Source organism: Dryobates pubescens, chromosome Z (genome assembly GCF_014839835.1).
Source record: "Dryobates pubescens isolate bDryPub1 chromosome Z, bDryPub1.pri, whole genome shotgun sequence".
Taxonomy (NCBI): Eukaryota; Metazoa; Chordata; class Aves; order Piciformes; family Picidae; genus Dryobates; species Dryobates pubescens.
The window spans coordinates 57,605,666-57,677,340 of NC_071657.1; the positions used below are offsets into that span (position 1 = coordinate 57,605,666).

Here is a 71,675-nt window from a genome sequence, read left to right on the forward strand (position 1 = left end):
CTTTGTTTTTAAGCGCTGTTTCTCAAGATACCTTCTGAGTTAGTTCCTTAAGTAACCTGAAGTCCTCCCTCTGGAAGTCCATAGTGGAGGTTTTGTTGATGCCCCTCTTAACTTGACTGCATATTGAAAACTCAATTATTTCATGGTCACTGGACTCCAGACAGCCTCCAACCACCACATCTTCCACCAGCCCTTCTCTGTTTGTAAAAAGAGGGTCAAGCAAGTGGTGTGGTGAAGCTCTTTCTTTGCATGGGATTTTTGATGGTAAGGAGGAAATTGCACAGTATTTGTAAGTAAATGTATTCATTTCAGCTTTTGTAGAATAGTGTGGTGAGTAGGACTGGCATGAGTGTTAAGCTGGATACACAAATTTAGCAGAGGAACATGAATGTTTGTTCTTCCTAAAACTGTGGGGGGAAAAGTAGAGGAGGAACTTAAGTATGTGGTGTTTGTTAAAGGTGCTGCTGGTGCAGGGGGTCAATTAGGAGTGAATTACAGGCTTTTTGACACTGGGAGCACTCCTCATGTTCTGCGCATTTGATCTCTGAAAAATCATAAGCCCAGCATCCTAGATACAGAGAGTATGGGAGAAGCATATAATTGTGTCCAGTGTTACTACAAGACAGCCTTTATTTCCATTCCTGAAGTTGGTGACACTGTCAATTTATCACTGAAAAAAATTTTGATAGAAGTAGTCTTCAGGAGGTGAAATAAATGGCTGTTTTCCCTATGGAGCCCAGGTCCTTCCTGGTGTCACCTGTTGGCTTTTCTGTGGTAGTGGTATGGCTTGATGGGGGAAAAAAATGGGAGAAGAAAAAAAAAAAAGGGGGTGGTTGGATTTAAAATGATCACTGAGCACTTGTTTTCTCCAAACAAGGTGAATATATTCTGGATAAAATAAACTGTGCAGTTTTAATATTAGGGAAGCATGTTTAAAGTGTTGCCTTTGTGTGACATCATAAATGGCTGTTCTTTTCCACTTTGGGTGGATGCCAAAGTAGTTGCACAGAACTTCCCATTCAGCATTGTCTGCTAGATTTGTAAGCCTGACATTGAAGAGTGAAGTGTCTGTGATGACTGCATTTCCAGGTGCTAAAGTAAGCTTAGTCTAGTCCTGGGGATGAGAGAGTGAAAGCTGGGAGCTGGGGTTGCTTAGCCTGGAGAAGAGGATACTCAGGGGTGACCTTATTGCTCTCTACAACTACCTTAAGGGTGGTTGTAGCGGGGAGGGGGTTGGTCTCTTCTCCCAGGTAACCAGCACCAGAACAAGAGGACACAGTGTCAGGCTGCACCAGGGGAAGTTTAGGTTTGAGGTTAGGAAGAAGTTTTACACAGAGAGTGGAATGAGCTGCCTGAGGAGGTGGTGGAGTCACCATCACTGGAGGTGTTCAGGAGGAGACTTGATGGGGTGCTTGGTGCCATGGGTTAGTTGTTTAGGTGGGTTGGATTGGTTGATAGGTTGGACACGATGATCTTGAAGGTCTCTTCCAACCTGGTTTATTCTGTGTATTAGGTGGTGTTGGAGGATAGGTTGGACACGATGATCTTGACGGTCTCTTCCAACCTGGTTTATTCTGTGTATTAGGTGGTGTTGGAGGATAGGTTGGACACGATGATCTTGAAGGTCTCATCTCGTCTCTTCTCGAGGAAATAACATGGTTTACTTTTAAATGTGTTTGACGCTAATACGCACATAATCTCTAATAGCTTTTTGCTGTTGGAATCATAGAATCAACAAGGTTGGATCATCTTCTCCAACCTGTCACCCAAGACCCCATGACTACTAAACCATGGCACTAAGTGCCATGTCCAGTCCCCTCTTGAACACCTCTAGGGATGGTGACTCCACCACCTCTCTGGGCAGCACATTCCAACAGCTAACAACTCTCTCTGTGAAGAACTTTCTCCTCACCTCGACCTTAAACTTCCCCTGGTGCAGCTTGAGACTGTGTCCTCTTGTTCTGGTGCTGATTGCCTGGGAGCAGAGACCAACCCCCACCTGGCTACAACCTCCCTTCAGGTAGCTGTAGACAGCAATAAGGTCTCCCCTGATCCTCCTCTTCTCCAGGCTAAAGAATCCCAGCTCCCTCAGCCTCTCCTCGTAGGGCTGTGCTCAAAACCAAAGAGGGGTTAGCGGTGACCTTATCTCAAGCTTTTGCAGAGCAAAGCTTATGCATTCATTGGTTTTGGTTCTCTAGAAGTTGGTGTACAAGTCTAGTATGAACTCATCTTTTTCCTCACACTTTCCTTTAACTGAGAAGGATTAATTAGGATAAAACACAGGTGACAGAGTATAAGAGGGCTGGTAATACTATTTTTACTACTATTTTTAGTTGTGGCACAGACAAGCAGGGACCTGAGATACATATTAGCGTTACACTGCCACAGTTCGTGAGATGATCATTGGTTGCTACAGTGGGCATGGTTAAATGTGACTTGCTCTGGTTAATACAGTGGGAATGCTTTAAGAAGTTACTGAGTTAGCAGAGATTTGGACTAGGAACACACAGTTACTTCAAACACCCTAGTGTAAAATTGTATATCCAGTTCCATATTTCTGTGACTTTTCCAAGGAACAGTAGCTTTCTGAATATCTCTAGTCATGCATATCTGCACAAGTACACCTCATTTTCCTTGAAGGACATTCTTTCTTTTCCTTAAAATGTGATGATGTAAAATATTTAAAACTGAGAAACTCTTAAGTAGTCAATAAACCAAGCCACTTTTAAAACAAATTGGTAAAAACAATCTCTGTACTTGTAACTGAAAGTTACGAACATGCAAGGCATTCTGTACACCTAGATACAAGTTGTCTAGTAAGCTGGTAGCATATGTTAGTAGCATGTATCTTCTCATATCCCCACCAGGCTATTTGAGCATTATCAGTAACAGAGGGACTGTGAGCTTCCTGGATTAGGTGGATATTCCTATTTAGTAAGGGAACTGGATAAAGCACAGCAGTTTAGCTCAAAATCCTTGATAATGCTTTCTGGAAAAACTAAGAAACTAATCAAGATGTCTATGGTGAGCTTGACTGATGCTTTTAAATTGCTTGTTTCTTGCAGCTGTGGATGGAAAAGCTCCACTTGCTACTGGTGAAGATGATGATGATGAAGTCCCAGGTAAGAAAATGCATGCAGTGGAGGAAAAGGGAGTGAATTTTGCCAAGAGATAATACGTAGTGTGATTGGGACAAGGATGGTAAGGGTATTGGCTAGTCACTTGCTGTCACAGAATTTCTGAGGGCAGATGTGGTGGATTGAGAGAAGGCCTAGCTCTCCCTCCCCCTAAGATACCTTCCTCTCCCGGCGCAGAGCTATTAACAGGTACACGTTAATTATCACCAGCAGCAGGATTACACACATCATAAAAATCACCTTTGGATCTTTCACCTACTGGAATCTTAAACTCCCTTATCTCAATTGGGAGAGTGCTCGAAGTCACATTCCTGTATCTTGTAAGCCAAAAGAATGCCAGACAGTGGTCATATAGAAGCTGAATCTTCTATTTAAACCATAAATATAATTTTTGCATTATATATTTCCCTGTTTGATCGAGAATCAAACCCAAACAATATTTGTAGACATACTGAAAAAACTAGACGCTCTAAAATCCAAAACACTTTCATGTTTGCTAGTCCAACTCAAGCAAGCAATAAATCAAGCTAATTTATCACCAAGCCCCGAGTTGGGCGGCCAATAATGTGGTGGATTGAGAGAAGGCCTAGCTCTCCCTCCCCCACAGAGAAAGAAACCACAGCTAACTAAGTCAGAGAAGCAAAGCTGTATTTACAAGCATATATGGAATTCAGGTTATATGTATGCACAATATATACAGTATTTACAATGTATATATAAATATACAGCAAAGGAAAATAACACAACAGAATTCCCTCCTCCAGAAGAGGAGGGTTCCCCCCCCTGCAACCCCATCTCTCCCCCTACCTCTCTTTTTTCCCAAAAAAGGGTTAGAGAGAGAAAGAAAGGAAGAGAGTTCTTACTAGGCTTCAAAAGCACATTCTAGGATTAGTTTTGCGTATCTCAAGGTCATTCTGGCTAGTTTGCTCAGAAGCAGACAGGCTGGAAAGGCAGAACAGGCTGGAACTGAGAAAAATTCCCACTGAACTAAAACTTAAAGTTGCATTCTACCAATCTACCAATGAAATTCGTTTAGAATATCATGTTTTCATTTTGATGCCAAAACGTTCAGCCAGAGTGTTCTAACACTGTCCCTTTCTTAAAGTTACAGCCTCACACGGTCACAGCAGATGAGCCCTGAGCAACCTGATTTTGTTGAGGATATCCCTGTTGTCTGTGGGGAGATCAGACTAGCTGATCTTCAGAGGTTCCTTCCAACCCGGACCATTCGGTGATTTTATTTGTTTCAGACAGCATGATAGGTTACTGTTTTGGGCTAGCATTTTTGTCCTGTGTGGAAGTAATAGCTTTGGCTAAGATAATATTTAGTATCAATGAGAAGGGTGGGAAGAAGTTATCTTCTCAGTATTACTTTGCCTGATTGTGGGTATAGTAAATGAAGTTAAATGGTTGCAGAGTTGTGCTTTATAATGAGCTGTCCAAAGCTGACTTGGTTGAGCAAGGAGAATGAACTATGAGGCTCTTAAAAGTTACTTGGTCTGTATTTTACAAGCTGTAAATAATACTTACTGTATTAACAAGTGAAGTAGAACTTTGAAAAAAAAAAAAAAAAAAAAAAAAAAAAAAAAACAAAAAAACCACCCACAAAACACCAAAAAAAAAAAAAAACCCCACCAAAAAAACTATGTCAAAGTGGAAATGTTTTATACTTCAATTTCTACATTCTTCTTTTTCTAGATCTGGTTGAAAACTTTGATGAAGCGTCAAAGAATGAGGCGAACTGAACTGTCACTTTCAGAATAAAGCTTAAACTTGAAAAAGCTACTTGGAGCTGCTGTTTTCTATTGTGACTGCTTTGATTTTGTTCTTCCTTGCGTATCACAGTATAACCAAGGTTGGAAGAGACCCCAAGGATCATCAAGTCCAACCTGTCCCAACAGACCTCACAACTAGACCATGGAACCAAGCGCCATGTCCAATCTCCCCTTGAACACCTCCAGGGATGGTGACTCCACCACCTCCCTGGGCAGCACATTCCAATGACGAATGACTTGCTCAGTGAAGAACTTTTTCCTCACCTCGAGTCTAAACCTGCCGTGGCACAGCTTGAGACTGTGTCCCCTTGTTCTGGTGCTGGTTGCCTGGGAGAAGAGACCAACCCCTTCCTGGCTACAACCACCTTTCAGGTAGTTGTAGAGGGCAATGAGGTCACGTCTGATCCTTCTCTTCTCCAGGCTAAACAATCCCAGCTCCCTCAGCCTCTCCTCATAGGGCTTGTGCTCAAGGCCTCTCCCCAGCCTTGTTGCCCTTCTCTTGACACGTTCAAGTGTCTCGATGTCCTTCTTAAACTGAGGGGCCCAGAACTGGACACAGTACTCAAGGTGTGGCCTAACCAATGCAGAGTACAGGGGCACAATGACCTCCCTGCTCCTGCTGACCATACTATTCCTAATACAGGCCAGGATGCTGTTGGCCCTCTTGGTCACCTGGGCACACTGCTGGCTCATGTTTAGGTGGGTGTCAATCAGCACCCCCAGGTCCCCCTCTGTTTGGCAGCTCTCCAGCCACTCTGACCCCAGCCTGTAGCTCTGCATGGGGTTGCCGTGGCCAAAGTGCAGCACCTGGCACTTGGACTTGTTAAATGTCATGTCATTGGACTCTGCCCATCTGTCCAGTCGGTCAAGGTCCCTCTGCAGAGCCTTTCTACCCTCTAACTGACTAACATCTGCTCCCAACTTGGTGTCATCTGCAAACTTGCTGATGACTGACTCAACCCCCTCATCCATATCATCAATGAAGATGTTAAAGAGGATGGGGCCCAGCACTGATCCCTGGGGGATGCCACTGGTGACTGGCCGCCAGCCGGATGTGGCACCATTCAGCACCACTCTCTGGGCTCGGCCCTCCAGCCAGTTCCTAACCCAGCACAGAGTGTTGCAGTCCAAGCCACGAGCTGACAGCTTAGCCAGCAGTTTGCTGTGGGGGATGGTGTCAAAGGCCTTGCTGAAGTCCAGGTAGACTACATCCACAGGCCTCCCCACATCCACCAGACGGGTCACCTGATCATAGAAGGAGATCAGGTTGGAGAGGCAGGACCTGCCCTTCCTAAATCCATGTTGGCTGGACCTGAGCCCTTGGCCGTCCTTCAGGTGCGCAGTTATTGCCGCCAGGATAATCTGCTCCATCACTTTCCCTGGCACTGAGGTCAGGCTGACTGGCCTGGAGTTTCCAGGTTCCTCCATCTGACCCTTCTTGTGGATGGGGACCACATTGGCCAGTTTCCAGTCATCTGGGACCTCTCCAGTGAGCCAGGACTGGAGGAAAATGATGGAGAGCGGCTTGGCCAGCTCATCTGCCAGCTCTCTCAGCAGCCTAGGATGGATCCCATCCGGTCCCATGGACTTGTGGGTGTCCAAGTGGCTCAGCAGGATCAATGATCCTAAGATTTGTGATACTTGGGACCGCCTTGAACATGCAGCTCATTAGTTATTGCTTGCACACAATACAGTTTTGTGGCCTGATTGAACAAACCTATGCTTTGAAATAAGTCAGATTGCTAACAAATCTCTGCCTAGTCACAATTTTTCAGTAATTTGTATACAAGCAAAACCTCATCTTTAGAGAACTTTGGCATACAGTAAAAACATAAGAGAAACTTTCTGGTGTGGCTTCTTGTCAGAAAAGCAGGGGAAAAATGATGACAAATATTGATAACCATGAAAGGTCACTTGCATTCCTGCAGAGTGTCTTCCTTTGGGTGTATTAAAAAGCTCTTCTAAATTTTTTTTCCCCATGCATAATGGAGCATTTTGGACTTAATTGGTGAATTCCCACTGTTTGCAAATCAGAGCTACATATGATCTTAAGTTAGTTTGTAAGCTAGTGAATTTTAAAAATAGATCTGTTCTCTAGAAACAGTTATTGGTTGTTTAATATAAAATGGGCAATCTGAGAGAGAACTTCACTTGGCCATGAATGGTGGCAAGCTGTTGGCATCTTGGGAGAACTAGATAATGTTGCTTTTATCTTCAGAAGTGTTTAATATATATTTCCAGGATGTAACTACCTAACAAATAATATTTTCCCGGTATTTTAACTTTAGTTACCTGAAAATGTCAATTATGTGGGGGAAGGAGTATAGGAGGGGTAAAAAGCCTTCATGGAATTCATAATGGCTTTTAATTAAGTCTGTATTTAGCATCTTCAGATCTTTTAACTAATTATATTTGAATGTTTCAGGCAAATGTTGCTGCTTTTCTGTGTTCTAGAGGGAAAAAGAGCACTTGATTTTTACTTTTTTTTTTTAGGTACAGGGAAGACTTAAATTCTAGTCTGTTTTCATTGCTGGAGCTTCCAGGGGTGGTGTGAGTTTTTGGTGTTAGCCAGCCTTCTAAGGTTGTCTTTAGAACAAATGCTTCCTGAAGTGCAAGTTTGTACCAATCCATGCGTGATGAATTTGGTTTCTTTGATCATGGGGCAACTTCTACTGCACCCGACCTGCTGGGTCCTGATGGGGTGCAATTATCTAGAAAGGGTAAGAGAGTCCTAGCACTGGAGTTGGCAGGGCTCATTAGGAGGGCTTTAAACTAGGTCTGAGGGGGGTGAGTGAGGAAATCAGTCCCTCTGTAGAGGAAAGAGTGGGGCACAAATTAGGGTCAATTAAGAAGTCGAGAGCCCAGCTGCAGTGCATGTACACCAATGCATGCAGCATGGGTAATAAGCAAGAGGAGCTGGAAGTCCTGGTCCACCAGGGTGACTATGATATAGTCGCCATCTCAGAAACATGGTGGGACAACATGCACGATTGGAGTGCTACACTGGGGGGTTACAGGCTCTTTAGGAGGGACAGGCGAGGGAGAAGAGGAGGAGGGGTGGCTTTGTATATTAGGGAGTCTCTGCCACAGAACTTGAGGTGGAAGATGAAGGGATTGAGAGCCTGTGGGTTAAAATCAGAGGGCAGCCTAACAAGTCTGACATCCTGGTTGGAGTCTGTTATAGACCACCCAACCAGGATATAAGCAACTGGAGGCTGTCTCAAGATCATCAGATCTTGTCCTTGTGGGCGACTTCAACCTACCTGATATCTGCTGGGAACTTAATTCAGCAGAGAGGAGGCAGTCCAGAAGATTCCTGGAGCGCATGGAGGACTGCTTCCTGACGCAGCTGTTAAGCGAGCCTACCAGGGGACAGGCTCTGCTTGACCTGCTGTTCTCCAACAGAGAAGGGCTGGTGGGAGATGTGATGGTGGGAGGCTGCCTAGGGTGCAGTGACCACGAGATAGTGAAGTTTTCAATATGCAGGGAGATAGGGAGGAGCACCAACAGAACCCTCACCTTGGACTTCTGGAGGGCAAACTTCAGCCTGTTTAAGAAACTTACTTGCAAAGTTCCCTGGGTACCAACCCTCAAGAACCGAGGGGTCCAGGATGGTTGGACCTACTTCAAACAGGAGCTCTTGAAGGCACAGGAACTGGCAGTTCCCATGTGCCGAAAGATGAGCCGGCGGGGAAGGCGACCGGCCTGGATGAGCAAGCAGCTCCTGGAGGATTTAAGGGAAGAAAAAGAGGCTGTATCACCTTTGGAAGGAGGGGAAGGCTTCTTGAGGTATGTTTAAGGAAGTTGTGAGGCAAAGGCCCAGTTGGAACTGAAGCTGGCCACCTCTGTGAAAGACAATAAAAAGCATTTTCACAACTATATCAACACTAAAAAGAAGGGCAAGAAGAACCTCCACTCCTGATTGGACCTGGAGGGGAACACTGTGACTGAAGACAAGGAAAAGGCTGAGGTCCTGAACACCTTCTTTGCCTCAATGTTTAACAGCAAGGCAGGAGGAGTTCAGGACAAGTGGCCTCCTGAGCTGGGTGATGGGGTCAGGGAGCAGTGTGATGCCCTGGAAATCCATGAGGAATTAGTTCGGGACCTGCTGAGCCACTTGGACACTCACAAGTCCATGGGGCTGGATGGGATCCATCCTAGGCTGCTGAGAGAGCTGGCAGATGAGCTGGCCAAGCCGCTCTCCATCATTTTCCTCCAGTCCTGGCTCACCAGTGAGGTCGCCCATGACTGGAAACTGGCCAGTGTGGTCCCCATCCACAAGAAGGGTTGGATGGAGGAACCTGGAAACTCCAGGCCAGTCAGCCTGGCCTCATTGCCAGGGAAAGTGAAGGAAAAGATTATCTTGGCGGCAATAACTGCACACCTGAAGGACGGCCAAGGGCTCAGGTCCAGCCGACATGGATTTAGGAAGGACAGGTCCTGCCTCACTAACCTGATCTCCTTCTATGATCAGGTGACCTGCCTGGTGGATGTGGGGAAACCTGTGGATGTAGTCTACCTGGACTTCAAGGCCTTTGACACCATCCCACACAGCAAACTGCTGGCTAAGCTGTCAGCTCGTGGTTTGGACCACAACACTCTGTGCTGGGTTAGGAACTGGCTGGAGGGCCGAGCCCAGAGAGTGGTGGTGAATGGTGCCACATCCAGCTGGCAGCCAGTCACCAGTGGCATTCCCCAGGGATCAGTGCTGGGCCCCATCCTCTTTAATATCTTCATTGATGATCTGGATGAGGGGGTTGAGCCAGTCATCAGCAAATTTGCAGATGACACCAAGTTGGGAGCAGATGTTGGTCAGTTAGAGGATGGAAGGGCTCTGCAGAGGGACCTCGACCGACTGGACAGATGGGCAGAGTCCAGTGGGATGGCATTCAACAAGTCCAAGTGCCGGGTGCTGCACTTTGGCCACGGCAACCCCATACAGTGCTACAGGCTGGGGTCGGAGTGGCTGGAGAGCTGCCAAACAGGGACCTGGGGGTGCTGATTGACACCCACCTAAACATGAGCCAGCAGTGTGCCCAGGTGACCAAGAATGCCAACAGCATCCTGGCCTGTATTAGGAATAGTGTGGCCATCAGGAGCAGGGAGGTCATTGTGCCCCTGTACTCTGCATTGGTTAGGCCACACCTTGAGTACTGTGTCCGGTTCTGGGCCCCTCAGTTTAGGAAGGACATCGAGACATTTGAACGTGTCCAGAGAAGGGCAACAAGGCTGGGGAGAGGCCTTGAGCACAAGCCCTATGAGGAGAGGCTGAGGGAGCTGGGATTGTTTAGTCTGGAGAAGAGGAGGCTCAGGGGTGACCTCATTGCCCTCTACAACTACCTGAAAGGTGGTTGTAGCCAGGAAGGGGTTGGTCTCTTCTCCCAGGCAACCAGCACCAGAACAAGAGGACACAGTCTGAAGCTGCACCGGGGGAAGTTTAGGCTCGAGGTGAGGAGAAAGTTTTTCACTGAGAGAGTGATTTGTCATTGGAATGGGCTGCCCAGGGAGGTGGTGGAGTCACCATCCCTGGAGGTGTTCAAGAGGAGATTGGATGTGGCACTTGGTGCCATGGTCTAGTCATGAGGTCTGTCAAGACAGGTTGGACTTGATGATCTTTGAGGTCTCTACCAACCTTAGTGATACTGTGATAAAATTTAGTGTAAAACTGCTTTTGCCCTAAAGTTCTCCTTGTGCCTGGAAAAAGGTGGGGCAGTGTCTGACCTGCCAAGTGTGTTTCTCTTGGTATAAGTCATGGCTGTTGAGAAACAGTGGAGGAACTTGTTCAAGCAGTCTGATGAGAACGTGCCATGGCTGAAGTCAGGTGCAAGAACTGAAGTGTAACAATTTAAGGTTACTTGTCTCACTTTGCAGGTTCTTCATTAGTAAACTATACTAAAATTGAATTGCAGCAGTACAATGGAAAACTGAATATAAAAATCTGAGTTTTGAAATGGTGACTTTAAGCTAACTACTTTAAAAGGTAAATCCAAAGTTCTACAGACTTGGCTACCACTTGCCACACTTCCTGTGACCTGTCAAGTTAAATGGGCTGTGGGGTTGGTTGGTTTGTTTGTGTGTTTGTTTTGTTTTGATTTTGTTTGGTGTTGTTGTTTTGTTGTTGTTTTTTTTTTAATCAATAAATGTGTTGCCCATTCTATGATTCAAATATCCTCAAAAATACTTCTTTTAAGCCATGGTATCTCTTGCTTGTGAAATGTTTCGTACTGGTTTCTGTCTCATGAAGTGACTTACTGTCTTGTTTATGCGATCTGTACAGTGTAACCTTTTCCCTTCCAGCAGAGAAGCTTAGTGCTTGAAAAATAAGATATTTGCTATAACAATATCTTTGAGATGCAAAATTATGCTAATCCAGTGGTAAACTACCCTGTGACATGTCTGTTGTATGTACACACCCAGTCAGGAAATACTGGCATATCTTTGCATCCCCAAACAGAATCAAGATACGATCAAAATGTGTTCTTTATCACAGCAGAAGAGGAAGTGGGTTTGTTGGAAGTTTATAGCAATCTTGACATCCAACGCTTAAATGCTCAGTCTTTGACTCAAAGCTGTGCTTATTTTCTCCTAGTGAGGACTTTGGTTATGGTCTTTCTTGTCTGTCATTAACTGCTGGAAACTGAAAAAACAGGACTGTTGATGTTTTTCATTAGCTTGAACGTCTGTCTAACCATATTGTAATTACACCATTATGGATTCACATCTGTAGTCTTGCTGAAGGAAAATGGCTTTGTATCTCCATTTCAAATAACTTGGACGATACAGAAATGAAAACAGCTGCCTGCATTTCTATTGAAGTTTCATTTGAGATTTTTGTGTTTAAAAAAGCTAAGGGAACGTTACTGTGTCACATCGAGCTTTGTAACAGCTTAACTCCAATGCAGTAGGGAGTACTAGCAAGGTATGTTTTTTTCATCACATTTGCAACAATTTTTTAGAAATACTTTTCATAATTGTTAATGTCATGCTTCAAGGACTTTGGTTCAAAATTAGTATTTTCTAATTTAAAAAAAAAAAAAGGCATTTTGGAAAATAGTGAAATTATGTATTTTATTAAGGTAGTGTGATGCATATATAGAAATTAAAAGCTCTCTAGTATTGTTTCAAAGTAACTGTTTTTGAAGCTCTAAAAGACAGATTTAGAATAGAATAGAATAAACCGGGTTGGAAGAGACCTTCAAGATCATCGTGTCCAACCCATCAACCAATCCAACACCACCTAAACAACGAACCCATGGCACCAAGCACCCCATCAAGTCTCCTCCTGAAAACCTCCAATGATGGCGACTCCACCACCTCCCCAGGCAGCCCATTCCAATGGGCAATCACTCTCTCTGTATAGAACTTCTTCCTAACAGCCAACCTAAACCTCCCCTGGCACAGCCTGAGACTGTGTCCTCTTGTTCTGGTACTGGCTGCCTGGGAGAAGAGACCAACATCCATCTGTCTGCAACCTCCCTTCAGGTAGTTGTAGAGAGTGATAAGGTCACCCCTGAGTCTCCTTTTCTCCAGGCTAAGCAATCCCAGCTCCCTCAGCCTCTCCTCATAGGGCTTGTGTTCCAAACCCCTCACCAACTTTGTTGCCCTTCTCTGGACTCGTTCCAGCAAGTCAATATCCGTCATGTGTGTCTTAGGAAATATTCCCTGTGCAAAATTAACAAAATTAGTAGTGCATATTTAATGTATGTGACCAAGGAGGATGACTTGAGTTCATTTAAAATGTTCACAGCTCAATACCTCAAATACCAAATCCAACACTTGTTATCTTACTATGTTGGTTGGCTGGGGAGTTGGGAAATGTTTGTCTAGTTGCACTGGTTTCTGGGAAATTTTGTGCTAATACTGTGTTTTGTGGGTGGGACATCATTTAGACACTTCACCTTCCAAAGGTCACAATATGGTACAGATAAAGTAAGAAAGAATGTTTTGAAATTAAGAGGATAGCTTGTATTTGTTGTCAGAGGCAGGGGAAGAATTAAGACAATGCGATGGGAACAATGGCTTGGAAAAAAAGCTTATGTGTGGATGTGAGAGGTGGTAGGATGTGAGTTTTAAGTTAGTATTTTTCAAGGGAGGTGGGGGAAGTGATTGCGAAGCCAGAACACCACAACAAAGATGCTGGCTGGTCACCCTGTTTATGAGAATGAATTACAACAAGTTAGGAAACTAGAAAGTTACTATTCAGCACAGATAGGAAACCTTACAGGGAAGCTTGCTGATGATTGGATTACAGCTCCAAACGACTGGGAAGATGGTGGCATGTGTAAAGGAAGATATTTAAGCTAGGTATTTTAAAACACAACTGATTTGGGCTTGCATAAATACATACCGTGTGGCCTCTGATTTTTCTAAGCTATTCTTCTTTCTTTTTCAGATCTATAGTTTCAGATGCATCTGGTAATTTGTGATAACTGCCAAAATTATCACTGGGTATGATAGTTGAAAGAACCTGACCTGTAATGGAGGGTGGACTCTGGAAGAATGCCTTTTTTTAGAGGAAAGGAGGTGGCAGTGTAGTTGAGCAAAGTTTACACAGCTAAGGTGAACAGTCTATAGCACAAGGGACTATCATGATTAGTTTGAGGTTGAACTTGGTAACTTTAAAGATGGATAAAAAGTAGATGCATGTAGAAGCTCTTAGGAGTAGAACTATATCTGTGTATTCTAATGAACTTTAGGCTGTAGTTTCTTAGTGTGATGAGCTGCTTGCAGTCTGACCATGAAAGACTCATTGGCCTGTTAATATTCTGCATTCATTTCATGCATGGCTTGTCATTAGAGAATAATGTTAATGAACTGATGGAATACAGCTTATGTAATACTCTTACTGCACTGTCTGGCTATAATCTGGGGGGGTTTGGTGAGAAATGGATTTTAACAGATGCAATTTGTGTGTTGCCTTCACAGTGCAGTGAAGGTATCCTGGGAATGAGGAAGCCATTCTAACAATGCTTGTGTAGTGCAGGGATTAATAATACTTTTACAGATGAGTTACAGCCCGGCTTTTGCATTACTAATTAATCCAAACAAATCATGGGTCAGTTAGTGCTGTAATGATATAAGCATGCATTATTTTTGTGGCATATCATCTCTTATGTAGGTGGATAGCAGAGTTTTACATTGTCTTACTGATGTTCAGATCCTGGGCTGGTGGAAGGTCAGTTTAATCATGCAACACAATGCTTTTAATATCCAATAACAAACAATTGCAATACTTTCTCACAGAGTCAGAGGTTCAGTGTGCTGTACCAGATATTCCACCATGCAGATAATGGTGGGAGGACCTGCTGCATTTGAAATCCTTAATTTGCCTTTCTGTCAGGTATGAGTAGTGTTTTAGTGTTTTGGGATTGGCTTTTTTTTATTTGGGGGGGGTTGTTTGTTGGGCTTTTGTGGTTTTTTTTTAAGTACTGGTAAAATGTAAATGCAGGTTGTGTCTCACTCTCCCTGTTTTCAGGAGGCACCCAGAGTTCAACAGGTATTACTTTCTTTGGCTGGAGACCTCTCCTGTCTATGGAGCTGCACCTGAGTTACCATAGAGTGCATTTTTGCTAGAATCTTGGAAATTTCAGCTGTATACATCCGAGCAGTCTCCTGCTTCATAATCAAAACCAACTCGTGGCAAGTGTTTACATGTGCTTGTTATCACTGAGTAAAATGATGCAGTAAGACTAAGCAAGATTTGAAGGTATTTGAAGTATCTACTGTAACAGGAAGAACTCTTGAGTGCAAGACACAGCTCCATGAACTGCTATGCTTTCCTTCCATTTCCAGCAACCAATCTGGGCAGTTGCAGAGGTAACTTGAGTATGGCTTGAGGGCCAAATTTTCTTTCAGCAGCAGCATTTTGTTTGCTGCTGTTTTGCAGTGAATTCCTAGTGATTTATGCACAAGTAAGACTGCTGCCACCTTTAAGGACCTAACAGATACAGTTGGGCTTCTAGTGTGCACTCTCAACTTGTGACTGTGCAGAAAAAAGATAATATGAAGATTGTGGAGTAGGCCAGTATCTATGCTAGATCTGTGACCTTAGTGTTTGACACATACTTGTGGCATTACACACTTGTTGAGTGTAACTGGCAGTCACAGTACAATGGTGTTGGTCATTGCGCTCCTTGTCTCTTCAGTGTTACATCTGAAGGCAGCAGTTAAAAGTGGTAGTGCCTCATTAGAGCCACTTACATGAGCAACATGGCTGTGATACATGGCAGACTGGAGTGTGCAGGAATCCTTGTTACAATATTTATTCTGTTCAGCAACATTTTAAGTACTTCTGCATCTGTACTATTTCTGACAGTCTGATGTCATCTGTATGTCTTGGTTAACTCACATTTCATTTTGTTATAGTTGGGGGATTCATCTGCCCCCACTAGGCATGAGTTTGATGTAAACAGCTACTGCCTTGACGCTCCTAATCATGTAAAGGTAATGTGAACATGCATGTTTGTAGGATTTATGCCTAAACTAAAAATGAAGTGAAAAATTTGAACAGTTCTGTGTCAGGTTTATTGATGTAAGTTTTTGCCTCTGGGACAGCTGGCATCAAGAGCAACAGAGTTAATGTGAAAATTAATTTATCTCCCTTCTGGCTGCTTTGCACCACTTAGTGTTAGGAATCAGGAGATGGTGCAGTTCTTCCTGTTAGAGAAGTTCCTAAACAGCATGAAACCAGCACAGCCGGCTCATGCAGCTGAGGTTTGCCTTTAGCATATGTTGGGGGCAGTGTTTGGATAAACAATCTCCATGTGCATCTGCAGCATTTCATGCTCCAGTAATTCCTACCCAGCGGTGATGATCTTTAAGATATATTTTTGTGTGTGTTTTTGTAACTGTTTGCAGAAACTGGAGTAGCCTACAGGTCTCAGGAGTCACTGAGTCATCTTCTTCCCCCAGCATACAAAATTCAGACTTGCTTAGATGTGGCCTTGTGCACGTATACACTGGTGTCTAGGCTGACCTCTGTCAGGAACTGTAGAGTAGAAGGGTTGTCATTCTGCTTTAGTTAGTGTGTCAGCCTCTCACATTTGTAGATTAGACCCTCCCATATTTGTTCCTCATTTTTTAGTATTGTCCTACATCAATTAATTGCACATAGAAAATTATGTGCTAATATTTGTTTCAAAACCTGGATTATATATATATATATTTTTCATTTATATCCCATCTTGGTGGCTCCCTGGTTTCATCAGGAAATAGGGTGTATTTGACAAACTGTGTCAGCAGACAGTAAGTTAAATTCCAATAGACCTACCACACATGCAGAGCAGCTAAGCAAGTTTTGTGGTGCATTTTGAGAAGCAGCTCTTGTTTTGAGTCCTTGGGGTTGTAACATTTGACATCATTTAGGTGTAGCCCAGTGGCTTCAAATGCAGGGTGCAGGGATTTTTAAGCTTGCCCATTTTTCATCTGTGCTAGGTGCCTGGCAAAGTGCTGGCACATAGAATTTGCCTGCAGATTGCAGATCATCCAGTGTCCTCTTACTATCCATAAAGAAAAGTCAAGTCAAGCCACTAGGTGTTCTGAAATACTAGAACTTGGTGTGTGAATGGTACTGTCTTGTAAGCTGTATTTTCTACTTAAGAAACAAAAATGCTGATGTCATAAAAAAAAATTGTGGGCTGTGAAAAGCTTGTCATGTGGTAGAATTTGCTGGTTTGGTTTCAGTGCTAAAAAAAAGATCACAGGCAGTTGGCTTACATAATATATCAGAATAATATTCTCCACAATGCAGGTCAGGGTTTATTTTATTTTCACACACACCCCCTGCCACCCCGAGGGTTATTCAGGGATTGCTTAGATTTCTTCTTGCAGGAAAAGGATGAGCTGTACAGTGCAGTACTACAGCTGTACTCCACCTTGTTTCAGTGCCCAGTTTATATGTCCCTTTCTGCTGGGCTCTGCAGCCTTTCCTTCTGATTTTTGCATGCATGGCTGGCTTCATCACTACTGATCTGCTGAAGACTGACTGATATGCGTTACAGTCCTGTGTGCTTGAAGAGCTGCTAGCTTACGTTGGTGACGATCTTCAACAGGAAGATCTTTTCACGCGTCAGTCGTAGGACTAACTCCTAACAGTATCTTTGATCTTTAAAGTTCCAAGTGACTGGATTTCTAATTCGTCCAGTTACACATTCATTGCCAGACAGAGCAGCGTACTTCCTGAAAGCATTATGTGCTGCACAGCAGGAGGTGCATGCAGGCGGAAATGCTCTAACAATACTAATGATGACCGTTCTAGTGATGGGCCATGTCTGCACTCCAGTGATTTATACTCTTGTTGTAAAGGAAAAGTCTGGTCCACAGTGATCACGAAAAGCTCTGCTGAAATGCCTCTAACAATCAGCTTCTTAGTGAAAAATATAGAACAGATTTTTAGTGTTGTTATCCCAGTAAATACGGTATTTTTTCCCTACCCTTTCATGAGAGTATGGTTCATCTGGTTCATGCTAGGGATTAGCTGTGTATGTGAAGTGCTTATGTGGAATGTTACCTAGAATTATAATAAACTTCCATGGTTCTTCCACTTCTGACAATTTTTATTCCAATTACTGCTGTAAAACTCTTGTGGGATTTAAAAAAAAAAAAAAAAAAAGGAAAATGTCTGTGTCCAGTTCTGGGCCCCTCAGTTTAGGAAGGATGTTGACTTGCTGGAGCGTGTCCAGAAAAGGGCAACAAGGTTGGTGAGGGGCTTGGAACACAAGCCCTATGAGGAGAGATTGAGGGAGCTGGGGTTGCTTAGTCTGGAGAGGAGGAGACTCAGGGGTGACCTTATTGCTCTCTCCAACTACCTGAAGGGGGGTTGTAGTGAGGCAGAGGTTGGTCTCTTCTCCCAGGCAACCAGTACCAGAACAAGAGGACACAGTCTCAGGCTGCATCAGGGGAGGTTTAGGCTGGAGGTTAGGAGGAAGTTTTACACAGAGAGAGTGATTGCCCACTGGAATGGGCTGCCTGAGGAGGTGGTGGGGTCGCCGTCGCTGGGGGTGTTCAGGGCGAGGCTTGACAGGATGCTTGGTTGCATGGTTTAGTTGATTGGGTAGTGTTGGATGATAGGTTGGACATGATGATCTCGAAGGTCTCTTCCAACCTGGTTTATTCTATTCTATTCTATTCTATTCTATTCTATTCTATTCTATTCTATTCTATTCTATTCTATTCTATTCTATTCTATTCTATTCTATTCTATTCTATTCTATTCTATTCTATGTAGTTTGGGTGTTAGTTTACAGCTCTCTTTTTGGGCCATGAGTTAAGTAGTGTCCCAATAATAATGAAATACCATCTTGAAAACTAAAAAAACCCATACATTTTTAAGGACATATAATACTTCCATGTAATGTGCTCATTTCATGCTTAATCACATGCAATCCCAAGCAATGATACAGGCTGGGCAGCAGCTGGCTTGAGAGCAGCCTTGAAGGAAAGGACTTGGGGGTGCTAGTGGATGAGAAGCTCAACAGGAGCCACCAGTGTGCACTTCCAGCCCAGAAAGCAAATCACATCCTGGGCTGCATCAAGAGAAGCATAACCAGCAGGTCAAGGGAGGTGAATCTCCCCCTCTATTCCACTCTGGTAAGACCCCACCTGGAGTACTGTGTCGTGTTCTGGAGCCTGTATTAGAGGAAGGATCTGGACATGCTGGAGCATGTCCAGAGAAGGGCCACGAGGATGATCAGAGGCCTGGAGCACCTCTCCTATGAGAACAGACAGAGAGTTGGGACTATTTGGTCTGGAGAAGAGAAGGCTCCCAGGACACCTTATTGTGGCCTTCTAGTATCTGAAAGGGACCTACAAGAAAGCTGGGAAGGGACTTTTTAGGGTGTCAGGTAGTGATAGGACTAGGGGAAATGGAACAAAACTAGAAATGGGTAGATTCATATTGGATGTCAGGAAGAAGTTCTTCACCATGAGGGTGGTGAGGCACTGGCACAGGTTGCCCAGGGAGGTGGTAGAAGTCTCATCCCTGGAGGTTTTTATGGCCAGGCTGGATGTGGCTGTGAGCAACCTGATCTAGTGTGAGGTGCCCCTGCCCATGGCAGGGGAGTTGCAACTAGATGATCCCTGAGGTCCCTTGCAATCCTAACAATTCTATGAGTCTATGATCAGGGTTTAAAGAAGTGAGCTGAATAGAATATAAGAATAGAATAGAATAGAATAGACCAGACCAGACCAGACCAGGTTGGAAGAGACCTTCAAGATCATTCACGCCCAACCTATCATCCAACATCACCTAATCAACTAAACCATACAACCAAGCACCCTATCAAGACTCCTCCTGAACACCTCCAGTGATGGTGACTCCACCACCTCCTCAGGCAGCCCATTCCAATGGGCAATCTCTCTCTTTGTATAAAACTTCCTCCTAACCTCCAGCCTAAACCTCCCCTGGCACAGCCTGAGACTGTGTCCTCTTGTTCTGGTGCTGGGTGCCTGGGAGAAGAGACCAAGCTCCGCCTGTCTACAACCTCCCTTCAGGTAGTTGTAGAGAGCAATAAGTTCACCCCTGAGTCTCCTCTTCTCCAGGCTAAGCAACCCCAGCTCCCTCAGCCTCTCTTCGTAGGGCTTGTGTTCCAATCCTCTCACCAACTTTGTTGCCCTTCTCTGGACACGCTTAAAGGTTACTGGAAGAATGTAGGACCAAGGCACAGTAAAATAGCTTTGGAAATCCAAAATACGGGTGTATGTCATGAGTAGAAGGTTGTCTGTATTGTTTCTCAGCCAAGTAAGAATAAGCTTCAATGGCCGATATCCATCTCCTTGGGGTTAAGTAACGGTATTTCTTTCTACAGGAACATCATTGGGATAGCAACAGATGAAAAGGTACTATGGGGGCAACTTTGTGTTATTGGCCTGGGACAGAGTTTCCTTCTGGTGCCACAGTGGGGATCTGTGATCACCAGATCACCAAGATCTGTGGTTCTTGATGGCCAACAGTGGTCCTATGTGTGATCCCACAGCTCCCTGTATGGCGTGAAAAGGTGTAAGATACTCCTTCCAATTGCTTTTTTTGCCTGGTGGTTTTTTAGTTATCTAGGTTATTTCCCTGTACAAAGGTAGAACCCAGAGGAGGCTGAAGGGAGGTGAGGCTCTTACCCTAGGAAGGTCTAGCAGAAGGCTGTTGCTTTTTGTAACTGTCTCAGAAATACAAGTGGAGAATTCAAAGTACAATACAGATGAACAAAGACGACAACAGAGTGGAACTAGTAAAGGCCCCAAGGGAAACCGGAACAGATAGGGAAGTGTGTTACAAAGTGCTCATCAAATTTGCATGCAAATGGTAATGCCAATAAATTTATAAACTACAACAACGGTGTCAAAGGCCTTGCTAAAGTCCAGGTAGACTACATCCACAGCCTGCCTCACATCCACCAGGTGGGTGACCTGATCACAGAAGGAGATCAGGTTGGTCAGGCAGGACCTGCCCTTCCTAAATCCATGCTGGCTGGGCCTGATCCCTTGGCCATCCTGTAAGTGCTGTGTGATTGCACTCAAGATGATCTGTTCCATAATCTTGCCTGGCACTGAGGTCAGGCTGACAGGTCTGTAATTCCCTGGTTCTTCCTTTCAGCCCTTCTTGTGGATGGGCATCACGTTGGCCAACTTCCAGTCATCTGGGACCTCTCCAGTGAGCCAGGACTGTTGAAAAATGATGGAGAGCAGCTTGGCCAGCTCATCTGCCAGCTCCCTCAGCACCCTAGGATGGATCCCATCCGGTCCCATAGCCTTGAGAGGATCCAAGTGGCTCAGTAAGTCTCTCACTGCTTCCTCATGGATTTCAGGTGGACTACACTGCTCCCTGCCTCCATCTACCAGTCCAGGAGGCCAGTTATCCTGAAGTCCTCCTGCCTTACTGTTGAAAATGGAGGCAAAGAAAGTATTTAGTACCTCAGCCTTTTCCTCATCTTTAGTTACAATGTTCTCCTCCAGGTCCAATAAAGAGTGGAGGGACAGGCAGGTTCTTTTAGGGATCATTGGTGGAATGTGACAGCATGAAATTGTAGTTAGAGCTTTATTTTCTTAACATGGTGTTAGGATTAGAATAGCACAGAATGTATTAATAGAGTAGCACAAGATTTCTACAAGCAGAATCACAATTTAGAATCTGTAATAGAAGTTAACTTAAAATTTCTAATTATGTGGACTCTCTGTAGATTGGGTAAAATCTTAATAGATGGTTTGTTGTGTCAATGTAACAATTATAATATAGATTTAAAAATAATCTCTAAAAAAGCCCCCAAACTATTATATAGTGGATAATAGTGGATGTGTCCCAGGCCACTGGACAGTCCTGGTCTCACCCTATAGCAGCAGTTCTGGTCCAAGTTCCCCATTAACAACTGCTTGGTTCTACACATGGTGCTATGCTTCCCTGTTCAGTGGTGGAGTCATCAACAACACACAGTGAACCAGGTGCCTGGGACCTTTTGGGCTGACAAGTAAAAGAGTAATTGCCCAGTTAGCCAGGAACATGTGGCTAGTAGGGAGAAGAAGAAGTGATCAGTTTGGTTAGTTTATTTGGTACACAGGGCCTGATACTGGAAGGGAAGTGGAATAAATACATGACCCACGTGGTGCCATAAAATGGCTGCTTGCCTCACAAAATGGCAGTATGCTAACCACCCTACCAAGCATCAGCAGCAAGAGGTACTTGGTCACAGTTTACAGAATCACAGAATTGCTGGGGTTGGAAGAGACCCCAAGGGACCCACCTGCCATGGGCAGAGACACTTTCCACTAGATAAAGTTGCCCAGAGCCACATCCAGCCTGGCCTTAAAAACCCAGAGATGGGGCCTCTTCCATCTCCTTGGGCAACCTGTTCCAGTGTCTTCCCACCCCTATGGGTGAAGAACTTCTTCCTAACATCCAATCTGAATCTACCCTCCTCTAGGGTAGATTTAAATTAGATGTATGCTTTACAGACAGCATCTTAATTTATTTTAATCAAATATTAACAATTTATAGTTATTAACTGTCTTCATTGGTTCAGTTTCTATTCCATTGCCTAACAGTGAGAAAGCAGAATTTCTTTGAGCAGTTACAAAGTGGATTTGTAAAATTTTATGTTCTCATTGGTAGAATTCACATCTAAATTATTGCTGTCTACAGAGCTGCTTGATTCGTTAGCTTTCATTTCTCTCCCTACCAGACAGATAAAGCCTCTTTGTCTGGTACTAGAAGGTTTCCAAGGTGTTGTGCCATACTGTGTCCAGTTCTGGGCCCCTCAGTTTAGGAAGGATGTTGACTTGCTGAAACGTGTCCAGAGAAGGGAAACAAAGTTGGTGAGGGATTTGGAGCACAAGCCCTATGAGGAGAGGCTGAGGGAGCTGGGGCTGCTTAGCCTGGAGAAGAGGAGACTCAGGGATGACCTTATTGCTCTCTACAACTACCTGAAGGGAAGTTGTAGACAGGCAGAGGTTGGTCTCTTCTCCCAGGCAACCAGTACCAGAACAAGAGGACACAGTCTCAGGCTGCGCCAGGGGAGGTATAGGCTGGAGGTTAGGAAGAAATTCTACAGAGAGAGAGTGATTGCCCATGGGAATGGGCTGCCCAGGGAGGTGGTGGAGTCACCATCATTGGAGGTGTTCAGGAGGAGACTTGATAGGGTGCTTGGTTGCATGGTTTAGTTGATTAGGTGGTGTTGGATGATAGGTTGGGCATGAATGATCTTGAAGGTCTCTTCCAACCTGGTCTACTCTATTCTATTCTATTCCATTCCATTCCATTCCATTCCATTCCATTCCATTCCATTCCATTCCGTAGCTGTAAATGAAGGCTGGTTCTGGCAAATGTCATACCCACTGCAGTGCAGGATGGGTTCACTCCCTGTGTATCCTTCTGTTAGAGTGCTCCGCAAAGTCAAATGTGAATGAATGAGACAAAGGCTTTGTGCAGCTCTGAAGCACCGTGCTGCTGTTACTATGTGGAGCTGAGGGAAAATTCCAGCTGCACTAAAACTTAAAGCTGCATTCTACCAATCTACCAATGAAATTAATTTAGAGTATCAATATTTACGAAAATATTCATCCAGAGTGTCCTAGCACTGTCCCTTTCTTAAAGGCACAGCCTCAAATGGTCACACTTCTCCAACTGAGCTAGCTGTGGTTTGTGTGTGTGTGGGACAATTGAACTTTCCTCACTACCACAACAAGGCTCCAGCGAGCCCTTACAGCAGCCTTCTAGTACCTGAAGGGGGCCTACAAGAAGGCTGAGGTAGAGCTTTTCACAAGGGTTTATAGTGATAGGACAAGGGGTGATGGTTTTAAACTAGAGAAGAGTACATTTAGATTGGACATCAGGAAGAATGATGAGTACACCTTGAGTACTGTGTCCAGTTCTGGGCCCCTCAGCTTAGGAAGGACATCCATCAAGACACTTGAACGTGTCCAGAGAAGGGCAATGAGGCTGGGCAGAGGCCTTGAGCACAGGAGAGGCTGAGGGAGCTGGGGTTGTTAAAAGGATTCTTAATATGGTGTTTGAATGGAGTATAACTCTTTACAGCATGTATGCATCCAAAACAGAGGTCTGTGACACCTATTAATTGTAAAGCCTGGAGAAGAGGAGGCTCAGGGGAGACCTCATTGCTGTCTACAACTACCTGACGGGGGATTGTAGCCAGGAGGGGGTTGGTCTCTTCTCCCAGGCAACCAGCACTAGAACAAGAGGTCACAGTCTCGAGCTGCACCAGGGGAGGTTTAGGCTTGAGGTGAGGAGAAAGTTCTTCACTGAGGGAGTCATTTGCCACTGCAACTACAAAATTAAACAGCTTATGCTGTGTTTGGAAAACATTTTATTGTGATTAAATTTAATCTAAGCAAAAAGGAAACATTAGTAAAGTGTCTGCAGGCGTTTTTCCCTATTTCAATTTATTTCATACACTAATGGGTATACAGCTATACCATTCCCTAATGTGCACACTGGTTTTGAATGCACTTATGTGTTCAGTATAGCTAAACACTACTCCATATTACTTGTAATTGATGAATAAAAGTAATATGTCTAGAAATCTGTGGTTCTGGAAACAAAGATGTGAGTCCAATCATTGTAGTTCCTATATCTGGAATACTTCACCTCTCATGTGTTGGACTTGATGATCTTTGAGGTCTTTTCCAACCTTGTTGTTGATTCTATGTTTGATTCTATGAGGGTCCGGGACATAAACCAGGTTGCTCAGGGAGGTGGTGGAGGCCCCGTCCCTGAAGATGTTAAAGATCAGGCTTGATGGGGCTCTGAGCTACCTGATGTGGCAGTTTAGGCTGGGTGCCTCCTGTTGTTGCCACATAGGTTACACCTCTGGTGCCCCAAGTGTCCAGCCCAGTGGGGGGACACAGGAAGCTGCGTATTTCATACCCATAATGTCCTGCACCCTATAAATCTATTTGCAAAGTCTTTCACTTCCTTTTTCTTCCCTCTCTGCTCCCATGGGAGATGCTCCCTATCAGGTAATGGTTGGAGAGTATCTCAAGGCCTCTTAGGCCTGTCTAGGCCTTATGCCAGGAGAAGTGGGAGGGGCAGTCTCACAGCTGGCCAGCTGAGACTAGCCTAGCAGCGGGCAGGGGTGAAGAAAGAGCCCTGGTGGGGGGTTGGGTATACCCTTAGGTGGGGAGATGGGAAGCATTGAGAGGCTTTTGGATGTGTTGTAGGGGACTCTGTATGCTTTGGGTTTCTTTTGTCATTATGCTTGTAGCTTTCTGTAAAACATTAATTGCTTTTCCATTTCAACTTTCCATCACTTCTGCAGTCCATTTGTGTGAGCGTTGTTCTTTTGCCCATTTGGGGTCAAGAGAGGATCTGCCTGGCCTGAAACCAGGACACCTGATCTAGTTAAACATGTCCCTGCCTACGGCAGGATGATGAGACTGGATGACCCTTAAAGGTCCCTTCCAACCCAATGCATTCTATGATTCTGTAACTGAGAATTGCTTGAAATTCTACAGCAAAAAGATGGAAGAAATTTTACATTTTGGTGTCACAATCTACATTCCTCTATTTCAGTATCTTACCATATAATAGCCCCCTTCCCCCCCCCCCCCCATATTCTAGAGTACATTGTCAGGTAGTAGTTAAGAATGACTTTATTTCCTATACATTAATGCACTGCTGAGTGAAACAGAGGACAAAATACAAAGCAGATATTTGGAGATTCATCATTTAGAACTGGTATTTCTTTGTAACAATACACAAAATTTCTGCTCCTTATGCATACTTGCATAGTGTATTTACATGTGTCTTAAAATGAATCAGGAATGGCTCAGGTTATAATATTTCAGGAAAACAGTTTGCATTTCATTTGCATTGCTTTTCAATAAATCTGGAAGTTCACTTGTTTTTACAAAGGCCATTCAATCTCAGTATCTTTAATATGCAACTTTACAACAACTGCCACCTCATGTTACTTTACTTTAAAATTACTTACAATAAGAATTTTTTCCAGATTTTGATTATAAACCAATTTCCCTCTCTTGCTGCCAAGGCATATCAGGTTTACTGTTTCTTTCCCCTAATTTAATCATTCATGAGACAGTAAAATTGGTGTAAACCCTACATAAAACACAAGCATCAAAGCTGGGAAACAGACACTACTCACTTAAATGCATCAAGGATTTCACCAACACTTGCAAGATCAGCTATATTTTCTTGCTTCACCTCCCTTAAGTTTCATATAATTTCAGATTTCAGCTTCATGGAAGAAATAGATCTCTAGTCTGGCTTTCACAAAGCCAACAACCAAGGTTAATTCTGACCTGATTTACACCACAGATGTTTCAATATAGAGTCAGAAAGAAATTCAGGTTTAATCCATAGGTTTTGATTGTGGGTTTTTAACTCCCTTCCCCCCTATTGTATAAGCAGTCATTTTGAAATAATGAAGTTAGCATTTTGAATTCATTATTTCTTTGGTTCTCACTCAAATAACTCATCTAAATTATTCCCTGTCACTCCAGCACCTTTGGTCAGAATCATGGTGCATGTACTTTAAACAGTATCAATTTCCTTTGTGTAGGGAACGGTTTTCAAATGAAAAATGAAGCACATTTAGAGATAGTATACTAGGAATACAGTAACTTACCTCAGCCCCACTCATGTCTTGTGATCTCTAGATGGAGAGAGTAAATTGGCGATTTGGCTCACCACCCACAGACTGAAGGCAGGGACTCGGGCTGTATGTATGTGAGTGGATGTCACACCTCTAGTGGACACAGTGGAGAAATGCATGTGTGTACTGTCAGCTGGTGAAAAGTCTCGGCACAAAACTACCACGTGTCCCCATCACTCAGCATAGTTTTGATTTTCTGAGCTCCTTGCACTGCCTGATTTTTCAGCTGATTTCAAAATCATTATTCCTATTCTAACTAAATGTCAGAATACATTGGCATGTCCCCCCAGGCTAGGAGATGAAAGCAACTCTGCAAAAAGAGATCTGGGGGTCTGGGTTGATGGCAAGCTGCATATGAGTCAGTAGTATGCTTTGGCAGCCAAAAAAGCCAACTGTATCCTGGGGCGCACCAAGCACAGCATCACTGTCCAGTTGAGGGAGGTGATTGTCCCACACTGCACTGCACTGTACTGCACTGGTGTGGCCCCACCTCAAGTACTGTGTGCAGTTTTGGGCACCTTAATATAAGGCAGACATCAAACTGTTAAGAATATGTCTAAAGGAGAGCAACCAAAACGGTGAAAGGCCTTAAGGGCAAGACTTAGGTGTGCCTGAGATCATCTGGTTTGCTCTGCTTGGAGAAGGCTGAGGGGTGACATGATTGCAGCCTATGACCACCTCAAGGTAGGCAGCAGAGGAAGAGGTGCCGATCTTTTTAGTGATCAACAATACAGGACACACAGAATTAGAATGAAGCGTCATCAGGGCAAGTTCAGATTGGGCATTAGGAAAAGGTTATTCACTGAGAAGGTGGTTGGCCCCTCCTGGAACAGACTCCCAAGGGAAATGATCACAGAACCAAATCTGTTGAATTCAAGCAAGGTCTGAATGACATTCATATGGCTTAGCTATAGGTGATTTAGCTATAGGTGCGAGGAGCAGGGAGTTGGACTAAATGATCTTCATAGGTCCCCTGCAACTGAAGAAACTCTGTAGTTCTGTGATGCAAAGGACTACACTTTGGATGAAGAAGGCTGGAATGCAGTAGGCTCTGGCCTCTCTTCCCTTACAGATGATGGCTGCTTTCAGCCACTGCAAGGATATTTAGGAGCTAGGCATTCTGCACTTGCAGTTAGATTTCCTTATACCAGGGAAATGTCTACTTAGGATGCTCTGACCTAGTTGTGTCAGGACAACAGGAAGGCAGAGGAAGATAGAAAGAAATCAGGTAGGAATGGACTTCCTGTCATCAAAGCCCTTCAGTTTATTACCAAACTTTTCCAAAACAGGACAAAGCCAAAAGCTGACACAGTAACACTAACTGGGGATCTTAAAGCAATCACACATGGTGCACATTTTAGTGTAATTAACAGCAAAGACATCTATACTCTGTGGTGACACATCTCAATAACTAGACAATTTTTTTCCTGTGTATATATAATGATGTAATGAACCAGGACACCTATCACAGTGCCACCTACTGCACTCAGTATAAACATTTAGATGGTCAAAACTGGTTTTATTTTACAAAGTTTTTCACGCATGACAACTGACTTTTCTAAAATTATATAAAGTGTATTTAAGAAAAGGATGACATCACCAATTTCTATGAACAACAACAGAAGAGGAAGAATATTAAAAAGCTTAACTAAACCCAGCACACATATATGAGCTGAGGTAAATAGCCAATGCTTGTCACTGATTACAGGGCTAAAAAGCAGTTCCAATTTCCAAGCCAAGAATGACACCTGCCGAAGGGCCAAACATTATTCCTTGATACTTTGAAGTAGCCTTAGTAAATGAGACTCAATAACCTGTTGAACTAAAGCAGAGGAAAAAAAAAAATCAGGTTAATGGGTGTTCAATGTTGTTGTTTTTTCCACACTTTTACCATTGTACCATTGGCTCCTGGCAGATACTAGCTTGTCCTGTACAATCATTTATAAAAACCAAACTGGAGAGTTGGCATCCCTTCAGAAAATAAAAGCCTTGTGTAATTCAAGTGGCAGTGTGTTCTCTGGTTTGTATAGGCAGATAGCATAAGGAAAGCAAATTTTTAAGCCTGTACATGGCAAGTGGGCAAAACTATTACAAACTACTTCAGTGGAACATTGAGCCTGAACCCTTAAAGTAGGCTGACATCTAGACATCTGTGAAGTTACTGCACACCCCTATAAGCACAGGGCTCTGCTTGGGAAAGCTACATGGAGAGCGGATAGGCTTGTTTTTAGATTGTTTGTTTCTGTAGTGACATTTCATGGTTTTCAAAATGAAAGCAGCACAAGGGGAAAACAATGAAGAGTCCCCTCTTTGCCCCTGTTTTCCAAAAAACCAGTAGCCTGATTCACTGATCCTGGCACTATTACTGTCTGCCTCCAAGATACACCACAGCTACTATGGCAGGGGAAGAAGGTTTTGCAAACTTCATTGCATCTTGCGAATTAGTGGTGTGCTAGGTTGAGAGATTCAGGAGGGTTGCAGACCTTTTAACAGGGTGAGGGAGCAGCACAGCTTCCTTTGTCTGGATCATGGTTGCATCACCTATGAAGAGAGGCTGAGGGAGTTGGGGTTGCTTAGCCTAGAGAAGAGGAGGCTCAGGAGAGACCTTATTGCTCTCTACAACTACCTGAAAAGAGGTTGTAGACAGGCAGAGGTTGGTCTCTTCTCCCAGGCAACCAGCACCAGAACAAGAGGACACAAGTCTCAGGCTGCGCCAGGGGAGGTTTAGGCTGGATGTTAGGAAGAATTTCTACAGAGAGAGAGTGATTTGCCATTGGAATGTGCTGCCCAGGGAGGTGGTGGAGTCACCATCATTGGAGTTGTTCAGGAGGAGACTTTATAGGGTGCTTGGTTGCATGGTTTAGTTGATTAGGTGGTGTTGGATGATAGGTTGGACACGATGATCTTGAAGGTCTCTTCCAACCTGGTTATTCTATTCTACTCTACTATTTGTGCTCAAAGATGTACATCTAGGTCAGTGATGTTTTCTTAGTAGGTACCTGACTTTTTGAGACAGGTAAGGAAATTCCTACCCATTTTGGGCTGATACACTTACGTGTATTAAAACTTGTAGGATAGGGAACTTCTTACAGGTGCAAAACCTCTACTAGGCCATTACAGCAGCTGCATAAACAAGGAGCAGCAGAAATAAGAATCATTTACTTTTGCAATACTCACCACTCCGATAGCCCAAGGCTACAGCTAAATCCATGGAATTACAGCCAGCATCTGTTTCAATAGTTGGATCAGCACCACTTTCTATGTGAAACAGGAAAAGAAACTCCTATTTCTGACAATGAGAACTTCAAGTACATTTTTATTGATAATTCAGTTTGGTCAGTACTTACCAAGGAGAATTTTTACGCATTTCACATGATTCCCGTGTACTGCATATAGTAGAGGTGTGCCTCCATTCTGCAAAAGTAGATGATAGCTAATGATGGAGCAGTCTGCAACAGTAATTCCTTAACACACCAGTATACTTCCATGTATCAGAAAGAGACTTCAGAAGTTTCATAAAAATGTAGTTCAATTTTGGTTCTTCACCATTTCTATCTTTTTTTTTGGTCTGCTGTTCAGTCTGTAAGCTCACCCTTCTACAAGGACTGAGCATCAGTCTCATTCTCTCTTTACCATGAAGTCACAGTGGGCCAACTTTTCCTATCTTGTGGAAGTTTTAAAACTCTCAGATACTTCAGAAGAGGTAGAACAATTTTCAAACCCAAGCCACTGTTGTGTTTCAATTTTCTCAACAAAGTGCCCGCCGGCTAAGTTCAAGCTACTGACTTACCCAGTCATATTCATTAACATCAACTCCACAGTCAAGCAGCATTTTGACAATATCTGTGTATCCTTTACTGCAAGCCAGTGAGAGAGCACTTTCTCGCCCTTTTCCCAAAATCTGAGGATCTGCACCCTGAAATAGTAAAACAATTACAATAGTTATCATAAAATGAACCTTTTTCTTTTTTAATATAAGGTTTTACACAGAACTTACTTTTAAAGTATTTAAGTGTATAGCAGCGTTGACAAATTGAACTAGAGTAAATAAATTCAGAATTAAGTGTTCCACTTTTCCCTTACATTCTGAAGAAGAAATTCCACCACTGCTATCTGTCCATGAGCTGCAGCCCACATCAGAGGGGTAAATCCTTCTTCATCCTTATGATTGATTACATTTTCTGTTTAAAGAGAAACATGCAACTTAGTAAGCCCTTTTACCAGTGTGCTTTATGAGCTGGTGAAATAGACTGAGTTATCATCCATGGTGAATGGACTGAGGTCACAATGTGTTGTCAAGGTCATTCTCATTTTAACTTTAAAACCAAAATTCAATCCCCATGGTGGTGCAACTACCTTGCTCAAAACCAAACCAACCAACCAATCACCACCAACACCCAAACCCACAAAACAAACAAAGAAACAAAAAAGGCACCCCCCTCCCCCCCAACAACTGATCAAAGACAGAAGATTCGGGGGGGAGGTATTTATTTTTTTAAGCTCTCTAAATCAAGCTCTGTTTTCACTCAGAAACGTTACAAGTTGTCTGTAATGTGAGCTTTATCTTTGGAAAGAAGAGAAGGGCAGGCTGAAGTACATTCTATATTATAATCTAGAAAGGGATTTATCTACTGAGTGGTCCATCCATCAAACCCAAATTTTACCAGCTTGGAGATCAGGATGTCATGTGGAACAGTGTGAAAGGCTTTGCTCAGGCCCAGATAAATGACATCGGTTGCTCTCCCCTTGTCTATTAATGCTGTGACCTTGTCACAGAAGGCCACCAGGTTTGTCAGGCAGGATTTGCCCTTGGTGAAGTCGTGCTGATTGTATCCAGTCACCTCTTCATTATTCTTCTGTCTCAGCAGTGCCTCCAGGGGAACCTGCTCCATGATCTTACTGGGCACAGAGGTGAGACTGGCTGGTCCTTTTCCAGTCAGTAAGGACCTCCCTGGACTGCCAGGACTTTTAGAATATAGTAAAGAGTGGTTTAGTGATCTTGTCTGCCAGTTTCCTCAGCACCTGTGGGTGTATCCCATCAGGTCCCATGGACTTGTATACTCTCAAGTTCTTCAGATGGTCACAAACCTGATCTTCACTTACAATGGGCAGTTCCTGCATCTGGGTCAGGGCAATCCCAGGCACTGATGTAGGCTGGGCAGGGACTGGCTTGAGAGCAGCCCTGAAGAAAAGGACTTAGGGTGCTGGCAGATGAGAAGCTCAACATGAGCTGCCAGTGCACACTTGAAGCCCATAAAGCCAATCACATCCTGGGATGCATCAAAAGAAATGTGGCCAGCAGGTCAAGACAGGTGATTCTCCCCCTCTACACTGCTCTGGTGAAGCCCTACTTGGAGTACTGTGTCCAGTTCTGGAGCCCCTATTACAAGAGGGATATGGATGTGCTGGAACGTGTCCAGGGAAGGGCCACGAGGATGATCAGAGGGCTGGAGCACCTCTCCTATGAGGACAGACTGAAGGAGTTGGGGTTGTTCAGTTTGGAGAGGAGAGGGCTCTGAGGTTTTTAAGGCTAGGCTGGATGTGGCTTTGGGCAACCTGATCTAGTGGAGGGGGTTCCTGCCTGTGGTAGGGGGTTTGGAACTAGGTGATCCTTGGTGTCCCTTCCAACCCTGACAATTCTGTGGTTTCTCAATAGAGTGACTGATACAATTTGTAAAAAATTAGCTTGTGGAGCAATACATAAAGTGTAACTTCATTCTCCCCAAGTTCAAGTAATAAACATGGTGTATGGTGTTTAGTGGAAACAATGGAAGTCTACTTCTAGTGCAGCTAGCAGAAGGAAGAACAATTTTTTTCAAGAAGTGGCAGACTGAAATAATTGAGTTGGATTTTTTTTTAATATTGAAGTACTTTAAAAATCCTATGCTTATCATAGCACTATAATATGCATTTTAACTGTTACTGGTGCTCCACAATCGATGTGCTGTCCATATACGTGACAAATTACAAAGCCTTTAGACTTGGCAACTCATCAGCGGCCTTCCAATAAACATTTCAACAAAGATGCATTGAAAACATGGCTGATTATCAATAGTACAGTAAGAATAAACTATTAACATTATGTACAGTTCAGATTTATGTATTAGGGTCACACAGACATCATACTGAAGACTACTACACAACTCAGGATGAGCAGTGCTTTTATATTGCAGGTATGAGCCGTGGCTTAAATTACCAACATGTTGACTGACTGAATAGAACAGGAAAGCCACAATTAACCAAAATGTGTTTTAAAGTACAAAGATAATAAAATTAACTCTTATGATAGAAGAGATTCTTCCTTCACATTTCCAAGGATTACCTATATAGCTGGGGGGTGGGGTAAGAAGGAATTTATCTACAATTCCTAGTAATGATAATGTTTAATTTAAAACCCAAATAATAGCAATATGGGAAGACTGATTGTGGTGGGTTAGTTCTGCCTGGGAGCTAGATGCCCACCACAGCCACACTATCACTCCCCTTCTTTGATGGCCAGGGGAGAGGGAAAATGCAACTAGAGGCCTATATGTCAAGACAGAAGCAGTTTAATAAGGCAAAAAACAAAAGTAAAAGCTGCACACAGAACCAAGAGCAAACCAAGGTATTATTCCCTACCTCCTGTCAGGAGATGATCTTCAGTCACTCCTGGGAAGCAGGGCTTCAATACGAGTAGCGGTTGCTCCAGAGGACAGGTGCCACTAATGAATGCCCCCCCACTTCCTTCTTTCCCTTAGCTTTTGTGTCTGAGCTGATGTCATATGGTATAGAATACCCCCTTGGTCAGTTTGGGTCAGCTGGCCCAGCCATGTCGTCTCCTGAGATCTTGCCCATCCCTCAGCCTACTGTTGGCAAGGGGGAATGCTGGAAAAGCACAACCTTGGTGCTTGGCTCAGCAGTAGCCAAAACACTGATGCGTTACCAACACTCAGCTACATCACTGCAAAACACAGAAAGCACTATGAAGATGCTATGTGGAGAGCTAAACCCATCTCAGCCAAACCAAACATGCTGATCTAGAACAGCAGTCCATATCCACAAAGAATAGACACCTCAGCCATCCTTCAATTTGTACCAGAATGGAGGATTTTAAAAAATAAAGCTATAGGGGAAAAGTCAAACCAATGGAAGACATCCAAAGTCTGTCTCACCTTGTTCAATACGTGTGGCCAGATACAACATTTCTCCCTGAGCAGCCAGCTGATGAACTGACAAAGCTGCAGAAAGGAAAGCAAAACCAGGTGTTAACACACACCAGTTTCCATTCTACCCTGTTGGGACCTGGGGATGACACATCCAGTGGCTTTTGAAGTACATAACTTGGGTTTGAGTGTACTTAAATTTCACCTTACACTCTGAACTCACTACCTCAGAAACTGAAGAGTTTCCAGAGAATTTCACAGCTTTAGGTAATTTTTTCACCAATGCATAAATCATACTGGAAAGCAAAGATACTCTCTTCTCTGCTGCTTACGTACACATTAAGTACATTAATGAAAGGGAAATAAGCATCTTTTGACAAATTAAAGTTGTGTAGTTTAAAAATTACATCTAAGAGATCTCATGCCATTAGGAGACCTGCCATCCTGCTCAATAAAGCCTGTAGCATGGCTCTCACTTCACTAGAGCATGGAATAGATAAGATATTCCCAAACCGTACACATGACATCTACAGGGGAAGTGTTTCTGTTGTTGTTTCTTTTGGTTTTAAAAACAATTTAATAATAAATTCTCTGATTCTACAGTGAACTCCACACAGATGCATGGTTTTGATAATTACAGCACTGAGCAGGTCTGAAAGGTACTCAGGAAGGAATGTATCATGAATTATAAATTATACTATAAAATAAATTATCCACACTATACATTAACAAAATTAGCTAATATATATAATATATATATTATCTCTCTCTATATATATAAAATAAATATGTTATATATAATAATAAGTATATGTATATAAAATATAGAAATGTTCGCTGGCCTCTTCCTATTCGAGACATGGAAGTTTGACCTGCTCCAGAAAGACTTCTTATTTTGTTCAGAGGTCGATATTGCAGCTCCATTTTTTCCCATGGAGGCATTCCACACCCTCCCCCCCCCCCCCCCAAATATTAGATTTATAATTTAGTAGAGAACTCCCCAGCATGGTGTGGTCTCCAGACTATTCTCCATTACTGATCTTCTGGACAGGTGGGGAGGAAGCTGCATCCCCTAATCTGAGAAATTTCAAGACCTTGGGATGGTTGGTGAAAGAGTCTGGGGCACAAGTTATATTCTCTTGCCTACTTCCAGTACCTGGCCATGACATGGAAGGCAGTAGAAGAATCCATTCCGTCAATACCTGGATCCACGACTGGTGCTACAGGCAGGGCTTTGGGTTCTTTGATAATGGCTGAGTTTACAGGACACCAGGACTGATGGTAGTATGTGGGAAAGGCTTCTCTCATAGGGGAAAGGATTCTAGGACAAGAAGTAGCAGGGCTCATTCATAGAACTTTAAACTAGAATCAAAGGGACATGGGGTTGTTGCTGGGCTTGCACCAGTGGGGCAGCATTCCAGTATTAATGAAGACCAGAAGGCCTCCCACCCTGACAAGGTAGAATCAGCATGCTCTGCTTGGTCCCTGCAACGTCTGTACACCAAAGCACGCAGCCTGGGGAATAAGCAGGAGTTAGAAATCCATGTAGGGTCAAGGGGTTATGATCTGGGGGCAATTACAGTGACATGATGGGACAGCTCACATGACAGGAATGTGGTCATGGACAGCTATGTCCTTTTTAGGAAAGACAGGTCAACAAAGCAAGGTGGTGAAGGTGCTCTTTATGTGAGGGAGAAACTAGAATGTAGTGAGTTCTGTCCAGGGGTGGATGACAGACAAGTCTGTGGGTGTGAATTAAGGGGCAGGCTAGCATGACTGGTATTCTTGTGGGTGTTTATTACAAACCATCTGATCAGGATGAGGAAGTTCATGAGGCCTTCACAAGCAACTGATAGCAGCCTTGCAATCACAGGCCCTGGTTCTCATGGGGGATTTTAACTATCCAGATACCTGCTGGAAGGCCTACACAGCCATCCATCCACAGTCCAGGAGGTTCCTCCACTGCACAGGTGGTAACTTCTTGATGCAAATGGTGGATGAACCAACTAGGAGAGGAGTGCTACTGGACCTGGTTAAGGCTGAGGGCAGCCTTGATTATAGCGATCATGAGATGGTGGAGTTTAGAATAGAACAGACCAGGTTGGAAGAGACATTCAAGACCATCACGTCCAACCTATCAACCAATCCAACACCACCTAATCAACTAAAACCATGCAGCCAAGCACCCTATCAAGTCTCCTCCTGAACACCTCTAACGAGGGTGACTCCACCACCTCCTCAGGCAGCCCATTCCAATGGGCAATCACTCTCTCTGTGTAGAACTTCTTCCTAACATCCAGCCTAAACCTCCCCTGGTGCAGCCTGAGACTGTGTCCTCTTGTTCTGGTGCTGGTTGCCTGGGAGAAGAGACCAACCTCTGCCTGTCTACAACCTCTTTTCAGGTAGTTGTAGAGAGCAATAAGGTCTCCCCTGAGCCTCCTCTTCTCCAGGCTGAGCAACCCCAGCTCCCTCAGTCTCTCCTCACAGGGCTTGTGTTCCAAGCCCCTCACCAACTTTGTTGCCCTTCTCTGGACTCATTCCAGCAAGTCAACATCCTTCCTAAACTGAGGGACCCAGAACTGGACATAGTACTCAAGGTGTGGCTGAACCAGTGCAGCGTACAGGGGGAGAATGACCTGCCTGCTCTTTCTGGCCACACTGCTCCTGATGCAGGCCAGGATGCCATTGGCCCTCTTGGCTGCCTGGGCACACCGAAGGCTCATGTTCAGCCTACCATCGACCAGCACCCCCAGGTCCCTCTCTGCCTGGCTGCTCTACAGCCACTCTGACCCCACCTGTAGCACTGCATGAGGTTGCTGTGGCCAATGTGCAGAACCCGGCACTTGGATGTGTTAAATCTCATGCCGTTGGACTCTGCCCATCTGTCCAGCCTGTTGAAGTCCCTCTGCAGAGCCTCTCTACCCTCCAGCAGATCAACTCCTGCCCCCAGCTTGGTGTCATCAGCAAATTTACTGATGATGGACTCAATGCCCTCATCCAGATCATCAATAAAGATGTTAAAGAGCATGGGCCCAGTACTGATCCCTGGGGCACACCACTGGTGACTGGCTGCCAGCTGGATGTGGCACCATTCACCACCACTCTCTGGGCTGGGCCCTCCAGCCAGTTCCTAACCCAACGCAGTCTGGTCCTGTCCAAGCCATGGGCTGATAGCTTGGCCAGGAGTTTGCCATGTGTGAATACCAAGCAGGATCAGAACCTTGGGCTTCAGCATGGCAAACCAGCCTTTTCAAGCAATTGCTAGAGGAAATCTCATGGGACAGGGTACTAGAAGGCCAATGAGCCCAAGCTAGTTGGTTAATATTCAAGGACTGCTTCTCCCAAGCTCAAGATCAGAGCATTCCAACGAGTAGGAAATTGAGAAAGGGAGCCAGAAGACCTGCATTGTTAAGTATGGAACTGCTGAGCACACTCAAGTGGAAGAAGAGTCTACAGATCATGGAAGGAGGGGCTGGGCACTTGGAGGCAACTAGGAAAGCTAAGACCTCCTTGGAATTCAGCCTTGCAAGGGAGGTCAAGGACAAGAGAAAGGGCTTCTTCAAATACATTGCAGGAAGAACTAACACTAGAGGCAATGCAGGCTCACTGCTGAATGAGATGGGTGCCTTGGTGACAAGAGGATGCAAAGAAAGTGGAATTACTAAACGCCTTGTTTCCATCTATACTGCTGGAGACTGTCCTCAGGAGATCCAGACCCCTGAGACAGAAGAGGTGCCTGTGGACTGGAGGAAGGCAATCAAAAAAGGTAAGAAGGAGGACCCAGGTAACTACAGACTGGTCAGCCTCACCTCCATCCCCCAGAAAGGTAATGAAACAACTTATCCTCGGTGCTGTCCTTAGGCATATCAAGGACAAGAGGGTAATTAGGAGCAGTCAACATGGCTTTACCAAAGAGATGTCTGACCAACCTAGTAACCTTTTATGAGGACCTAACCAGGTGAAGAGATGATGATAGAGCAGTGGATTTAAGTAAAGCATTTGACAATGTCTCCTACAGCATCCTTGCAACTAAACTGAGTAAGTGTGGCCTGGATTATCAGGTACTGAAGTGGATTGGGAACTGGTTGAAGGAAAGAAGTCAGAGTTGTGGTCAATGGGATGGAGTCTAATTGGAGGCCTGTATCTAGTGGAGTCCCTCAGAGGTCAGTACTGGGACCAGTACTATTCAATATATTCATCACCAACCTGGATGAGGGCACAAAGAGCACTGTCAGCAAGTTTGCTGAGGACACAAAACTGGGTGGAGTGGCTGACACACCAGAGGGTTGTGCTGCCATTCAGTGAGACTTAGGCTGGAGAGCTGGGCAGGGAGAAATTTAATGAAATTCAACAAGGGCACGTGTAGAGTCTAGGACCTTGGAAAGAACAACTCCCAGGTATCAGTATAGGTTAGGGACTGACCTGCTGGAAAGCAATGAAGAGGAAAAAGATCTGGGGGTCCTGGTGGATAGAAGGCTTGAACATGAGCCAGAAATGTGCTCTTCTGGCCAAGGCCAGTGCCATTCTGGAGTGTATTAGAAAGGGTGGGGTTAGTAAGTTGCGAGAGGTTTTCCTCTGTGTCTACTCTGCCCTGGTGAGGCCACATCTGGAATATTGTGTCCAGTTCTGGGCCCCTCAGTTCAAGAAGGACAGAGAACTGCTTGAAAGAGTCCAGCATAGCACCACAAAAATTATTACAAGAGTGGAAGATATTCCTTATGAGAGACTAAGGGAGCTGGGTCTCTTCAGCTTGCAGAAGAGGAGACTAAGGGGTGACCTCATGAATGCTTATAAATATATAGAGGGTGAGTGCTGAGAGGATGGAGCCAGGCTCTTCCTCGTGATGCCCAAGGACAGGACAAGAGGCAGTGGGTGGAAGTTGAGGCGTAGGAAGTTCCATGGAAACATGAGGAAACATTATTTGACCATGAGGGTGGTGGAGCACTGGAACAGGCTGCCAAGGAGGGTTGTGGAGTCTCTCTGGAGGTATTCAAGACCTGTCTGCCTGCGTTCCTATGTGATCCGGTATAGGTGATCCTGCTCTGGCAGGGATTTGGACTAGGTGATCTTTCCAGGTCTCTTCCAACGCCTAACACTCTGTGATTCTGTGATAATCTACAGAGGAAATATTTTACAGATAAATACATTTGAAAGAATTAATTTATAAAGAAGAAGTCTAACAAAAAAAGAATAACAAAATCTCATAAATAATAGTGCCTTCTTGACTTTCAAGATGTGTGACAATCAAGACATTTGCAGTAGTCTGCAGCACTTACCAATCATCTAATTGTAGTATGTTTTACATGGCGCACAAGTTCTGTGTAAGTAATGTGAACCACATTAACTTAAATCCTCAAAAGGATCAGAAAAATCTATGTTTTTAAAATAAGAAGCTGGATCCTTTCTGGAAAATACTTTTCAGTCATGGATTCAATACAGTGGGTAGATTACTATTTTATGGTTGGAACCATGTGAAATCAGACAAGGCTCTCTCAACATTTTCTTCCTATATTAAAGTTCATTATAGCACCAAAGAAAAAAAATCAGAAAGATCTGTGAAGCACCTAACATACAGTTCACAAAATAACTAACAGGCAGATGGATACTTACAGTTCACAAGCAGAGGTGTAGTAGAAACTTCATTTCCCCTGTGTTTGTTAGTGAGGGTAGTTGACTGTTTTATTGGCGAGAAATGCTTAGTAGTTGATGGAGTATAAACATGTCTTACTTGGATACCAGGGGAAGGAGAAGTGTGGATGTTGCATTCAGCTACATTGAACAGAGAAAACATGATTTTAGTACTAGTAAGGGCAGTAAAAGCAAGCCACACATTCCAAGTCAAACTAGAAAGCCCCAGTATCACAAGGTATTGAAAACATATGTTAAGTAAGCTTTGTGACATGTACCTTTTCCACTGTGTATTGTGAGAGTTGAATAAAAGGCTGTGCTCATTTCTGGCATTAAAATAATGCTGCTACCCTACACGTTCAGTATGGTGTAATGTTACCCAGAGACAAGCTGGTGTCCAAACAAGGTAAACTTTTGCCTAGATTTTCAACTTGCCTAGTATGAATTATCAGTTAGGACAACTCCATGTAGCCTGGCATATCCTTTCTAATGCTCTCCAGTGCAGGAACAGGATGGTTGCATCATGTCAGCCACGCAGTCAGGTTAACAGCTCATCTGATTGCTTTGCCTGCTTCCTAGCCAGTTCACTGCATGGGTAGAGATAACCATCACTTAATTATTTTTTTCACCCATACTTTTTCCACTCCTGTTGGACAAAACTGTAACTGCATCATGAATGCCTTAGGAATGCCTACCCAACAGCAAGGGAGGGCTATTCTACACTAGCTTGTATAAAACGCAACCACCAGGTCACCATTTAGAATTCAAGAAGTCATTGACAGATTCACGGTATTGGTTTGGAAGGGACCCTCGAAGGCCATCCATTGCTGCTGTGTTCACGTGTACTAAATTTTCTAGCTTTCTATGAGAATCTAATGGCAATTTATTACAATAGATGTCATCTTGGCTTCTAATTCTCCAGAGTAGATTTGGGTTTTGAGAAGTAGCTGAGAAGCCAAGTAATTTTGAAGAAGCCAACTGATTAGACACTGGGACAACATACCATTATTTACTTTGACACCAGTGTGCACTAGTAATTAATGACTAGACGCTAATTAACAAGCACACAGAATTTGCACCATAGAGAATGTAATGATTATAAACCAAAGTGCAAATCTGGAGTGCGAACCAATTAAAAGTACTAGGAGCAAACACAATGAAAGTGAAATTACATTCTGACCGTTAATCAAATAGAAGCTACAGCTGAGGTGATCAAATTAAGAGACCTACCAGGGATTTTTGACCTGCGGTCCCTGGATCCGCAGGGCTACTTCTAAGGGGTTCAATAAATGTTACTTATGAAAACCAACCCTAACGCTGATGGGTCTAAATTTGCCGTTCGGGTCTGGAGCTCCACTAGTAAGCACTTAGGGCCTGCAAATCAAAAAAGTTTGAAAATTACAATGGCTGAATTGCAGCCACACACTATAAATCAGAGAAACTATCAAACCCCACAACAGATCGGTGCTTGCGTATGTTATGGAAAATGGGTCAGTTTTAACTTCGTGAAAAGACGCATCAGCAGTCAAGATACAAGAAGTGACCACTGGAAACTACAACAGTTAAGGGGAAACAGACGGGAGTCCTAATTCTGTCCATTATCAATATTCTCAGCCATGACAGCCCACAGATCAGTTATAATAAAGCTGCCCAGCAACAGCTGGAGATTAGCTGCAGGGATTCAGAACTGGAGCAGCAATTTGCTTTGCAGCAGCATGAGGCTGTTCTGGCAAGCCAACCACCTCAATGACAGGCTTTGTACAGCCACGTTGGGAAAACAAAGTCAGCTGCACAACCTGTATTACTCTGTTGTTGTACTAGTCGAAAGATAAAATGTGCTGCAGAAAGCTGGAAAGGTGAACTGATCATACAGTGCTTTCAGCAATGTTCTGTAAAGATACATTCAACAGCGTATAGCATGTTGCAGGGCATACTACACAAAAGTAAGCTTGTTTTCATACTCAGCATCAGCTCTTATTAGAGATTTTTCTGTGACACTGCTTTTTCAATTAAAAAAAAAAGAAAGATTTAAAAAGTGATTTAAGAAACAACCTTGGGGTAAATTATTTTTATATTAATGATCCAGTAAGCATATTATAAAAATCTTAGGGGAACAAATCTTAGAAAACTGTTACTGATGAACGCACATATAAAGCAGGTGGTTTTGTTTAACAGGGTAACACAGTACACACAACAATTTGAACCATAAAATTCAACCTTTAAATAAGACGGATGCCACTTCAAGGTCAGAGTTAACTTGGTCTTGAATGTTTTTGCTGTCCTCTTCGTTCAGAGATTTCACAAATCGTGAGCAAACGTTCATATCAAATCTATTCGGCAAAATGAATTTCATTCCCATGGCAACACTCTGAGCTGGGCCTTCCTCTGTGCTAGATTCAAGCTGATGCTCCACTTTAATGTCTGGCATGGGTGAAAGGCTGTAGCTTGTGGCACATTCTTCTACAATTAACTGGGCCCCAACGTCTAAGTTTGTTGAAGATGTCATGGCCTCACTCATGTAAAAGCTTTATGCAAAATGTGTCTTCATAGTTTCTAGCCAAGAGCAGTTCCAGCCAACCAAACCGAAAAGATCCAGATGTTTGAACAATCTGCAACTGAACCCATGCAAAATAGGTTAACAGCATTCTAGCAAAGTAATGCATAATAGTACACCAAACTTAGCTTCAATTAAGTTCGTGGAGTTTGGTTTTGATAGGTAAAACCTTGGTGAAATATCAGTCTTACTGCTGTCACAAGCTATTGACCAAATCCTCTGTTTAAATTCTACCACATGGATACTTAAGCCAAATCCTCTAATGAAACCAGGAGTTTCATCTAAATGACATTTCAGCATATTGGTCTGGTTGCAACAACAAAAAAAATCCCAAAATACTACAAGCCACTGCGTTTATAACAAGACAGAAACAAGGTGTAAAGAAATTACTCAATTGCCTAAAAACATTAGGCTCGATTAAATTAAAGGGACTTCATGTTCGTTTATGACCCTTAAGTGTTTTCATGCCTTGAATACAGTAAACCGTGTCTAACATACGCACAGGAAAACGACAAATTCCTTTTAGATCGAAGACTATAAAGTATCTCTGAATAACCGGGGGTTCCTCACACCGCCGCGGGAAACCTAACGTCAGGCTAGCCTCCGTGACCGCGCACGCCGGCAGCCGCCCCCGCCCCCACCTCAGGCCACCAGCTCTAGAAAGAAACGCCCAACAGCGCGCGACGGCGACAACACTGACCTCCGTGACCGCTGCGGAACACCCACCGGCGGAGCAAATCCCTCCGGCAGACCGGGCCCGCAGCCCCCCACCTGGCAGCAATCCCCACCCCTCGCCTCGAAGGCACCGGCCCGGCGGCTGATGGGAACGAGGAGTGACGTCCTAGGGCCCCGCCGCGGTGGCGATTGGCTAGCGGAGTCGCTTCCTGATGACGCTTGCCCACGTGCGCACCGTGCTCTCCTCGAGGGAGGCGCAGGGCTCGCCATAGCGGCCCCGGCGGTGGCTGGAGGGGTGTCGTTTCCGTATTCACGGAGCTCATCCCAGAAAGCCACCGGTCTGTCAGGGCTCGCAGGCGGGAGCTTTCCCTTGAGGAGGAGCGGCGCAGACTTTTGTGTTGGCCGGAGGCTCCCGCTCCCGGTTACCCATGGCCACGTACAAGCCCGTGGTGGTTCAGGGCTTCCCCAAGCTCGGGGAGAGGATCACGCAGGACACGGTGTACTGGCGGGGCTACAAGGTAGGAAGCAGGCGTCCGGGGCCTGTGGTGCTTGGGCAGCGAGCCGGCTTCTCTGACCGTCTGTCTGGCACGGGGTTTGCGGTCAGCTACATGCCTGTCCCGGCAGATAGTGTGGCTTTCGATTAGAACCATTTCTTCAGTACTGCCCTGAAAACTCTCAAACGGCTTCCTGAGGAGCGGCGCTGAAGTGTGCCCTAAACTGGCCAAGAATCGTACCTACTGTCCTGTATTTTTTTTTTTCTTGCTGTTTTCGTGTGTATTCCACGTGTCTGTTCTTGTATAGTCCAAGTATTTTAAAACATGCGTGAGTGAATAAGGTTTTTTTCTCTAGACGCTTACCTAATGGGTTATTTGTAATGCATGAATTGGAAAAAATGCATCAGGACAGAACTAGCCTGGCAGAGGTTCTCAGTAGGACTATTTTAAAAAATGGTTTTGTTTTTAAATGGAGGAAGAATAGGTTCTGTGGTTTCGTTTTTAACGGTGCTCATATGTCTATTTAGTGATCATTATTGCAATTGTTTCAGACACCCGTTCAGATAAAGGAGTTTGGTGCAATAAATAAAATCGACTTCTCCCCAGTTTCTCCATATAACTATGCTGTTACAGCCTCTTCAAGGGTAAGCAACTTTTCTGAGATTTTCCTGTTCTTGTCCTTCAGTTAGTCTCCTATGAGCTAACTTAATGTCGTCTTGTTTCTCTAGATTCATATTTATGGTCGATATTCTCAGGAACCTATCAAAACATTTTCTCGCTTCAAAGATGCTGCTTATTGTGCCACATACAGAGGTGATGGCAATCTGCTTGTTGCTGGCAGTGAGGAAGGGAGCATTCGCCTTTTTGATGTTAGTGGAAGAGCACCTCTGAGACAATTTAATGGTCACACTAAGTAAGATTGTTTTTCTTCATTGTCTGTATTGACATGTGTATTTATATGTGTCTGCTTTCCGTGTTGCTGGAAATCTGAACAGTGCCCACTTAACGCTGCTTGCCACCGTCTCCTGTAGATCTTAGTGAAAGGTAGTTAAATTTAATGTGAAATTGAAGTGTGGGGTTTTTTAATTTAAATATGACTTGAGTATATGGAAAAGTAAACACATGGTGTGTGTTCTTATGTTGTGTAGGCAGTCTTGTGACTGCATGTCAGTGGTAAGCTCATTTACATATTGTTTTATGTCCCTACCATTAATTTAACTATAGTAAGATTCAGAGAATCTGTGTTTTCTGGCAAATTATCTTTTGGGATATTACAGTGATAGTACAGATTTGGATAGTGATTTTAAAGGACAAGAGAAGTGTCCAACCTGTAGGATTTTTTTCTAAAGGAACAGTGCCAGTACACAGGACTCTTAAGTAATAAATGCAGAATTTACAGACCATATCAGTGCTTAAGTAAGCATCTGTCAGCATTGGCTGGAAATATAAAAACTAAAGTGTTTTTAACCTCTAGGATGAGGCTTTATAAGTTCCAACAGTGATCACTTTGCACTTTTTAATTTGGCGAGACTACTTTAATAAGCTCTACATGCAGACAAACTCTTCTGGAAACAAGTACACATCTTAACTTTGGATATTGTTGTTTCTAGACCTGTTCACGTTGTGGGCTTCCTGTCTGATATGTATCGAATATTTTCTTCTGGTGGTGATTATGCATCAAGTTTGTGGGATATCCCAAGTGGTACAGAAATCCTCTCATACAATGAACATACTGACTACGTGAGATGTGGCTGTGCAAGTAAAGTGAATGCAGATGTCTTTATAACAGGTTTGGATTTGTAATGTATGTTTCTTTTGGATGAAATTGAAGAAAATTGCAGGAAGGATCTTGTTTATTGTATTTAAATCATGGAAGATCTGTCTTCCATCCGAATGCCTACTTTGGTTATTTTCTTTTTGCTTGCTTTTAAAGCTTGACACTGATATTTATAGGGAAAATCTGAGTGAACTAATTTCTAATACTTTTTGCTTTGGCCTGTTGGAGTTAACGGGATTGTTCTGACTGCCCTTTGAAAGTTTTGACAAAGTCCTTTAGATAGGATTGACTGAAGTGTTCTATCAGTTTTCTGAAGGTGGACGCTAGGTCTGTTGTGGTTGGTACAGCTCAAAACTGGTAAAATCAAAAGGTTTGTGAAGAGTACTTTGAAACTAGTTGATTTTGGTTTTCCTGGAAGTAAATTGCTATGAAGAAAATAGTATTCCTAGCACAAGAAGTTAGGTTTCATGAGATTGTCTGGTGTTTATTGTTATTGATTAATGGAAATGCAGTAAAACTAAGATTTAAATTACTAAGACGAGACATGTTCTGCATCTAGGATTAGAAGACTTATGTTGCCCAAAGGCAACCAAGGTAAATCACAAAGTGTTCTAAATGGAAGGTTTAAATTGGAATTATGAAACCAAAGCTGTTTGCTGTGTTGTCTGCAGGTTCCTATGATCACACTGTGAAACTGTTTGACACACGAATGAAAAGTAGTGTCATGACAATAGAACATGGTCAGCCTGTGGAAAGCGTGCTCCTGTTCCCTTCTGGTGGGCTTCTAGTATCTGCAGGTACTTAAATAAAATCAAATTTATTTTCTGTGGCCCTGATTTGAGAAATACTTCTGCTGCTTCTTACTTATGTCTCATTTTCATTTGGTGGTGAAGTGGCAAGTGATGTAACAGTTGGATTTCTCACAGGTCTTTAGGAGTTTAAAAAAGAAAAAGGACATTTCTCATAATAAGAAACAAACTTAATTGGCCCAGTGCTAAAGTGAAAGCATGAACATTTAAGGAGTTTAGAAAAGGTGGGACTATATTACTTTCTAAATGATAGCAAGGCTTTTTCTTGCCACTGCATTGGAAGTCCTGTAACATAGTGGTATGTAGATTTTGATGACTTTTTTGGTAAGTATGTTGAATCACCCAGATGTGCTTGCAGAACGGCCTAAGAAAGAGTAGGCTTTTAAAGTGTCTCGTCCCCGGGGGTAGTCCTAGTGGTTGGGGATAATGAGTAGGTACAGAAAACTGTTGCGAAGGAGGCATGGTAGCACTCCATAAGAACTTTTCCAGAGAATCATGAATGTGTATGTATGTCACGCTATTTTGTGTGTTACCTTCTCACAGGAGGTCGATATGTCAAAGTTTGGGATGTACTAAAAGGTGGACAACTACTGGTTTCACTTAAAAATCACCATAAAACTGTAACTTGTTTATGCCTGAACAGCTCTGGACAAAGGTTATTATCAGGATCCCTGGACAGGTTAGTATATTTTGTGGCTTTGTTGTGATTTCAATTCTTTAGGGCTTCTCTTCCTTTGAAAATTTTTATACATCACTGTGAATCAGTGTATGTTTTTTGGACCTGAAAACATATCTTGGAGTCAAGGTAGGTATTGTGATACAATTCAGCCTTTTTCTTCTTACTAGCCTGAGTATCAGTCAGTTAGGGTTGCTTGTGCTCTCCAGGAACACATGTGGGGAACTTCTGAACAAGCATTAATTTTCCTTAATCTCTAAACTGACCTTTACGGTCTCTGTAAAGTAATTTTTAAAAAAATGCAGTTTACATAACTGAAAGTATTTTAATACTTACCTTAAAAACCGGGGTTTTTTTGTCTCTATTCTGATGCTTTTTGTACCAAAGGTGCACAGGTCAAATATGTCCTACCTGCTTTTTCATTTGTTAACCTTAGGTTGAGTTGCTAACACTGCCTATTATTTCTGAAACTAGAAATATGAAGTGGTCTGAAATTATAGTGATTTATTTTCTTCCTCCCTCCTTCCCTCCTGTACTTCATAGGCTTTCATAGGCTTTATGATTACAGTGCATAAGCTGCAGCTGTTTGCCATTCAGTGCTCACAACATTAAAGTTTCCCTTTTGTTGAATGTTTTGTACTTTCAACCAAACCATTTGTCGTAGTTTGGGCTGGGTGCCCTCTGCTACAGGGGTGTTTCCTGTGTCCAGAAGTCCATCCCAGTGGATAGACGTGGGAAATTAGGTATTTCTACCATAATCCCTTGCACCACTATAAATTTTGCGGCGGGGTCTGGCACCTCCTCTTTCCTTCCCTCTCCGAGACTTGGTAACTGGGGGAGAGATCTCCCGGCCATGGGCCTGATTGGGCCCAAGGCCACTGGGGGATGGGCAGTCTCAGATCTGGCCAGCTGAGACCAGCCTAGTAGGGGGGGGAGGGGGGGGGAAAGGAGGAGCCCTGGGGGTTTTGGATGCACCCTCAGGGTCTTTCTGGGTTTACTTTGGTTTCTTTCTTGTCACTGTCTCCTTTTGTGCACACTCACTGTTCTCTATTTAAACTCTCCACTACTTTTGCAGTCAGTTTGTCTGAGTCATTATTTCTGCGTGTGGTGGGGAGGGGGTCTGCCCCAACCCACTACACCATTAAAGAGCATTAGAAGACAATGGATTTACTTCTAGAAGTTGTCAGTACTTCTTAAATTTAAAATTTATTAACAAATTTGAAGAATTGCTTTGCTTAGTGTTTCCTAATAAGTATTGCTGAAGTCAGACAGGCACTGCATCTGCCTTCAGTTTCTTCTTTGGACCTTGTAACATTTTCACTTTCTTTTGTGTAGAGTAATCCTTTATTGAATTTGATGTGTCTTTTAACAGAACCTTTCTGTTACAGAGGAGGTAATAACTAAGGAGTAGACAGGAGGTCTGAAGAATGCTTTGCATAAATACTTAGTTTCTTTAAATGATTTGTAGATGTTGAGAGTGATAAAATTCATGTCAAGTGTCTACAATGAGGCATTAAAACAAGGTTTTAATCATTACTCTTCCATATAGGCATGTGAAGATTTATAGTACTACTTCTTACAAAGTAGTCCACAGCTTTAGCTATGCAACGTCCATCCTCAGCCTTGCCTTGTCGGTAAGTACATTAGAAATCTTTGTATGCAGGATAATTTCTGATACCTTTTAAGTCATTGAGGTAATTAATTTTTGCTTTCATTGCTACTGGGGTGTTTCAGAAGAACGCTGTGCATGCAAAGTATGATGACTAAATATATTCCTCCCAAGTTAAAAGTGAATATATACATACATATACATATATGTACATATATATACACACACACACATAATATATTCAAATACCAGATGTTATCAGATTAGATTGTACAAAGTTGTGTGTTTATGAAGGACAGCGTATATCTTATGGAAAGCATATAGTTTAGGAGGGAAATCCTTTGACATTTAGAAGATTCAGTTTGATCTTTTGCTTTTGAGTAACCTTGTGAGTGTTCTTATATGGCAGTGGTAAATAGAAAAAGTTTTAATTTGTTGAGAAATTTAAGATAGGGTGAACTTGTCTTAGAAGTTGTCAGTGTCAGGTTGGTCTGAGGATGAAAAGAGGTGAGCGCATGAGGTATGAGCATGAACAAACTGGTTTGCCACAGCATGCATCTCAGTGCCTTGGAAACAGGAAGGCTCATTTCTCTGAAACATTTAAATTCTAATGATAAGTGATCTATTGGCCAGAAATTTGGAGGCTTTTAAAACAATGTTGGCATCGTGTGGTTACCCTCTTATTAGCCTCTAATAGACATGTGAAAAAGGGACTGTGCAGAATCTTTATTATCTTTGCTACTTTACTCTGGCCTGCTCTTCTGAAACTAGGGGAGGGTGTGTGTCTTGCTTTCTTCACTTCTTACCTTGTTCTCTAGGCTGCTAGAGCTAAATGAGTTTTGAATTACTTTTGCTTGAGGTAGAAAGAGTACAGAACAAAAAATTCTCCATATTTACCTGTGATTTGACATCTCTACAGAGGTGTGTGTGTGTGTATAATTTGGAGCGTAATTTTTTTGTTTCCTGTTGACAAAAACCTATTGAACTTTAAATGGTTGTATGAGAACCTAGGACTGACTTTACTGGGTGGAACCAAATGCTGGTCTAATTCCATATTCTGTGTCCAACTATAGCCATACATGGATGTGTATGAAAAACTAAAACTAAGGCAAGTGTGTATAAGTTTCCTGATACTATTTCAGACTTGTTTGCAGATGAGAAATCAGCTCATTAGAACGCCATTTCTTTGTAATGCAAAGATTTTCTCTTACATAAACCTGCTCAGTCTCTCACTGAGCTTTGACAGACTTTTAATCTTCACTAGGTTCTTTGACAATAAGTTCCCGGTTGTTGTTACTTGTGTGAAGAATTGTCCCCCTTTTGTTCCATTTTAACCTTTATTAGCTGCCCTTGACACATGGACCGGCTGATCTACATCCATTCCTGTCATCATTCTGTAGGCTTTTATCATATTCCTCCTCAATTGTCATTTTTGTTGTTGTTCAGGGCTGAAGAGTTCTGTTTGAAATCAAGCCAGTCTTTGATTATCCTCAGGCTTTTCTCATTTTTTATTTGTATGCTACTGTTGTTTGAGAGTGGCTCACATAGGACTTAAGATGTGGGTTAACAATGGATCTGTTTGGTGTCATGACTTCCTAGTTTTTGTTTGTTAGGTAGTAATTCTTGACACTTGTAAAGGTTTTTTTCTTATCAGCAGTTGAGCAGTCAGATAGTGTTTTCATAGAATTATGTGTTACAAGTAACTTGGTATTTCCATATATGAAGTCAGTGCTTTTCCCCAGTATATCATTTAAAATTATAACCTTTAGAATCAAATAGATTAAACCTTAGGGACATATGTGAAACTTACACTAGTGACTGGTATTTTGAACAACTTTCACTTGTTTCCAAAAATCCTGTTTTCTCATTGGTGCTGTTCATGTCTGCTGTATGACATGCAATAGCCAAAGGCAGTTGTAAATCGTTAAAAAAGCAAAACCTGTCATAGATCAGACATACAGAAGGATGTTAGTGTGTGGTTTTGCTTGCTTCACAAGTCAGGCTGTAGTCTAGGTATTTTTAAAAGGTTTATTGGATGGTTAATGTTGCTTACTGTTGTAGCCTTGGAGCTGTTTCTGCTTTGATCAAGGTGTTTGACCGTGGAACCTCATAAAAGTGCCTTCTGACATAAGTTATTGTGTGATACTATGATTAGATCCTTACCATGAAGCATATTTTTTTAAAATCTGTGTAGTAGAGCATGCATCATCAAATAAAACACTAGGTTCATAACTCTGATTTCTTTCTTTTAGCCTGAAGATGAAACCATAGTTGTAGGCATGACCAATGGAGTGCTAAATGTTAAACACAGAAAACCTGAAGTAACAAAAGAAAAGGCTGTGAAGAAGAGACAACCAGCATATAGAACCTATGTGAAAGGAAGAACTTACATGCCAAAACAGGTATAGGGTGGTGAGAACAAGTATACTGAGCCATTTTTTCTTTTTTTTAGTGTGCCTTCATTAACGCTGAAGATAGGGAAGGGAGGAAAGATGCAAAGATGTATAAAAACATACTCAGTGTGGTACTTCTAATCCATTTTGTGTGTCTCTCTGTCTTACTCTGGGCTCATTTTCCAATTCTAGGAAGATTTCTGTGTCAGTAAACCTGTAAAACGTGTTTTGAGGAAGTACGACAAGCTGCTAAAGAGCTTTCAGTCTTCCAAGGCCCTTGATGCAGTACTGGAGGTAATGCATTGTTTTTTGGACTCAGAGTTGTTTGCTGTCATCTGATGTGGATTATTTTCTGCATGGCAAACTAATTTTATTGCTGTGTATGCCTAGAAATTAATCCAACTTGTGTGGGTTCCGTTTTTAGTTTTGCTGATATCAGCCCTGTTTTATGTGTAAAGATGCTGTTCTGGTACTAAAGTCTCCACTATGTATGTCCAGCCACCCATCAGGCTTCATACTCCTGAAGTTACAGTCGCAGTCATGCAGGAGCTACATCGCAGAGGAACACTGAGGAGTGCGCTTGCAGGCCGAGATGAGAAGCAAATCAATCTTCTTCTTACCTTTGTGGCGAGGTATTACTTTAACCTGAATGCTTTCTTCCCTGTTTGAGACTGGTATTTCTTGATAGCTTTTGTCTCAGTCTCAACAGATCATGAGTAGAACACTGGTATTCTTGAAATCACATATGCATGCAGCTTTCTGATACCAGGGTCTGGGATAGTACAGAAATAGCTTGTTTACCTGTTAGCAAAATCCAATCTTATTGATAGTAGGAGTGAGTATGTTTTACTTCGTTGCCACATTCTACCTTCCTTGGTGAAACTCGTGTCTTCATGTACCTGACTCTTTTGCCAGTTTTCCCAATCCCCACTTCCTTCCTGAAATAGTTAATACCATGTATGTAGCCATTTTTGACTTTGACTGCTGTTCTGTGACATCTCTTCATGAAGAAAACATTCTGTGTGAATTCATGAGAAGGGTCTGTATTGGTGGGAGAAAAAGTGTGATTTACAAAAGTGGTAAAACTGGGACGTGATCTATTTTCACAGGCGTGTGATTGATCCTAGATTTACTCCTATACTGGTGACTGTTGCAGATATAATCACTGGTAAGTAGATAGAAATTGTCAAAGCTGTACAGCTAGCTTGGAAATAAAGTAAGAAGTATTAACATTTTTAAGGAACCAAACTGTTTTGGCTTTGTTTAAATAACTATAAATTAAATGATCCAGAAAGAGATACTACCAGACAACTTTGACTACAGTCAGCACCTGATTTACACTGGCTGCAGAAAGCTCCCCATGTTTTTTGAAGTATCTTGGATACTTCCTGGTTCTACATTTAAATAGATAGTGCAAATGACTTCCACTTGCCCAATGAGATAAAAACAGTACTTGAGGTTGTAAAAGCATGTATTTGTTAGTTTGTACTTACTGTTAGTAAGTACATACCAATAATGAACACTGTTTTCAGAACTCCATTATGGATTTTTTTTTTATAATGTTGGACTAGTGCCAGACTCCTTAAATGCATCTCCAGCTAGCTAATAGTGTAATTCTAATGTTTTTATAGATATGTGGATTCTTAAGTGACTTTTCTTTACAGACATTTATCAGCCTGTGGTTGGGCAGTCGGCAGTTGTTGACAGACAGTTCTTGAAACTTCAGAAAGCCATAGGAAAAGAGATTGACTATCAAGAGGAACTACTGGAAGTTTTGGGAATGATGGATACACTGTTTGCTACTTTTACCAGGAAAAGAGCTGCTTATCTAGAAGAGAGCAAAAGTAATGGTCTTGGAGAGCCCATTGAAACAACTATGAATAACTGACCGACAACTATCACCACAGTTGTCACAAAGATAATGTGGACTTGTGAAATACCTGTTCTCCTGGTAACTTTTTATAACAGTGACTTTCAAAATAAGGCTGGCCATTTTGAAACCTTTCAAGCTGTGGCTTTCAGTATGCTGAGTTACTGAAAATAGGAAAAGGAATGTTTTCAAGATTCTTCCATGCAATATTTTGCAAACAGTTGAATTTCAAAGTTTTATTTCAAAGTTTTATTCCAAAGTTATGTAACTTTTGAAGGTTTTTTTTTTTAATGCATCCAGGACGAAGTCATTATTTTATTTAGAATCATAGAATCAACCAGGTTGAAAGAGGCCTCCAAGATCATCCAGTCCAATCTATCACCCAGCCCTAGATCAGCTGTCAACAATTTCACGTTTTTGTTTACCAGAAAATAACATATTATCTTTACCAGAAAATAATTGAGACTTATCTAATGTATCATTGCCTTTATTTAAGGTTAATATCCCATCTCCCATACTTGGACATCGGATGAAAGCCATGACTCCTTTTATAACACATGACTACATTGTGTTTCATCTTCCTGCTTCATCTCTGTTTCAAATTTCCATGAATTCATAGGAATCAGTATAATGACTCAGGAAAACAAGTGTATGCTTATGTGCACTGAAACATTTGTTAACTTCATTTTTAATGGTGCATATTCAAATTATAACTCTCTTAAGAAAAAGAAAACAGATCTTACTTTGAAAGATAACTTAATTTATACTAAATGAATGCAGTAAGTAAACTGCACACCATTGAGAAAATCTGCAGTTAGGTAAAAGAACTCAGTGTTTATGTAATTCTGTGACTTCCAATGCACAGTAGATGCAATTTGAGTCTACGTCGTTACCAGCATGTATTTGAATGCTGGGGTAACAGTGTAACTACAAACAATGCTGTACTTTGGAAAGATTGATACTGTAAAGGCTGTTCAACACATGAAAGGACAATAGGATAGAACTTTGTCCTTTACTTGTTTTCTGTGGCTTGGGTTTTCCTGCAGGTCTGGAATCTTTCTGAGATCTAATCTGAATTTCCTGCAAAAGGAATTTGCTCAAGTGTTGAAGTGAAATGTGGGTAGCAGTGGTAGAAATAACCTGAACTATGCTCCAGGTTCTACCTAAAATCTTAATAGTCTTTAACTGAATAGTGTAGAGTGGTATCTGGTCCCCCGTAAAATTAATGTGAGCAGTATATGTTTCTGGGTACTGGGATCTGCTGGTTCTGAAGGCTTAGGATGATAATAGATAATAATGCGGAGTGTGTTCATGCAATCTGTAAACTTTCAGTTTCCTTGCAACTTTTTGTTACAAATTTTATTTCTGCCAGTAGACCTGAACTTTTCTTTTGCCTTTTAGGAAATGTGTGCTACTTGTCACTCTCAGGCAATATCTCCTGGGAGACTTGACAAAAAAAACTCATTTCCTGGTTTGAGAGGTTTGTCCTTATTCCATTCCTTCAGTAGTGCTTGGTGTTGAAGGCTGGACTCTTGGTAGCCAAGAGTTCCATGACTTGAGAAGCACTGACCTTGACATGAAACATGTTCTTACTGACAATATGAATATCTGAAGCATGTATCGATTGTAGCACCTCCAAGTGTGACTAGCAGAACCATAGGAAGAAGTTAGATTAAAATAGATTAGTTTGAACTAAATTGGAGAGTTAGATTTGATGGATGGAATCTTTGGTGAATGAGGATTTAGTTGGATGGTTGCATCCAGAAAGTAGTGGTCAGTGGCTCAATGTCCAGATGGTGAAGGGTGATGTTCACAGATGTCTGACTAGTGCTGTTTAATATCTTCATCAATGACACAGTAGGATTGAGTGCACCCTCAAAAAGTTTGCAGTAGATACCAAGCTGAGTGGTGTGGTTGACACTTGTGTGGCAGGATACTATCCAGAGGGACCTGTGTAAGCTTGAGAAGTGCACCCATGTGAACCTCTTGTGGTTCAACAAGGCCAAGAGCAAGATCCTACACCACAGCTGGGACAATCCTTGGTATCATTACAGGCTGTGGGATGAAGGGATTGAGAGCAACCCTGTGGAGAAAAACTTGGGAGTACTGGTGGATGAAAAGCTGCACATGAGCTGACTGTGCTTGCAGCCCAGAAAACAAATTGCAACTTGGGCTGCATCGAAAGAAGTGTGTGTTGAAAGCTAGTGTTTGTTGGTGATACCTGGTCTTCCTGCCACACTTGTCTATTTTTTCATGTTTCTACTCATGTCAGCTAGAAAAATTAATGTTTTTTTTTTTTCAGCTTGGTAAGATTTAAAACAATTTTTTCATTATGCCAATTTTTCTTCAGTAACTACATAATTAAGTTACAGAGCCTGTATAGGGTGCTGTTCTTGCCTGTGTGGTGTCTGTTGTTCATGTTCAGATTTTAATTATGATATTAATTTAAACCTTAAATGTTGGCTTTTCAGTAGGCTGCTGGTTGCATAAAATAGTCGGGGGAAAAAAGGTGTCTTTCAGGTAACCATTTGCAGCAGTCTCCATGCTGGTGAACGTTTAAAATGCATTAATGAAGTTCCAAGCATGTACATTTTTGTTTTACATGTAAAAATTGAATTCATTTTTATGGAAATTACTTATCCATCATTGCATTACCTTATGCCCCAGTATTTTGAAGCCTTAAGATGAAATGCCTTGAACTGAAATAGCTAAAATATTTAATTGTGCATTGAATAACCTGATCTAGTGGAAGGTGGCCCTGCTCATGGCAAAGGGGATTGGAACTAAATGGTTCTTGAGGTGCCTTCCGATCCTGACAATTCTGTGAATTGGAGGGGGTGTAGTGCTGGGTATCCTATTTGGGGAAAGGACACTCTTTATTTTATATATTCTATTTATATAGAAAAGTGGGGATTTGTTGCGTAATGTGTCTTCTTTGACTTCTAGGTAATTTTGGAATAGCCAAGTTTGATTTGTCTTTGAAATATAGTTAATAAGTTATCTTCTCCCAAAGCAGAGAGTTACAAAGTGGATCTGTTACTTTTTCAGCATCATAGGAATAATTTTTGCAGCTGTTTACTAGGAAGAAAAAATACCTCTCTATCCCCAAAATACTGTTGTGGCTCCAGGAGCATTGTTTGCATAGAAGGTTGCCAGAAGAGGGGCTTCTCTAACTGACTGCAAACAGAAATAGACTGAGTTTCAAAAATAAAAGTGAATTCAGCACTATTCTCTCTTGTGTTCAGCCACCTGAATTGCATGAAAGGGAGTGTGGAGCTGTTTGATCACTTGATTGTGGGTTTTGGTGTTTTGGTTTTTTTTTGTTGTTTTTTTTTAATCAGTTGTTCCACTGAACATGTCTCAGGAGAGACAATGATCTCTTTTCCATGGACTAATTCTGCTAATGGGTGAAATTTCTGTTTCTAGATTACTCAGACATTCTAACTTATTGAGAGTAAATGCCTTTGTATTTCAACATATACATTTTGAACACTGCTTCTAAAATTTACTAAATTATGTGCTCGTGTTCAAATCTGAGTGAGAAAATGGAAAATACTGAAGTATTATTGTCTAATACTATGATTGAGCTATGTAGAGTATTTAAAGTATGAGAAACTGAAACAAGCCTATAGAGAAGAGCATCAGAGATAACATTGGTCATCTCACAAATAGGGACATCCAGTGGAGACATTTAATACATTATTAATTTTTCTCTTCAACACCAATAATGAGCCTTGGGACACCCAGAGCCCTGTGATTGGGAGGATGATAAATTTCCAGCTGACCCTGAAGTTGTTGTTAAGGACTTGCTGCTCCAGATGGATGCACAGAAGTCTATGTGGCTTGCTGAAGTTCATCCCAGGGTACTTAAAGAGCTGGGTGATGTCATCATGAGTCTTTCTCTCAGTTTTCAGTGGTCTTGGGAAGTGAGAAGTCCAGGTCATCTGGAAGCTGGCAAATGTCCTGGTTTCCAAGAAGTAAAAGAAAATGTTAGTAAGTGTAGGTCTGTCAGTCTCCTTTCAGTGCCTGGTAAAATTAACATGGGTTTGCAAGAGCGAAGTCCTGCTTAACCAATGTAATTTCCTTTTACAACAAGGTCACCCATCTCATTGACCAAGAGAATCCAATAGATAGTTGGTTTTGGTGGTTTGGTGGTTTTTTTTGGGTTTTTTTTTTTTTTTTCTTTTAATTTTATTTTAATTTTTTTTAATACAGCCTGCTATATTCAGTGAATATAACAACTGTAGAAAGGCAATCCTTATGCCTCCTGTAAAGTATGCTGGGGCTGGATGCAGGAGGAAAGATGCAAGCCACTCCTAACCTGGCTGCACCACATCAACCTGTATCTCTTATTTTTCCTTCTTGCAAATTAACTTTCCAAAGCCCTGATCTCACCATAGCCAGTGGGTGTATTAGCTTTGCAAGCTCAGAGTTGTGCACTTGCTCTGAGAAGCACAACACAGAAAGTCCCTGCTTTCTTGTACTCTTTGCAGATGTTTGTCCTGTAATAAGCCAGTCATAGGAAAATGAGAAGTTTCAAATTTTAGTGATGGCCACACGCCATGTAAAGCCGTGAAACTGTCTGAAACATAAGGTGCGGGAGTGATGGGGATTTACTGGCTTCTTTCTCTCCTTCAGGAAGGTACCTTCATGATTGTGTGTTCTGTTGCAACAGTCTAATATATGTGTATTTTTTTAATGCTGGTGAAACTATCATATGTTTAGATGAACAAAAGTAAGTGAATCGGAAAGGTTTGATTGGATTAAGGACGTCTGATAAGCTCGGTTATTGTCTTACTGAATTTTTGATGATGAAGTGTGAGTCGGGTTATGATCTTGTGCTGTTAACAAGCTTTCACTGTGTTTACAGCTTGGCTGTATCTTTTCTGTTAGTTGAATATACTTCATGTAAGTCTTTGAAGATCAGCTAAGGGAAACAGTCTGAATTGTGTTGCTGTTTCCTATGTACAAACTTTTTAAACCATTTGGGTCTGTTATTAAAGCCAATGTGTTCACTAGTCTCATTGTAAGTCTTGATTTTTTTAAAATTTAAACCCATTTACGATTATTCTTGTGGCTATTATGGGAAAAGAGTACAGAATGGGAAAGAAGTATGGCAATAGAGCATGCTTTCATTTTGGATGATATTCTTGGAGGACTTGGATTTTTCATTGCTGACTCAGTCAATTTTAAACTGGTAGTATTGCTCAATAAATAATTGTTGTGGTTTAGACCCAGCTGAGCCCCATGCAGCCACTCACCTGCCAAGCTGTTTTCCCTCCCCTCCCTCGTTTGGAATAGAGGATAGGGACCAAAATGCAAAACCCTGTGGCTTGAGAGAAGAGCTTAACAATACAAAGAAAAACAGGGATGACAATAACACAGGAGCAGGGAGGTCATTCTGCCCCTGTACACTGCACTGGTTAGGCCGCACCTTGAGTCCTGTGTCCAGTTCTGGGCCCCTCAGTTTAGGAAGGATGTTGACTTGCTGGAGCGTGTCCAGAAAAGGGCAACAAGGTTGGTGAGGGGCTTGGAGCACAAGCCCTATGAGGAGAGATTGAGGGAGCTGGGGTTGCTTAGCCTGGAGAGGAGGAGACTCAGGGGTGACCTTATTGCTCTCTCCAACTACCTGAAGGGGGGTTGTAGTGAGGCAGAGGTTGGTGTCTTCTCCCAGGCAACCAGTACCAGAACAAGAGGGCACAGTCTCAGGCTGCATCAGGGGAGGTTTAGGCTGGAGGTTAGGAGGAAGTTTTACACAGAGTGATTGCCCACTGGAATGGGCTGCCTGAGGAGGTGGTGGGGTCGCCGTCGCTGGGGGTGTTCAGGGCAAGGCTTGACAGGATGCTTGGTTGCATGGTTTAGTTGATTGGGTGGTGTTGGATGATAGGTTGGACACGATGATCTCGAAGGTCTCTTCCAACCTGGTTTATTCTATTCTAAGTTATCTGTAAAGCAGGTACTAAAATCCACCATACTCCCACCCAACAGCACTTGCCCACTCCAGCCGTGCCCCTTATACAGTGGCCATGACATTTAGGATGTGGAATACCCAACTGACTGGGCTCAGCTGCCTGTCCTGGGTGTGGCCTCTCCCAGCTTTTTGTGAGAAAATTAACCCTGTCCTAGCCCAACCCAGGACATAATTTAGATCCTGCTTACGGTCTAACTTTGGACTGAACAAATCCATCTTTCTTATGTTTTCTCTTTCTTTGATTGCCATTATTCTCCTTCGTTTCACAGATGGTTGGGATACTGAGGAAATACACACCTTCATAGTGTTCCAGCCACTGCTTCACAGTAGAACACCAGTTCTTTCGTACATTGCTTGCAGGACTCTTGTAAGCTTTTTTTGGTTGTTTTTGTTTTTGTTCCAGCAGCACCGTGCTAAAATGCTGCTGTCACAAAGTACGCAGTCCATCCACAGCAAGGAGGACGTGAATTAAGTCACAGTGCAATGAGAGGGAGCTTGGCATTCTAGTGTAGTGCTCCGTGAAACATGTTCTCAGAACAGGCTTAGGAGTCAACATGACATGATGGTTTGAAGAACAGCTGAAATTCTGTGCTGTATCTGTGTAGCAGCTGTCGCCATCAAACTACTTTGCCGTGTGAAACATGCCTGGAATAGTGACTGCGCAGCCAGCTCAGGATCAGCCAAGCCCCATGCGTGGGCAGTCCCTGGCTGGGGGCTGCGTGGGTCAGGGACGGCGGCCGAAGAGCGAAGAAAGCAGGGAGGTAAAGGGCTGCCTGGGAGATTCCCCTTCCCGCCTGCTCCATCGGACTCGCACTCTGCCTGTCTGCAGGCGCTCTGCGCCCGGGAGAGGGCAGCGCTCCGCTCTGAAAGGCGCTGGGGCTGGTACTCCCCGTGGCCGCGTAGAGCTCCCCGCGGGGATCCCGCGTAGAGCTCCCCGCGGGGATCCCGCCTTCCCCTAGCCCCGTCTAGCAAGTACTGATACTGCTGCTCCTGGGGCGGGTTGCCACCGGCGTGGACGGTCACCAACGCCCCCCGGGACGACCTCAGAGCCGCTTTGTTTCCTTGTATGCCGGGCTGCCAGGCCCGGGGGCGGTGCATCCGCGGGGCCAGGCGCAGCCCCGGCTGTGGGTCAGCAGCGCCGCCTCCACGCTCTGCATCGCGGGTGGTGGCAGGCTCGCCGGGGTGCTCCGCTTAGGTAAGACGGCCGCAACCCTGGGGCGGAGGTTCCCCCCGGCACCTGCTACCCGGCAGCCCCCGGCCTGGCGGAGAGGGTGGGCGCCGGGACGGCTGTGAGAGTCTGGGGGCGGCAGGTTCCCTCTTCCTTCCCCGGGGCGCCACGTCGAGCCCCGGGGCGGGGGGATGGTGCCGTTGACGTTCTGTCGGCAGGGACGCGACCCGGGTGCTAGTCTGGTGTCCGGGAAAAACGCTTCCTGTGGGATGTCACCTTCCAAAGTCACAGAAGAGAGGGAGGGTTATTAATTTGGTGTGGTTGTTTTGATTGTTTGTTTATTCATCATTTTGCTGTAAGAGTCGCTTGCATTTTCTTGTCCCTGATAGAAGAAGTTTTAAATTTCTCTTATTTAACTTTTTTTAATATCCAAAAAAAATTAAAGGAAATTAAAACTTTTCTAACCTCAAAATCCTGAGAAACAAGTTTTGAAACGGTACTTGGTAGCATTTTGATGGGACGTGTGTGCATCATAGAGCTGTGCTAATTTTCATCCTGCGCAGTGGTTCTTGTACAGGAAAAATGTCTAAAATCCATCATAGTTTTTACGGACTTACACCTGCCTCTGTGTTTTGTCCCATACAAAAATGTAGGTAGTTCTCCTGAGGTAAACGAATGCTACAGAAAGCCTAACAGATGTCCGAGGCTTTTACTTTTGTAGAGATGATTTGCTTTCTACAGCAGTTCGTAGAAGCATGGTTTCAGGAGGCATTCGAGTAAGAGGGATTTTTCTACACAGGTAAAAAATGAACTGTGTTTTGTGACTTTGGTATGTAAAATCGTCAGGATAAAATCTTGTGAAAAGATTTAAATGTTTTCTTTTTCCAAAGTGTTGTTTGAACGCTGACCATAACAAAGAAAATGATCGCATACATGTATTTTCCTAATAATCTACCAGATGAGTTCTCAATTAATTTTAAATTAGACATTTCTGGCAACAGTTTGTGGCATAATAACAGGGACTATTCCTTTTCTCCATTTGAAACTGCTGTTGTTATTCAGAAGTTCCCATTGTCTCCCCTGAGAATAAATCCTTTATGGGGCTGTTGCAGAAGGGTATGATGTGTGAAATATCCTGACATTCTTTTGATCTGAGTAACACCATGAAGGAGAATTTGCACGATGATACAGGAAGGATGGCCTATGACTAATAAGGTTTCTGAGAAGATCTAGTTCCAATTTTTGGCTTTGCCAGCCAAAACCCAGCTATCTGCACGACTACACATCAGTCAGACACCTGCACATCTCAAGTTCCCATTTATAGGTGGGTGATACAGTAATCTCGGGGCAGGATCATGCATTCTCTATGTCTTCTACAAATAAGTCTTTTACGTTCTAAGGCACTATCTAGAACAGCAAACAGAATTTGTATCCCCATGTGTGTTTGTGCCCAAGTATTGAAGCAGTAGAAGTCTTCATTTACATTGGGATTTTTCATACATTTTAACTGAAGTACTCCTTTTCCTCCTCTATCATGGCTTGAATATTACTATACCTATGGCATCTGACCCCGCTTCCCTCCCTCTCTGCCCCAACTGGTTTCTGAATTTTGTTGTCTCCTCAAATTCATCAAAAGTTATGGAATAATAATAAAAAAATCCTGCTGACAGGTTGAGCTATACGAGTTGTGACTTTCAGACAAAGCGTCACTAAGACAAGTGGGTACCACTGAACTACATTAGTAGAGTGCTCTGAGGTGCAGTAGTTGCCCTTTGCAGTGGAAGAATCTCTTTCTGTGAATACCAGAATTAGATCTGGTGACATTTTGTATAAAAATTTTGTCTTGCTCTTAATGGCAGCAGTTTATTGTGCTTTTCTAGCTGATCATGAAAGTGGTATGCAAATTACAAAAATGTCATTAAAACCAGTCTGTCACTTTAACTGTGTTCATTAATTACAGCAGTTTGGTGGATAACAAAGCCTGAGTGATGATGAAGTGTCTCAGGTAGCACTGAAGCATATATTTGAATGCATTTGTAGATCACTACAATTCTAGTCCACTTCTTTGCTACCTTGTCAGTGTACAACTGTGCTGTATGAACTGGTTGATGAGTTTGATGAGTTTGATTTTGCTCTTGGTTTCATGTCTTCACTGCGTCCAGACTAAGGAACAGTGAATTCTAAAAGCTATTAATAAAAAATAATCATTATTTGAAAGCTAGTATCTCTGTCACAGTGAGCATTAAATGGAGTGAAGGAGGAGTGATAGATAGATGCCTGGCAGTGATATCGAGCATATTTTGTTTTGTTTAAAGACCTTATGTGTATGTTTGTTTTAGTTTTTGTTTTCTGGTTATACATAATTCATAGCTCACATTTCTAAGATTTTTAAAATCTAGAGTGCAGTTTTATTTTTAGTTGAAATGAGAATGCTACATTAAGAAGGTTTGTAGAGGAATGCATAAAGAACACATTTTGCCACTCTTAGGAGCAGGCTTCTATCTAAGAGGATTTTTTGAAAGTTATTTTTGTGTTTTAAACCCCAAATCTATTCTTAGAAAGGTTGAAAAAATGTGACCCTTTTGGGGATGCTCTTTAAATATCTTCTCTGCTGAGGTGCACAACATGACAAAATGGTTGTGGCTTTAATAAATTAAAGAAATACAATAGCCATGAATGGGGTGATGGTTTTTCGAGGAGTTTTCTTTTTCTCTCCTATTATTGTAAGAGGGCTGTTTAAAAGGGCATTTAACTGCATTTCTTCTGCTCACTTGTTTCAAGAGCAACTAATATGTGCTGAAGTAATCAACAGTAGTGCAAACATCTTCATTATAAATTTAGTAGGTAAAGGTTTATTTTACCCAACAGTTCTGCAGTTTGAATAGTGTTAGAAGGCAATAAATGAATGTGCTTGTGAGGCTATTAACTGAGGGTTTTTTTGTTGTTGTTGTTTTGGTTTTGTTTTTTTTTATCCCTTCCCTATTCCATGTGCACTAAAAGTTCAGGAGAGCCAATTGTGCAAAGGAACGATTTTGTCAAAACCCTTGGCTGTAAAGGTGTTAAAGTCTGACTTTTTGAATGTAGTATTTATTATGTTTTGGTTTTTCATCTTGATACTTTTCATTTAATTCTTCCAAAGACTTTTAATCAGAGCAAGGATCTGCATGTAAAAGAGCTTTCTGTACCATGTTAGACCTGATTGCAGTGAACCACGGTTTCTTGTGCTTGGAAAGCTATGAGTATGTAACATAACTCACATGGAATCTGTAAATTCAGAAATAGAGTTTGATTCAGTTGCTGTTTGTTGAGAGGAAGCTGTGGAATGAATTTAATGGAAATTGGTTGGTCCATGAGTACCACACTGGAATATATTAAGATCTCTGAAGTGTAAGCATGACATGTACAATAATTCATGTCTATCTTAGATGTTGTCCTGTGGGTTGATATAACACCTAGCTCCCATAGATTATTGCATGGTAAAAAAATAATAAAACAGTGATAAAGTTCACATGCAACAGAGTCATCCACTGGAAGAGAGCCTGGCAGAAGGCCTCTTCATATATGTATGCTAGAATTAACAAAGTTCAAGGCATTTTGCTTAGACAAAGATATTTTATTTTAAAACGTCACAGATGGTCCTCTGGGAAATTGATTCCTGCCTGCTTTCCAGTGGCCTCTGGGTGGGACCCACTCTCCCTTTCTTATTGCTACAGTTGATTACAGATAACTATTTAATGTGCTTGTCTTTCTGATAATAATAAGGCTGTAATTATCTTGTAGATGGGAGTTTCAATGTGGCCATCACCAAAAATAACATAATTATTAAAGGAAGAATTGAATTCCAAGGCACCTGGGAAGCATCATTGGAGTTTTATTTATGTAACTTGACAGTTTTGATATTCAGTCAGTTGCTTGACAATTTCTGAAACACCAGTTGTGGTCTGTGGCATGAGGTGTGGGATTATGATTTGACAGGAGACTATAGGGAGCAAGGTCCAAAGACCTGTGTTTTATCTTTGAACTGATACATGGAAGAATGGTATGAATATCTATCTTACAGCACTGCTTGTACTTGCAGCCATTTGCAATACTTGTACAAACTATAGTGTGGTGCTGCTTAATGAGCTGTGGATGCTCATTATGGCAGCAGTAGATCCCTGACTTAAGTCTATACTAGTGTGTGCTGTATCGCAGAGCAGCATCAAAGCCAGTCTTGTGTTCACTACTTCTGTGTCCTTCTTTCATAGTTACATGCTTTGTGTACAAGGAAGAGGAGCAAGTTGTGAGTTGTATGGCAGGCTGCTGTAGTATCAGGAAATGCCCTTCTCTGCTTAGAAATACGCTGATGATACACACTAGGTGCTTAGACACCCAAATAGTAATCATAGTGTTGGCTGAAGGATCACTTTGTCAACCAACAGAAATGCCTTTCTGCTGAGACTTAGATAATGCTTTCCCTTATCTAATTTATTAGATGTGTACAGAGTGAAAAAGTTTGATAACTGCTGTCTTTTGCATTAAAATGCAATTAAGCCCATTTTCCTTTGGTTTACTTTGTTGTTTTGGCATTGGTAATTGAGGAAACCATACTATAAGTAATAACATTTGTAATATCAAAAGAAATTTGATACATGAAAGTACCAGAATTGGCAACCAATAAATAAAATATCGAGTGAAAAAAAACTGTAGGAGGAATTACTGATACTGATATTCATTATAATCTTTGATAAAACATAAGTACTTGATATTAATCTCAGTAACTTCAGCTGGTCAGAAGGCTGGCAGTAGCATTTAACACGGGTTTAAGTGGGGACTCTATATTGAAGAAAAAGTCAGTTAAATAAAATTGTTTTCAAGATCTTTTTTTTTGTCCTTTTTTTTTCCTGTTTACCTCTACTTGACTGCAGTATATGCCACAAGCCTCTCCAGTTCACAGCACAATGCAGTAAATGCTGCCATTAAAATTTACTGCTAGACTAGGTGTTGAAAATGATTAAAATGATGTGTTTTCATGATGTTGGGCAGCTCTACCCTTCCCTTGCTGTGTGGAGTGGAACTCCTCCTCAGTATATGAGAGCAGTTGTGTACATGGCATCTCTTGGGCACTGGGCACCCTGCTTTTTTGGGTGAGTGGCAGTGTGTATGTGATAGTCTCCTTCAGCTCCTTGCTCTGAAACAGAGATTGCACAAGAGCTGCTCTGCTCTATAGTCAGATCTGAGTATTTCCTTCCTATATATACATCCTCTTCTTCCTGCCCCTCCTAGCCACTTCCAGCAGCCAAGATGAGTTTACTGTGAGTCCCATATGGAGGAAAAATATTACCATTTGGATAAAACTTTTTTTCTAAGCAACCAGCTCTCTTGGGAGTGTGAGAAAAGCAGAAGAAGTTGCTTCATGCTACACGTTGACATTTGGTAATTCTTCTGTAAGAAGCAAAAAGTACAGTTAGGTACACCTTTGTACTCAGGAAACACCATTATATGCTGATTTGTCAGGGGAGCACGTGTTGAAAGCGCTGATCATATTTTCACAGAATCACAGAATGTTAGGGGTTGGATGAGACCTTGAAAAATGATCTAATCCAATGCCCCTTCTAGAGCAGGATCACCTAGAGTAGGTCACCCATGAACGTGTCCAGGCGTGTTTTGAAAGTCTGCAGAGAAGGAGAATTCACAACCTCTCTGGGCAGCCTGTTTTAACATGATTCTCATCAGTGCTGTATGGAGAACATTGACTACTTCAGGTGAGCTAAATATTAGGGTTCCACTCAGGGCCTATACTGAGCTAGGTATTTAGTGTTTCTGAACACACAAGCTTGCAGGAGATCCACAGTGTGACTCAAGTGAAGAGTGGCCAGTGATTTTGTGAAGGATTTTGACTTCTGTTTTAAAGTTATACTTAAGTCAAACAGCAAGAATGTTGATGAAGTGGTGGGCACCAAAAGATGAGTATTAACAAAGTCATTTAAAAGGAGCGTGTGCTAGGATGGTGGATGAATTGGTTTTGGTTTTGATTGAAACTGTGCACTTAATTTCTGCAGTTTGTAGATAGGGAACTTCTCAAATCTGATGTGACTCATAGCATGCTGTACCAGTGCATTAACAAGCAATGAACTGCACAACTGTGTTGTTCTTGGAAGCTATTCAGCTGTAAAAACAAGTCCACATCTGAGCTGAGACAGCCTCCTCTTAAGACAAACCCTCTTTTTTTGTAGCCTGTTTCAGCAAGTAGAAGATGAGTGTGTGTAGTTGAGCTCACCTTCTTGTTTTAAATACACAGAGTTGCTTCTGACGTGCTTTTCTCATTTGACAGGAATATTATTTTTAGAGTATGAATTTTGAGGCTGTAGTGAGGGTGAAACATAATAATAGAAATAGTAATAGAAATCGGACTTTCTATGATGACTGTAATTTCAGTGATGACTTGTGAAGGTAGTTTGATGCTTAGGGTAGATAAGGTGACCTGCCTTGGGGATCTCTTCTATGAAGTGGCTCAAAAAACAGCTGAGAACTACATCTTGAGGTCACTTCCCCCCCACCCCCCCCACCCCGACTCCCCCCTTACAGATAAAAAGTGCTGCAATTCCCACTGCTTCATTTGCTGCAGCTAGGAATGTCTCAGTGGCTGGATTCAGCCTGGCCTGTTTTATTTATTTTGTCTGTTGTGTGATAAGCGCACAGCACATTAACCAAGACCAGCCACCCCTCCTCCAGCCTTACACAAACATCATTATACTAGTGTCTGCTCATACTGGGGAAGTTTGGGCCAGCTGGATGGCTGATAAGCTTACTATCATTTTTTTGCCTCCTAATTCTGGGGGATGTTGACTTAGTTTGCAGACATAAATGGTATCAGTGCCTCCTGGTGGGTGTGTAATAATTCCACTGATTTATTCTGTTTCTAGATGCTGTGACAACAGAGTTGAGCTGCGCTGACAAACCTCTTTATGCAAATTTTACCACACTGGGCTTTTGCCTAGAAAATTACTTTCTTTTGGGTAACAGCTCAATTCAAAAGCAGAGTGAATGAAACCAAAACCCCTTCTCAGGTTGTCTGAGACTGCACTGTTGTTGAATGTTGCTCTATGATGCAGGCATATGTAGGGATGATAGTTTTCAGTACCATGGCTCAGTTCTCTGACATAAGTTTAAAATTATTTGCCCTTAATGGTCATTATTTTCTTCTTTAGTAGTCTCAATTGCAGTTTTCGAAACAGAGTTACTGCCTGTGAAGAGGCACCATAATTCGTAACCTTTTTTTTCCCCCTTCTGCTATAAAATTGCCATTCTCTCCACTTCCTCAAAACAGGAAACTGTATGGTATGTCAGAAAAATGAGTAAGATGAGGTTTGTAATCAACTGGATTTTTATTTTTTTTTTTTGCCTGCAAAACCTGAAGTGGTTCCTTAAAATAGGTGAATTAGGCATTCAAAAACAGGTAGTAACAGAAGGAAGGATAACTGGAGTTATCAAACACCTTCAATAAGGTGTGAGTATAACTAAAATCAGTGTTGGGGTGTTTACTTGCCAGTTTTGGTAACACTATGAGGAATGGCTATGGGAGCTGGGGTTGTTCAGTCTGGAGAAGATGAGGCTGAGAGGAGGCCTTATTGCTCTCTACAACTAATTGAAAGGAGGTTGTAGCCAGGTGGGGGTTGGTCCCTTCTCCCAGGCAACCAGCACCAGAACAAGAGGACACAGTCTCAAGCTGTGCCAGGGGAAGTTTAGGCTCAAGGTGAGGACAAAGTTCTTCACAGAAAGAGTAGTTGGCCATTGGAATGTGCTGCCCAGGGAGGTGGTGGAGTCACTGTCCCTGGAGGTGTTCAGAAAAGGAATGGATGTGGCACTTGAAGCCATGGTTTAGTTAGTGATGAGGTGTTGGGTGACAGGTTGGAGTTGATGATCTTTGAGGTCTTTTCCAACCTTATTGATTCTATGGTACCATTTGCTCTGAAATGTCCTATGAGGATTAGAACTTAGGCAGTCTAGTAATTATTATTGATAAACCATGAATGTCTTTTTTCTTTTTACATATTCTGCCGTAATTTACAATTAGTATTGTAATTGCAGGATTCCTTGAATGTTGGTGTCTAGGAAGTTAGTGAGTGGGCACTGTATGGTTTTCAAAAGGGTTGTGAAGAATGAAACAAAGAAACAAAATTTTCTGCTTGTTGTTTTGAGATGGGTATGGAAGTGGAGTGCAAATAATCTGTATCTGTGAAAGAAGAAAAGCAAAATATTTGATAAAGCATTTTCAGATATTAAGGAATTTATGTATGGCAGTTGTTTCTCCTGCTGAAAGCAGTATCTAGTGAGGATAAAGAAAACTCTTTCATGGAAACCCCTTCTTATTTGATGGTAGGTGACTGCTTTGTTTTGTTTTAAATAAATATTATTGATTTCCATCATTGATCTTTGACATTTACTAAGACATGTCTTGCTGCCACAGGGCAAACATATTGTGGAGTAGTCAACTTTAAGAGGAGAAAATAACATCTAAGAAGTTCATAAATTATTCTGTGCTGAAAGCCTGATGCTTTGTGAGCAGCAGAGAGAGATAAAGAAGGGTCTTTGCTCCTCAGTTGATGATGCTGCAGGTTACATGTCTCTTTTGTCTTTCCATAGGAGTATTTGGATGTTAATTTTCCATGAAGAGACTTTCACTTGTTCCTGTACTGTACATTGATTAATACACTCAAAATGCACTTTCCTAAGGTATCACATACTTTTGCCTACAGTCACTGGAGTTGGCTAAAAGCGCTTGAGGTATTTAGTTAATTAACCACTCTTGTAATCCGCTGTATCAAGTCTCTACCTCGTAAGTATCTCTTCCGGTTTGTTCTCTTTTGGGCCTGGGTCTTATTTCTGACAGTGTTACAGTTTCTTTGGTGTAGTTGCAAAGGAAGGAGTGGTGCTTATGTATTCGCTGTTTAATACTGATCTGTTGAAGTACGCCCACAAAGGGTGTGTTCCTCTGACTGACCTGAGGAGTGCTGAGAGCACGATGTAGCACCAGACGCTCCGTAGCTGCTTGTAAGCTAGAGAGCATTCGAATTCTTGGAGACTCTCCCACCGCTCTTAAGCTTGGTGATAGTACTTTACCTAGACGAAATCTGCAGGGTACCAAGTGTGTCAAGTTCTTCTAGGTTTCTTTTTCCCCAACGTCCTTCTGTCCAGCATATTTCCGCTTAGTAGTCTTTATGGACTTTGCATGGCGTCATGATCGTTAAAAAGGATATTTAATATTCAGTAAGCGGAACTATTAATAAAAATATTAATAACTTTATTAATCATAAAAATTGCGCTAAAATATTAATAAAACCTATTTACAGGTTCAAGATATTCGGTCGTGGAACAGATACCTCACCGACAGGAACAAGTAAACAATTTAAACAACATGTACAAAAATCCAGAAACAACAAACAGCATTTTAAAGGAAAAAAAAAAAACCCAAACAAAAACCAGTGGCAACGAAGCCGGAGATTGCCCACAATTTTAACTCCAGACTTCCCTAGAGCAACAGACCTTCACTAGGTGCTTATAAAAATCAGATTTCGTAATTACTCACTGATCCTGGCACCCCGCAGCACACGTGGGGATTGAAACAAAACCAAAATGGCGTTGACCACGTGGAAGCTGCAGGAGCACAGTTTCACTTTCTGTTGGTGTCTGCAGCCTGTTGCTGAGACAGGATTTGTCCCCGAAGGTTTTGTGGCTGAAAGCTTTGTAGAAAAGAGGTTCTGCTGCTGCGATTCTTCGCAGCGGCACTCGTCGCTTCTTCCAATCAAACGAAACTGTCCTGGGGACTCATCTCCTCCGGGGGTTTGCCTCTCGGCTTGGCAAGACACATCTGTCTGCTCCTGGGCTTTACAACGCTAACAGAATGAGGGGTCTTTGTAGTCCTTTCTGGTTAAACTGAAACACAGCACGGCTTCCAAGCGAGGCTTGTGCTTTCTTCCAGAGCTTGGACAATTGCAAGGCAAGTGTCTGGCTCTTTGAGCTTGTACTTACAGATTTCCTGAGACAACAATGGCCAGTGACAACACAGATTGAGAGATAAAACCCTGACACTGTAACCTACAGAAAGGTTTTTCTCCAAATGTGGCCAAAGGCACACACACCTGGCCCACTTGGGCTCCAGGACATGTTCAGACAAGCCTGGGCAGCGTGGGCGTTTTCCTGAAAAACCAGACCACCTGGCTCCTGCCCCATTGTCTGGTTCAGAGCGTTTTTGAGGCTTTTTGTCCCTTCGGGACACATGGTTATGCCTGTTCTTTGCTTGTCCAGCTATTGGTTTGTTCAGATTGGTGGTTTGCTCAAGGAAATGTGATACTTGCTTAACGCTTACTATTTTAGGAGCCTATGTTTTCCACCACTGTAATAAATGACAGTGCTTTGTGATTTTTGTAGTGCATTGTTCCTCGCAGTTATCTTTTGTTGTCAAGAGACATTGTTTAACTCATTTGCAAAGAAGATCTGAGGTGATGTAAGTGCAGCAACATGCATAAAAATGTTAGAAAGTTATGGTGAAACATACTCCTGTCCAGGTTTCCCAGATGCTAGGATGTTAGGATCCTAGTGATACCTTCATCTCCTTATCCTGCAGTGAAGCAGGAGGTACTGAGGCCAAGGACTATTACTGCGAGCGTTTGGAGCACTTGAGGCTGCAAGTCCTGAATTTTTATGCTAGTTCATATGCAGGTGCAAACCTAGGCCCTATCCACACCAGCATTTCCTTTCTTCATTGCACCATTGGAGATCAGCCTTGGTAGCAGTGAAGGGGGAAGAGTGAGTGCAGCCTGGTGACCATAGCTGGCCTTCCAGGTGGATTTGCTCCATTAGCTGAGATGACAGAGTATCTTCCATGCTGCCTCAGCATTAACTGCTGGCCCAAGAGAGTGACTTTCTGAAGAGAGTACACTCTCTTCAGAGAGTGCACTCTAGGAGTGCAAAATTGGAAATTAAATACTAGTGCAGGCAAGACATCTGGCAGCTTTTTTATCATGCAGTATGCTTGTGGCTTATCCCTACAAAGGCATGTCTGTATTACAGCTTCAGTTAATTATCCCTTGAATCCATGCTGTTTTATTTCCTTCTGTCATTAAGGAACAATTCTGAAGTGCTTTTTGATACTTTTTTGCTCTTTAGAGGATATACCCTCATTCCAGGAATTTTTTGGCAAACAGTTGTGCTATAGCCAGGTTCATCAGCATCTTCACTGTTGTCTTAGTTTGCAGTCTTGTGGTTCTTCAAGGATGAATTGGCATAACTCTCTGTGACCCAGGTGAAAACATGACAGCCTATTCATGAGTACCTTGATTGCAGAACATACTTGAGAAAGGAGCAAAGAGGAGAAAACAAAACAAGACATGTTTCATTCCTTGGGGGTGCAGACTAAAATAGCTATCTTCTGGACCAGTTTTTAATGTTCTTCAAAGCAAAATTTACTCTACTGATGGACAGTTTAACTACCTAGATTTCCGTAGGTGAGAAATATGGTGAAACAGACATAATTCTAAAATGGTTTAGTTCACAAATAAGCTCAGACTCACTTCTGTGTGTGCAAAGCAGGAGAAAGGCTTTGTGCTCCCAAGTGGTTTATGTCATGCAACGTGTACCTATTCCTTAGGAGCTGCTTAATTCAGTCCAGTGCTCTGCAGTGAGTTGTGGGAGATGGTGCTTTCAGATGGACATTGAACTGTAAGAGTGTATCCAGAGGTGTCCACAAAAATGATGAGGGGGCTGGGGCACCTCTTCTATGGGGAGGCTGAGAGAGCTGGGGATATTCAGCCTGGAGAATACATAGAATAGAATACATAGAATAAACCAGGTTGGAAGAGACCTTCAAGATCATCGCGTCCAACCCATCAACCAATCCAACACCGCCCAACTAACCCATGGCACCAAGCACCCTGTCAAGTCTTCTCCTAAAAACCTCCAGAGATGGCGACTCCACCACCTCCCCAGGCAGCCCATTCCAATGGGCAATCACTCTCTATGTATAGAACTTTTTTCTAACATCCAGCCTGAACCTCCCCTGGCGCAGCCTGAGACTGTGTCCTCTTGTTCTGGTACTGCTTGCCTGGGAGAAGAGACCAACATCCGTCTGTCTACAACCTCCCTTCAGGTAGTTGTAGAGAGTAATAAGGTCACCCCTGAGTCTCCTCTTCTCCAGGCTAAGCAACCCCAGCTCCGTCAGCCTCTCCTCGTAGGGCTTATGTTCCAAACCCCTCACCAACTTTGTTGCTCTTCTCTGGACTCGTTCCAGCAAGTCAACATCCTTCCTAAACTGAGGGGCCCAGAACTGGACACAGTACTCGAGGTGCGGCCTAACCAGTGCAGTGTACAGGGGCAGAATGACCTCCCTGCTCCTGCTGGCCACACTGTTCCTGATGCAGGCCAGGATGCCATTGGCCCTCTTAGCTGCCTGGGCACACTGCAGGCTCATGTTCAGTCTACCGTCGACTAGCACCCCCAGGTCCCTCTCAGCCTGACTGCTCTCCAGCCACTCTGACCCCAGCCTGTAGCTCTGCATGGGGTTGTTGTGGCCAATGTGCAGAACCCGGCACTTGGATGTGTTAAATCTCATGCTGTTGGACTCTGCCCATCTGCCCAGCCTGTCGAGGTCCCTCTGCAGAGCCTCTCTACCCTCCAGCAGATCAACTCCTGCGCCCAGCTTGGTGTCGTCAGCAAATTTACTGATGATGGACTCGATGCCCTCGTCCAGATCATCAATAAAGATGTTAAAGAGCATGGGGCCCAGCACTGATCCCTGGGGCACACCACTGGTGACTGGCTGCCAGCTGGATGTGGCACCATTCACCACCACTCTCTGGGCTCGGCCCTCCAGCCAGTTCCTAACCCATCGCAGTGTGCTCCCATCCAAG

General features: G+C 42.7%; 3 protein-coding genes across 3 annotated transcripts in view; 2 read left to right on the forward strand and 1 right to left on the reverse strand.

Annotated features, from left to right (window-relative positions):
- The window catches only part of BTF3 (basic transcription factor 3), a 10,552-nt gene extending 5,670 nt beyond the window's left edge, over positions 1-4,882 (forward strand). Inside the window, exons 4-5 of the mRNA XM_009901749.2 lie at positions 3,066-3,122; positions 4,836-4,882. Of these exons, the coding sequence (XP_009900051.1) occupies positions 3,066-3,122; positions 4,836-4,882 (104 nt within the window). The remainder of the gene's footprint in view (positions 1-3,065; positions 3,123-4,835) is intronic.
- Positions 4,883-26,491: 21,609 nt separating this feature from the next.
- ANKRA2 (ankyrin repeat family A member 2) lies at positions 26,492-42,126 on the reverse strand. Its single transcript, XM_009901750.2, has 9 exons — positions 42,047-42,126; positions 41,010-41,407; positions 38,775-38,933; positions 33,174-33,239; positions 30,106-30,203; positions 29,813-29,938; positions 29,370-29,436; positions 29,200-29,280; positions 26,492-27,844 (listed from the first exon to the last, which is right to left on the reverse strand). Exons 2-9 carry the CDS (start codon positions 41,308-41,310, stop codon positions 27,789-27,791), a joined length of 954 nt encoding a protein of 317 aa, XP_009900052.1. The 5' UTR covers positions 41,311-41,407; positions 42,047-42,126; the 3' UTR covers positions 26,492-27,788.
- A 193-nt stretch (positions 42,127-42,319) lies between these two features.
- On the forward strand, positions 42,320-51,763 carry UTP15 (UTP15 small subunit processome component). The gene is given in 11 exon segments (XM_054178242.1): positions 42,320-42,539; positions 43,067-43,428; positions 44,126-44,304; positions 44,964-45,089; positions 45,645-45,780; positions 47,327-47,411; positions 49,639-49,788; positions 49,972-50,073; positions 50,278-50,411; positions 50,889-50,947; positions 51,444-51,763. Coding segments are annotated over 11 exon segments (1,647 nt in total). The 5' UTR covers positions 42,320-42,449; the 3' UTR covers positions 51,668-51,763.
- Positions 51,764-71,675: the final 19,912 nt, after the last annotated feature.

Bases quoted from the DNA above. Each gene is read 5' to 3' on its own strand.
- ANKRA2 (XM_009901750.2), bottom strand. From the start codon at position 41,310: ATGAGTGAGGCCATGACATCTTCAACAAACTTAGACGTTGGGGCCCAG. The intron at 29,437-29,812 runs GTAAGTCAGTAG...CTACTTTTGCAG, and splicing joins ATGTTAATGAATATGACTGG to AATGGAGGCACACCTCTACT. The intron at 29,281-29,369 runs GTAAGTACTGAC...TGTTTCACATAG, and splicing joins ATGCGTAAAAATTCTCCTTG to AAAGTGGTGCTGATCCAACT.